This window comes from Apostichopus japonicus, chromosome 16, assembly GCF_037975245.1.
Source record: "Apostichopus japonicus isolate 1M-3 chromosome 16, ASM3797524v1, whole genome shotgun sequence".
NCBI lineage: Eukaryota > Metazoa > Echinodermata > Holothuroidea > Aspidochirotida > Stichopodidae > Apostichopus > Apostichopus japonicus.
The window spans coordinates 35,440,119-35,512,207 of record NC_092576.1 but is presented as its reverse complement, the minus strand read 5'-3'; the positions used below and the strand labels follow the sequence as shown (position 1 = coordinate 35,512,207).

General features: G+C 36.1%; 3 protein-coding genes across 4 annotated transcripts in view; all 3 read right to left on the bottom strand.

The window, feature by feature from the left end:
* Positions 1-20,957: 20,957 nt before the first annotated feature.
* Positions 20,958-27,325, bottom strand: LOC139982953 (beta-lactamase domain-containing protein 2-like). The gene is made up of 7 exons (XM_071996173.1): positions 27,068-27,325; positions 25,997-26,160; positions 25,203-25,339; positions 24,847-25,072; positions 23,579-23,775; positions 22,282-22,539; positions 20,958-21,668 (listed from the first exon to the last, which is right to left on the bottom strand). Exons 1-7 carry the CDS (start codon positions 27,214-27,216, stop codon positions 21,486-21,488), a joined length of 1,314 nt encoding a protein of 437 aa, XP_071852274.1. The 5' UTR covers positions 27,217-27,325; the 3' UTR covers positions 20,958-21,485.
* A 2,349-nt stretch (positions 27,326-29,674) lies between these two features.
* LOC139982952 (uncharacterized) lies at positions 29,675-48,767 on the bottom strand. The gene is made up of 19 exons (XM_071996172.1): positions 47,748-48,767; positions 45,602-45,674; positions 44,860-44,995; positions 44,316-44,387; positions 42,168-42,239; positions 41,677-41,748; positions 40,406-40,477; positions 40,138-40,209; positions 39,747-39,818; positions 39,457-39,528; positions 38,765-38,917; positions 38,244-38,312; positions 37,844-37,918; positions 37,051-37,119; positions 36,485-36,541; positions 35,696-35,895; positions 32,813-34,401; positions 32,335-32,461; positions 29,675-31,802 (listed from the first exon to the last, which is right to left on the bottom strand). The coding sequence occupies exons 1-19, from the start codon at positions 47,763-47,765 to the stop codon at positions 31,735-31,737; spliced, it is 3,138 nt and encodes a 1,045-aa protein (XP_071852273.1). The 5' UTR covers positions 47,766-48,767; the 3' UTR covers positions 29,675-31,734.
* Positions 48,768-50,913: 2,146 nt separating this feature from the next.
* Positions 50,914-72,089, bottom strand: part of LOC139982588 (uncharacterized) — a 56,751-nt gene continuing 35,575 nt past the window's right edge. For both annotated transcript variants that reach the window (XM_071995505.1, XM_071995504.1), the window contains 8 exons: positions 61,833-61,901; positions 61,099-61,170; positions 60,022-60,093; positions 59,281-59,337; positions 57,529-57,707; positions 54,287-55,887; positions 53,516-53,642; positions 50,914-51,675 (listed from right to left, as the gene is read on the bottom strand). In XM_071995505.1, coding sequence (XP_071851606.1) covers positions 51,602-51,675; positions 53,516-53,642; positions 54,287-55,887; positions 57,529-57,707; positions 59,281-59,337; positions 60,022-60,093; positions 61,099-61,170; positions 61,833-61,901 — 2,251 coding nt within the window. In that variant the 3' untranslated portion in view covers positions 50,914-51,601. The remainder of the gene's footprint in view (positions 51,676-53,515; positions 53,643-54,286; positions 55,888-57,528; positions 57,708-59,280; positions 59,338-60,021; positions 60,094-61,098; positions 61,171-61,832; positions 61,902-72,089) is intronic.

Genomic DNA, 72,089 nt, shown 5'->3' with positions numbered 1-72,089 from the left:
CGCTCATCAGCTCGTACAGTGCGCCAAGCCATCGCGCCACTGTATGGACTGAGATATTAGGCCGATCAACTAATACTTACAGCTCCCCATGTGGACACCCGCTTTAAGAGATCGGTAAAAGACGTCATCACCGGGGTTCGAACCAGCGATGCAAAAGAGAGTCTCGCTCATCAGCTCGTACAGTGCGCCAAGCCATCGCGCCACTGTATGGACTGAGATATTAAGCCGATGAACTAATACTTACAGCTCCCCATGCAGGCACCCGCTGTAAAAGATCGGCAAAAGACGTCATCACCGGGGTTCGAACCAGCGATGCAAAAGAGAGTCTCGCTCATCAGCTCGGACAGTGCGCCAAGCCATCGCGCCACTGTATGGACTGAGATAATAGGCCGATCAACTAATACTTACAGCTCCCCATGTTGACACCCGCTGTAAAAGATCGGCAAAAGACGTCATTACCGGGGTTCGAACCAGCGATGCAAAAGAGAGTCTCGCTCATCAGCTCGTACAGTGCGCCAAGTCATCGCGCCACTGTATGGACTGAGATAATAGGCCGATTAACTAATACTTACAGCTCCCCGTGTAGGCACCCGCTGTAAAAGATCGGCAAAAGACGTCATCACCGGGGTTCGAACCAGCGATGCAAAAGAGAGTCTCGCTCATCAGCTCGTACAGTGCGCCAAGCCATCGCGCCACTGTATGGACTGAGATATTAGGCCGATTAACTAATACTTACAGCTCCCCATGTAGGCACCCGCTGTAAAAGATCGGCAAAAGACGTCATCACCGGGGTTCGAACCAGCGATGCAAAAGAGAGTCTCAATCATCAGCTCGGACAGTGCGTTAAGCCATCGCGCCACTGTATGGACTGAGATATTAGGCCGATTAACTAATACTTACAGCTCCCCATGTGGACACCCGCTGTAAGAGATCGGCAAAAGACGTCATCACCGGGGTTCGAACCAGCGATGCAAAAGAGAGTCTCGCTCATCAGCTCGTACAGTGCGCCAAGCCATCGCGCCACTGTATGGACTGAGATAATAGGCCGATTAACTAATACTTACAGCTCCCCATGTAGGCACCCCCTATAAAAGATCGGCAAAAGACGTCATCACCGGGGTTCGAACCAGCGATGCAAAAGAGAGTCTCGCTCATCAGCTCGTACAGTGCGCCAAGCCATCGCGCCACTGTATGGACTGAGATAATAGGCCGATTAACTAATACTTACAGCTCCCCATGTAGGCACCCCCTATAAAAGATCGGCAAAAGACGTCATCACCGGGGTTCGAACCAGCGATGCAAAAGAGAGTCTCGCTCATCAGCTCGTACAGTGCGCCAAGCCATCGCGCCACTGTATGGACTGAGATATTAGGCCGATCAACTAATACTTACAGCTCTCCATGTAGGCACCCGCTGTAAAAGATCGGCAAAAGACGTCATCACCGGGGTTCGAAACAGCGATGCAAAAGAGAGTCTCGCTCATCAGCTCGTACAGTGCGCCAAGCCATCGCGCCACTGTATGGACTGAGATATTAGGCCGATTAACTAATACTTACAGCTCCCCATGTAGGCACCCGCTGTAAAAGATCGGCAAAAGACGTCATCACCGGGGTTTGAACCAGCGATGCAAAAGAGAGTCTCGCTCATCAGCTCGTACAGTGCGCCAAGCCATCGCGCTACTGTATGGACTATATTTATTTTATTTTATTTTATTTATTTGTTTTTCTACAGAAGTACAAAGCGGAGGCCGATTAACTAATACTCACAGCTCCCCATGTAGGCACCCGCTGTAAAAGATTAGTTCCTCTTTCGTAGACCGTGTCGGTAATACCTGATAAAAATAATCTGCATAATTCAAAAGTTTTACGTTTTATTTTGACAAGTTTCAAGTTGCCTCTTGGTTCCGCTTTGCTCCTTCTACCAACAGGCGTAAGTACGTTCTCTCCTGTAAGTGGATCCCTGTATACATTTGTCACCAGTCACCAACCTAATGCACCATCTATACTAATACATCCGAACGATATCAGACAGACAGATCAGTCACGCCAGCAATTTGTAACAATCAGTGAGTATCGCCCAAACCAAACTTGTAGCTTGCATCACTGTATATCTTTGAGTTGGTTATCAAATTTTTGCCTTGGACACGTTAACGTACTTTTGTTAAAATTTTGTTTAATGATTTGAATATAGACCTATTTCAACGTTTGTAGAGCCTGAATATTCTAAGATCATGATGTGTTTGTTAGGGCAATTGAAGAAGTTAAACATTTGACTGCATAGTAGTGACCAATAAAGGACACTAGAGGGATATGCTGCAAATTAAATGTTGCTTCTCTCGGATCTATAATATAACAAGAAATGCGGTTACGAAAGTCCATAACCACTCTGCCCATAAGTCTTGGTCTATAGATCCCGGTAATTGCTTAGTAGTAGCCATTTTCTTCCATTCTTCCATCGTTTAAACTATTTAACCGGATTGTCGACATATTGAAATAATTATTAACATGTATACACAAATGACACAAACAAATGAATTCAGAGGACACTTTGTTAACATGTTGATTTCTTTCTTGAAGTTCGTTAAATCATTTGGAAGTATTTTTTATTAAGATTTTGGAAAGCTTAATACAGAGGTTGAAACTGAGAAGAAGTGGATAAAATGTGCATAATCATAACTATGACAAGAGCACCAATGGTGCTGTAGTTGATAATATAAAAGTATCATTGAACAGTACATGTCTTTTTCACATAACAAATATACACTATCAATGAATGACGCTATTATGTTGCAACTTTTAGGAAACTTATTACCACGCAAATTCAATGAATAAGTACAGCCTTTTTTTAACACAATCTACAAAATGCGAAATAGAAAGTTCTTGAACTTAATGTGAGATAACAAACATGTGTGACACATCCACGTTTTCTGGCTTAACAGTAAAGCAGGTCTTGTGACGGACCTCAAATGCTCTTTGATTTTAGTTTAGTTTTCTTACATTCAAATAGAGGAGTGGCAAACCCAGTGTCAGACTTATTTGTTAATGAAGCTGAATATGAAGCAAGTGCAACACACACAATAAGAGAAAATACTTTGTCATGAACTTTGTTGAAGACTGCTAGAATATATATAAGATAAAATAAAATATGAGGGAGGTAGTGGAAGTAACATACTTGTTCCTAACATGTGTGCCACTGTAAAGTGTGTTGGTGCTTGGAACTTCAATCTTAATTTTTTTTTTTTTTAGCACGTTGACATTTATATAAAAGAACATTTCATACCACAGAAAATTGTAACGGTTGAGGAAAATTGCCTAAGAGCCCAACTACTCTACAGGTCTCTTTCTGATAAGTTGGAGGTTGTCATGGAAGACATGTGAGTTGCTATTGCATATATTATTCCTCTAGTTGGTAGTATTTAACATGAGCAAATACGTATAGCTTAATATATAATGTAACGAGCTAGTAGTTTTAGTTTTTATTGTTACTGCTCAACAGGTAGAGACAGAAACTTGGTTCGAAGTTAGCAGTGTTAAGAGCAAAGATAGAGTTGTACTGCAAATGGTAGCAAGACTGCACACTAGAACTGTACTAAGCTAATATATATATGTTCTATTTGATAGCAAGAGGTGTACATGTAAAAGTAAGACAGATTGCTAGTTCTACAGTCCAATACAAAGGTACTATAGCTGACTGATGTTTAGAGGTCTAGTGATCAATGTGGTAGTTGTATTAGAACTGTATAATGATTATTATTGTTATTGATAGCAATAGGTGAAGAAAGATCTTAAAATAGAAGTGCGGTTAGTATTGTACACATAAGTTGGTATATTGATGGGCAGAAGTTTAGCTGTAAGGCGAGAATGGTGTTAGTACTGTAAAACGTTAGTAGCTTGTTACTGAGAAGCAAGAATGGTGTTAGTACTGTACAAAGTTATTAGTTTGTTATTGATGGCAAGAAGTGTAGATGTAAAGTTGGAATGGTGTCTGTAATGTAAAAAGTTACCAAAAGTGAGACGTTAAGGTAAGAATGGTGTTAAGACTGTACACGGTGGCCATAATTGTGTAGCAATAAAGGCAGGAATGGTGTGATGGCGAAAAAAAATGTGTAGATAGTAGTATGCTAGTACTGTGCAGAAGCCTACTTTAAAAAAAAGTGGGGGAAGTTGCTGATCTCAAAAGAGGAGATCATATTGTGTGGCAAAACGAATGGGAACACCACGCAATCGTATCACAAGTTCATGATTCATCATTTGACGTTATTAATTTCGCTTGGAACAATTCTTTTGAGAGGATTGTAATTGAAAAAGCTCCTTACAAGAACATACAAAACATAGAAGTGGTGGATTTTCGATCATGTGACAAATATGATCCACTTGTCACCCTCACTCGTGCACTTTATATTTGCAAACGCGAGGCAAAATTGAGAGATGCTTTAGATAGGTTTGGCGACTGTGAATCTATAGCAACTTTTTGCTGTACTGGGGTCTCTATATCTTTTCACGTGGGAAAGATCAAATTAACTGTATGCGATATAAGAGCACATGTAAGTGCATTGGAAGATAGATTGGAAAGGTCTTTGTTCGATAGTTACTGCGCAGTCCTTTGAAATCATGAAAACATAAGGCTTGAAAATATATTTTAAATATTCTATTTGTTTCAAGCTTGGCTTGACATCAACTACAAGAGATTACAAATTAGGAGTAATTGCGCTACGTTTACTGTGTAAGATGTACAGAACGGTTGAACTAAATACAAAGTATCCTGAATTAACCTATTCAATAAACGATCTTTGTAGACTTTACTGTTTTCAAACATCATTTGAGATCGATCAAGATCAAAATTCAAAAGGCTTTTAAGTACAACAACAAAGTATGACACCTTTTTGGAAGTCTATGTTATGTATCATGACTATTTGCTTTAATGAATCATATTCATTTGAATCATCTGTAATCAAGTTTTATTTGTGGTCAATTCAGGCCAAAGTCAAAATACATTATCGCCAACACGATAAATTTAAAATCCATACTTGGATGCATTTCAAACGGTAATTGTATTAATCCGCATTATCAAGGGCAGTGAATCGATTGTTAAGATAATACAGGAGAGAATGTGAGTTAACGTGTTTGAACGTAAACATCTTGAAACATTGTAACATACGCTAACATTCGAACGCATGTAAGCCTGAAAAACGATTACCATCCCTCTATTGCTGCAATTTAGTGAGTAAAACAACTAAGCTGCGTTATTAATTAATTTGTATATTTAGGTCAACTTAGATATTACAATGGATGGATACCATGGCAATTTATGGAATTTGAAAGAGCCCCAATCAATGGTCATTCAACTGTACGTGACAATATACACCTCGAGAAACACCAATAGGGGTCTTGTACTAAATGTCATGGATCCACACAACAAGTACGAGACGTGTCAACAATTCCCATCATTATAAATCGTGTAAAAGGGTTTCCAGAGTTACCAGAGTTTGACCTCTGGTGACCTCAAATGAGCTTTGACCTCACAAGCAGCACGAATTGCATACTCAATATGACAAATCCATACACCATGTACGAAAACTATCCAATATTTCTATCATGATAAATCATGTTATAAAGGCTTTTTTCGGCAAATATTTACAAAGCACTTGCTATTTAACGACCGTGACCAATCACTCGCCACAAGGTCAAAATAATTTTCAGACATTTAATGCAATAACTCCCAGTGCAAAAATGTGAAACCGTTGATATTTTGGGACAAAGTGTAAATGGTGAAGAGGAATATTTTCAAACTGAACGATTATGTGATCCGAGGTCAGCAAGGGTCAATTAATGTTAAATAAAGAGTATTTATGTGATAACTTGAAAACGAATTGTCTGTTAGTGTTGGCACTTGCTTCAATGTAATCCAATTGTCGACCCGCATCTGGGTGACCCTTGACCTCAATTTGACCTTCTGTGACCTTTAAGTGTTTTGGGGATTTTACAGTTTCGATGCTATTTTCAGATGTCAAAGGTACCTTCCGATCATAAATGTCAATAGATTAGGCCCGTGTGACATTCGTGTGCCAAGTTATATGAGGTCAAAGTTTTCGGTCGGAGCTAGGATGGCTGTACAGACTTTTCGTATTGATTTTTGGAATCAGGAGATCAAACTACATCTGAAACCAATGTCAAAAGATCAAAGGTCACATTAGAAAAAATGTGCTTATTTTGGGAGAAAACGGGCGAAAAAGAAAATGTTTGGTTTTGATGCTAGATTTGGATATCAAATGTACCTTCCGATCAAAACTGTTCATGGGTTGACACCTGGGTGAGTTTTGTGTTTGAAGTTAAACGAGATCAAAGTTAAATTTCAGACATTAAGTGCAATAACTCCCAGTGTCAAGGTGTAATACGGTTCATATTCTGGGACAAGTTGCAAATGGTATAGAGGAATATTTCCAAACTAAATGGTCATGTGATCTGAGGTCACCAAAGGTCAATTAATGTAAAACAAAACTAATATTTTGGGAGGAGAAAATGGGCGAAGAAAACATTGTTTTCATTTTTATAGTTTTGATGCTATATTCACGTCTCACCAATTAAAAATGTCAATAGTCTCACGTTGTCTGTGAAGTTATATGAGGTCAAGTTAATTTTCAGACATTTAGTGCAATTACTCCCAGTGCCAAGGTGTGACACGATTGATATTTTGGGACAAGTTGCAAATGGTATACGGGAATATTTTCAAACTTATCGATTGTGTGATCCGAGGTCACCAAAGGTCAATTAATGTTAAAAATTAGTATTTTGGGAGAAAATGGGCACAAAAAAATGTTTGCATTTTTACAGTTATGATGCTCTATTTAGGTCTCACTGATCAAAAATGTCAATGGGTTGACTCCCAGGGGACCTTTGTGCGTAAAGTTATACAAGTTCAAAGTTAATTTTAGACATTTAAAGCAATTAACTCCCAGTGCCAAAGACTGACACGATTGATAACTTGGGACAAGCTGTGAACGGGGTTGTGGAACATTTTCAAACTTAACGGTCATGTGATCTAAGGTAAATAACGTATCATATCTGTTGACCCGCTTGTAGGTGACCTTATATTTCCTACATTTTCAACACCATATTTAGATCTCAAACGTGCCTTCCAATTAAAAATTCGATCACAATTTGTGATCACAAAAGTGTTTGCTATAGTGTTGGTTACGTTATGGTTACATGTGGGACCACAATTACTTGGACTATTTGAGCCCAATCTAACTATGATAATATTATGTGTATTGTCATATACACGTAATCAAGGAACCGCAGTGCCCTTGGGCTCTTGTTTTTTGACGTTTTCATTTGAATCATTTTCTTTTATATAAATTGTTTATAGCAAAGAGGTAGACTTTTGCCATAAGCAGCGTTCGCTAGTTGTGCGCTCTACTAAATTTGAAGATCTGTGTATACACATGAGTGGTTTGGAATAGTCATCAAATCCCTATAGTTTCGATTCTTAACATTAGTGTTATTGCTCTATACGCTGCTTTGCTAAAGGGATATATTTCTTGATTGGTGGGGTATAAAAAGAACATCCCGCATTATGTAAATTCTTTGTTTTTCAAATGCTAGTCAACTCAGGCAATAGCTTGGTTGAACTTTGGAACATTAGCGTAACATTTCCACATTTGTGTATTTTCTGATATTTATGTATGATAATATATTGTAATAAACAGTTAATGTCAACCCCACCATAAACGTAGCTATAACTATTCTTATTAAGCAATTGCAAATAACACCTTCGTAAAAAACATAAAAACCATGTTATTTTGTTTAGATATGAATTATACTCATTGTCGTTGGGGTTAGAACGATAAGACGGTAGTCTCAGAGATAGCTGTACGCACGTTAGTTTACACGAAAAAACATGAATAATCCATTGCGCTACATATCAATGTGAGTAACGATACTCTGGAATAATGAGTTTATCTACTCAAAAGCATATTACAATTAGTTTTATAGATGATTTTTCCTTTTAAACCGCTGTGGTACTCGCTAAAAATGCTCAGGAAAGAACACATACAAGTCATACATGAGTTTTCTATTTATATTTACTAACAGAGGAACAAGACGAGTATCTCGAAGAACAATAATGGGTTAAGAGATCATTAGATGATGGTAACTACAAATACAAGATGTAAAATATCAGTCCTAACTAAATTCTATATGATTTCAGTTTCCGTGACCAGATTTTAAAGACCGACCTATCTCATCTTCTAAACCTTGTGCAAGCTTAGAAAGTGAGACCGACCATGTTAATTTTAAAACTTTTATGCCTTTTTTTTACCAAATTTCATGGACATATAATTTAACTATATTGGAAGGGGATGGATGACATACTTCAGGTAAGTTAAGCCTAAGGAAGTAGATACACACTTTATAGCTTCTCTAAAGCTCTGTAAACTGACATCCCAGAATTGCCACAATACTGCTAAAAATGGCCTGCTAAGTTGTTGCTATATATATATATGAGATCCACCAATCTCAATGCCAGTGACATGTGTATGAAATGTTTTACAGAACGACAGGAAGTTCTCTTTAAGAGAGCTTTCTTTGCAAGAGAACATAAATACATAGGCTATACTGCACTTGAAATCTGTTATCGCCAAAGTTGAAGTTATTTGCAAATAATAATGATGCAGAACTCAATCAGTTGCATTTGTTACCTCACACAAATTACCTAAGACACCCGACCGGCAAAGATGATTCAATAGATTGAAGTAAACAAGAAACATGAACGTATGGAAAAATGAATTGCTTAACACTTCATTTACCTAAGTTATTAAGCAAATCAATTTAAAATAATAATAAATTCACTCTCTTCACAAATAAATGTATCAGTAATATCAGAATGCAAATGTGCACAGTGGCTCTGCTGCTATACCAAACATTTAAAGAATATTTACTGGTTGATACAGTGTTGTGGTTGAGAATATCATGGTCAGTCACAAAATCTAAGGTTGTGAGAAACTAGTGTTTTACAGACTCCTCGTGTTAGCTACTAGATTGCTCACAAATCCTGTAGGTCTCGCTGAAGCCATATTTAGAAAAAAAAATTCTAAGGAGAATATAAAGAATTTTGATAGAGCTATTTTGTTACATAGCAACCCAAGTGTATACTGTATAATACCTACTTCAAAGAGCATGCAAAACAATCTCAACTGTTGAATTTGATTAAATTTTCCAAAGAAAAAATAAAGGAAATAAATTATGTATAGAGACCAGAATACCGTGTTTTTTTAATTTGTGTTCCTATCGTATTTAAGGCGTTACTATTTGATATGAACAGGAAAGTAAAGAGGGTTTATTTACCCAATAAGCATGATGAATATCAATCATTCAGTTATCATGTACATTGGAAACTATAGCTGATATAATAATTTTAATCCCTTTCCTTCACTGAAACACAAAATGTAAATTTACCACACATGAACATATACTCGTCACCAACATATATAACAATATATTAGTTTGAAACCAAATCGACTTCCAGTTACAAAGTTATTGCAATTTCGTGTTTTGACTTTTGACAATAGGGTTCATTCACTCACTTTGGCTATCTACCCACCGAGTATGACAATGATCCATCGTTATCTTGTTCAGTTAGTGTGCATATGATACAAACTATCGTTAATGATATCATGCTAAGCCTTACCCTTCATTAATTTGCATATCAAATTTTAACACGTTCCAAAATGTACCTACTACAAACCAGCAACCAATTATAACGTTTGAAACAAGTGCAACTTTCAGTTGCAAATGTACTACCATATAACAGCGTTTACTTTTAACCCTATAACCTTATTAATATTCATGAGATGAGCACCATGGGCATTACAAGCAAGACCACAATTTCCTTATCGAGTTGCAGTTTATACAAAAGACATTGTCACAAAGGTCCACACGCACACCCCTAACGCCACACAGCGTAACCATAAATCGTTTGTTAAAATGAATATCGTCAATCGAATAATTAATACAGTTCATATCGAGTTCAGTTGATTGTATAGTTATTAGTCTTTTTGGCAGACAATCTCCTACAGCTGCTCATTGTATGCAATTGTTTCCATTGTTAGTGTTTACTTCGATCAAACGCATCAATGCACAGTTGAAACGCTAGACTTGTGGATAAACATGCATTACTTAGGCTAATATTCTCCAACGTAGCAACATTGCGTAAAAAAGTAAGATGCACCCTCTGATTGGTAATTCAAAATAACCCTACAAAAAACGATCTTCTGGAGAATCACCGACTTCATCACTCTTATCAACCTAATGCAACCTCAAAATATATTTCCAACTCCTCATCAACTGTGGTTAAAATCAATATCCAGTTCTACTTGGAGTGGCAGACTAAATTTTGTATCTATTCCAAATAGACATATGGTATTTATCCAACTTGCCACTAACAAAATTACAAGATTCAGTTTTGGATTTCTGTTAACCTACCATAATCATTGGGCAATGCCACAATCACTACGGTATATCTACTCATTTTGAAAAGAAGGACATAAAATACACAGTGTCAGTGTATCCCTGCATTAAAATTATTTAATATTTGAACAATGTTGGCCTTTCACCTTCCCTATAGTTAATATCACTTTTGAGAATGATTGGTTACGAGATTATACTGTGTGTCTTTGTTGGCCTTTAACTGTGAAATAACAAGTCCTTGGAAATATCATATAATTATTTTACGACCAACTCACACACGTCATCTCAAGCAACAACATAGAAGAACTCATGTACTGTTCACCATAATGTTCACCTGTTATGCTTTAAAAGTGAGTGGATATTACCAGAAATTATACCTTATTTGTCTAACAGTAATTTAAAAATAGGTGTAATCTTTCCAAGGTATGTAATGATTACAAACGACCAGTAAATGAAGCAATAGGGCAAGCCCTGACTTGGTTCCTCAACTGCTAATTCCTGAAATATGTCAAGGTTTAAATTATTTATAAAGACTCTACGCTATTTACCCTCTGTAAACTCCTTGACTCTTTTAACTACCGCAGAAAAGTTGTCATGAAGTGATGAATTGTCCTTTCTTGATACTCTCTTAAACTATATCTGTAAGTGAGCTTAAATAGGACAATAAAATTGGCTCATGGTATCACAATAGAGAAAGGTGGCGCTCACAAACACCAAATACTACTCAGCAAACAAAGCTCAACGGGCACTATTGTACCTTGCTATGTGAAATTTTAAAGTGTTGCAATTGATGTGGAAATAACATTTGTGCCCACTCACCCAAAATGTGCCCAACAAAGGTTGGTGTCTAATGGGCCTAAAATAATTAGACGCGCATGTACCAGTTACTATTCAACAGCTACATTCCAAATTTAGATATAATCCGATTTAGAGTTATTGCAATTTTAAAATGTTAGCCCCTCCCCTAAAAATTGGGCTATATAAAATTTTGCGTCTGATTGGTCCCAAAAATATGTGGCCCAAACAAACTGTGTCAAAATATATTTGACCCCTAAAAATTGGAGCCAACAGGATGAGGGCTACAATGGTCGCCAATATCAAGGTTTCCAACATTTCGGGCCAAAAGAATGTGTCCCAAAATGTCTTAGCCTTTACATAGAAAGACGTGACAGAGAAACATATCATCAGCTTCCTAGAATGCCTCTGATGTTGGCTTTGAATACCCCAACTTTTACAATGCAACATTTCATATGTTTTGACCTGAACTGACTTTTGATTTATTTTTAAACCAAGAGTGTTTGTTCTCAAACCAAGAATGTTTTCCATTCAATGTAGAACAGTGCCAAATATGATGCTCATACCAGTTATGATAACGTTGTCAGTGTTTAACAACTCATGAACTGAAATGATTATGGCTTCTGCTTTAATCAGCAGACATGGTCATTGTCATCGTCATTATCTTAAAGAATTGCATAATTGCTTTAAAGAAGAGTCGGTGATCCCGACTCTACGTAATAAGTCGTAATACTATTCCTTTTTAATTTTATTCTTCTTTATTCCTATAAGTGCATATACAAAAAATATATATTACACTTAGAGAGTGTTACCATTAAAAATGGCTACAAATGATCACACTATAATTCGATACCATTTATTTATACATCCACTATATATCAAACGAAAATAACGTCAAACTGCAAATATATGAAAATACAAAAACACTTGGTAATTTTGAATATGTCGACTGTTACTTCATTATTTGAATAAACATTGGCTACTTAAGTACTTCCAAATTTGTTCAGAGTAGTATTTTTGCATTGATCTTCGCAAAAAGTTGCCATATTTGACTATTTCCTCCTGGCCTTTAATATCATTAACCTCTAGCTTGATTTGGTAAACTTTGTGCTAAAAACAACATTGTCCCCATAGTTCACAAATATACCATTCAGCCTTTGAGCCACACAACGAACCTTTGTAGCTACAGTGTTGAATTGCAGCATCGACATTTTTTCGAGATACCTTACTTTGCTTCAATGGTAATGCTGGATTGCCTGGGCAACTGCATGACCTTTCAAACCGTATTCAACGTACACAGAGTTCATTTTCCAGTGGTGTTGTTTTGTTTGCCAACTTCAATGGGTGATCCTGATGATTCACGAAATTTCCACTTTCTTGTACAAACATTTATTCACACAGAGTGTATTAGATCACGAGGAATTTGAGTTTGCTGGGATTTTTGTTTTTGTTGGTAAAAACAAATATACCGACGATTTTCAGATATATTATTCATCAGAGGAGAATTATCAGCTCTTATCATTATACGTCATATGTACTGATAATACAGACAACATTCATGGACACTACTTTACTACCTCAAATAAAGCTTCATCCATGCTATACCTTTAAGCTTACATGGTAATGTATAATCAAAGAGCATCAGAAATATTGTGGCAAAGCTTTCTTGAAATAAAAGTATTAGTCAAAAATGACGTCACACGGCAGCATCGGACAAGCGTTCTTACAAACTCTAAACGCCACCTCACCCCTTACCTCCTCAATGCATTTCCCTCGTCCAATCTCAGTTTCGAACCCTGGCTAATTAAGAGTATGTATTATCATGGCATCATATTATGTTCCTGCTTGCGGGAAGATCACATATACATACATACATACATACATACATACATACATACATACATACATACATACATACATACATACATACATACATACATACATACATACATACATACATACATACATACATACATACATACATACATACATACATACATACATACATACATACATACATACATACATACATACATACATACATACATACATACATACATACACACACACATACATACATACATACATACATACATACATACATACATACATACACCCATACATACATACATACATACATACATACATACATACATACATACATACATACATACATACATACATACATACATACATACATACATACATACATACATACATACATACATACATACATACATACATACATACATACATACATACATACATACATACATACACGCATACACGCATACATACATACATACATACATACATACATACATACATACATACATACATACATACATACATACATACATACATACATACATACATACATACATACATACATACATACATACATACATACATACATACACACACACACACACACACACATACATACATACATACATACATACATACATACATACATACATACATACATACATACATACATACATACATACATACATACATACATACATACATACATACATACATACATACATACATACATACATACATACATACACACATATAATACATGCATACACACATCATCAAAATACATCGGAAGATCTATCAAACTTATTTAAGCAAAGAATTCTTGAAAATAACACTTAATCTTAACTGACGTCATACGACAGCCCCGGAGAAGCGTTTGTAACTGTAACAAAATCCCCTCCCCCACCCTCCCCACCCCAACCCCTAATACTTTCCTGCTTTGCGCTTGCCCAAATAATCCAAATATCTGCAGTAAATCAAAGCATACAATGTGAATTACTACCTCAGGCTGAAACTAACTGCAGTAATGGAAATGTTAATTGCCTTGTTGTCTGAGAGTATTACTCTTTCGTCTGTAATACTCTGCGCATGTTTCAAACTACGGAGATTACGTCATAATGATCACGCCAATTTCATATTCTTTGTGCTAACATAATATTTACACAGACTGTTTAAGATCATAAGACCTGATAGACGTTTGCCTTTTTTGGGGGGGAAAGCAAACATACCGACGATTTTTAGAGATATTTTTCATCAAAGGGGAATTATCAGTTCGTAACACTATAAAGCAGTTATACTAAGTGCTCACATATACTTCAAGGTAAGTATTTTTAAACCTCGTGTGTATTATAGGCTATGATTTAACGTTACTCGTTTCTATATCCTTGTACAAGAGTACGTATCTTGCTCTCTGTGCTGGTATTTACAGATCCGCGTTTAAACCGATCATTTTAATCCTAACCTTTTCTGCAACACTGCCGTTTATCACCTTATTCTTAATTTATTTCACATGTACACATATAGGGTAAGCCATACGAAATACGGTTATCTTTTGAGGGAAGGAAGGGGGGGGGGGTTATACATTGTACTTTCTATGTTACCAATAGACCATACCAGCAGTGGCGTCGCCAAGGGGGGCAGGGGGGCACATGCCCCCTGGAAAGCCTAGTCCCCCCCGAGTGCCCCCCATCTGAGATTTGGGTTGGTAAAATAATATATATATATATTGTTATATTCAACTCCCATCATCTGAGTTGGTTTTTATAAGGACAAAGAAGCACGGTTATTCGTATTTTCTTCAAATGAGCTGCGAAAAAATGAAAAAGTTTATCCTTGATCGTAACTTGCGCCATCACAACAGGTGTCGATATTTACATTGAATGTGTCAGTGATCACGCCATACCAGCGGATATACACGTCCGCTTCACGATCTACATGACTGTGAGAAGGGAGGGTACTGCAATATGTTGCATTGGTCTGATGTTTACAGGTTAGGAGCTGACGAAATGTGAGAATGTGAGGGTCCGCATGCACCATACTTGCCTATATTTGTGGACCCATATATTAACCCTGTTGTGTAAGGGGTGCAGAGGTCATTTGAGGTCAGATGCTTGTAGGAACAAATGGCGAATGTTCACACCTGCATACTGAGCCATACTCGATATGTGATCAAACTTTGGATTGCATGGTGAGATCCCTGATAGGAGCCAATAACGATGCTGGAACCTGTTACATCTTGATAGATAATGGGCGCAAACGAGAAGGACAAGAAAGGAGTCGGGGGTCATGCACACATTAATTCAACAAATGAAGGTTCTATTGATATAGGGCTAGGTATAATATCGACAGCATGTGGTTCATATCCTCTGCAAAATTCTGCGCCTTGTTAAAATCATTACCTCAAAAATAGCAATTTCTGGAGATATCTTCAGATCGAATTTAGCATCAAATGTGGCAGCATTTTGCATATAGCCCATCCTCCGTATGCGAAAATTTTCCAAAGGGGAGGGGGGCAGTGGCGGCGGAACGGGGGCGGGGCTGGGGGGGCTCAGCCCCCCAATGAAAAAGTTGAAGGGGAACTGCATGATAAGCCCCCCCCCCCAATATTTACCAAGGCTCCGAAATGTGCATCTGCCCATTTTTCAATGCATACTTGTCGATCTGTCCGATGCACACGTATACTATATAGGTGTAATCATTTAAGTAAATGCTGGGGGGACCCTCGGCCCGTCCCCTGGCTGTAGACCACATTGTCACCCCAACCGCGTCTTCACGCCCCGTAAAAAGTGGAAGCAGCGAGTGTGAGCACCGGTAAGCGCAACACAACTTCGTCTTAGGCCAATGACTTGCTTCATTTCAGCCAGTTCCCCAACATCCCCTTACTACACTCAAAAACGTCTTTGCGAGTACACTACGAGTAATAGCTTAAAACACCATCGAATATACAAATTACAATGTTTTTACAGACTTTTACGTACAATCTGAGAAATTGCAGGCTTGAGACCCATATTTTAGGGCTAGGTATTCGGAGCATAAAACACTCGGGAAGTGCCGTTTCCGGCCATCTGGGGGTTTGAAAGACCCAAAATTTTCTTGTTCGCTCCGCGCCAACCGATTGTGGGCGCTCCGCTTAGATAACCTCTACACATTAGTCCCCCCAATAATTTTCCGTTCCGCCGCGCCTGGAAGGGGCACCGCCTCCCCTTAGACCCCTCCCCCAGGACGGCAATCCGTATCAACCTAAGTGCCCCCATCAAATGCTGGTGCCCCCTGTGCCCCCCCCCCCAGACTGAAAAGTCTGGTGACGCCACTGCATACCAGAAAAGTAACTACTTATTTCTGGTTCCTCTACTTCCATCTCACATGTAATATTTCAATACTCTATGTTGACTTTTTACTGAAGTTCATACAATCTTTATTTATCATATCATGATTAAAATGTAAAAAATGGAATGTAGCAAATAAATTGAACTTAAATTTGACTTAGATCGACGAACATTCTGAGGAAATGCAATATTTGAGGTGTCATGCGTCATACTGATGTATGTTATCTAAATCATTAACTTCAACATAGCTACGCATTAGTCCACTGAGTAACAGTTTTTACGAAAAAAAAAACATATCTTAACCGCTTTACAAGCTCAATACTTTTCCTACCCCTACAACATGCATACGTATGCTCATATGTTGTTTACTCACAGTAAAATACAGCTTGCATGCAGCGATTTCGACTTCAGCTACGTGCATGTTTAGTATGTAACTTACAACAGCGTCGTACATACAGCACAGATTACAAATCATAAGCACACAACAGCGTATGTCTTGCTGTTCGTCCTACAAATAGAAAGGATGCGGCACCTGGAATTTTCCGGCCTTATTATAGCGTTGAGATGGCGCTATTGAGTTTGAGGGGATTGAAGGAAGGACGAAAATCCCTCCAAGTAGTGTTTGTGCATACACACACTGTACGATACAGTTCCGTTGCTACTATTTGCAATAGCATAAGGATGTGATATGGAAAAATAAAATAAAAACATGAACACCGGGATACGCTTGCGCTGTAATGAGATAAGTCTCAGATTGTTACTAGGGTTACAATGATGTTGGCTGAAGGCATTTGTGACCGAATAGTAAATAAACTGAGCATCAACGACTTTATCTAAAGATCTAGGGGTTGCAGAGCCGAGCCCAGTCACGAATGCCTCTGCGTTTTTTAGTTAACACTATACATATTACTGAAACGTTATTACCTTACTGTTAAATGTTTTTGAAAGACTGAAGTCCAGACATAGATTTTTTTTTAATTCGATGATGATCGTTACCTATGCATTGATGTTGGTGTTTGGGTGCGTACCTTTGTGTGCGACGCCTTCTTTGTAAACTCGATATCTCCAGAAGGTATCATATTGATTTAAGAAGCTTGCTGCTTTCTGAAGAGATAAAAGGTCATCTTGGAGGTCAAAAGCCATTTGATGTCAAAATTCTAAAACCTTGTAATATGATATCTTAAGGAAGAGGTCTCGGGCAGATAGCATACTTTGTATGTAGATGTGGATGTGGATGTTGATATGGATGTGGATGTGGATGTGGATGTGTAATGATGAGAAGAAAGAGACCTTCGTGAAGGTTAAATCTATTTTGAGGTCACCAGGCGTCATGTTGTAAAAAAAAAAACATGAACACACAATCTCCAAAGATTACCAGTATGCGGCATGTAGTTACTTGGTACACTCCACATTCCCTTCTGTTCACTAAAGATAAAATGTTCTCGGTAAACGCAAAAAAACGTTTCTCAGACATAATATTTTAAAGCCAGATGTCCTTGAATGTAACTTCATACAGCGTACCGGTTATGGTTCTCATGGCTACCACTGACCTCTTTAATTGCTGTCAAAGCAACTCTGTGTAGTAATTTTTAAACAACAACTGGAATACGTAACGATGATAATATTATTTGGCTTATGATTATTTGATATTATTCTTCGCACTTGCAGGGATCGATATGCTGTCGTTGGAACTGCAATCAAGAGGTACTCCTCGCATTCAGTAATGCATTTATAGCATTGACCTACTTCTGCGTCAGCCTTGGAAATGAACGATAATGGCAGTGCTTTACTGTGTAACTTAGTTGGTCAAAATATTATAGAAGTTGAGTATATCGATCGATATCCACTGCAAATGAGGAAAACACCGGTGGGGTAGACTTTCTAATATGGCTTTATGTGCAGTATGCTGTGAGGAAATTAAAATCCCAAAAATATTGAACTGCGGACACAGCTTTTGTCTCGAACCTTGCTTGAAGGAATTAATGAAAATGGAAACTTTCGTCTGTCCAATCTGTAAAAGAGAAATCCCCCTGCCAACCTCTGGCCTTGCAGAAGACTTTCCGACTAACTTCGGTTTACAATCTTTCGTACAGTGTGGTGCTGTCCCGAAGCGATCTTTACAAATTCCGCCTTTGTCAAATGAGAAAAGAACAGGGGAAAAAGATTCGAGAAGATGCTCCATGCACGACAACATCGTAACACATTTTTGTGACACCTGTTTTGAAGAGCTCTGTCATGGTTGTGTGGAAAGTTCCCATGATGGCAGCCACGATATTGTTCAACATTCTGACGCATTGCAGAGAGGTATCAATGACTTGCAACCCATTTTATAAGAGGTCAATAAGTTAGGAGCCCAGCTTGAAGACGTGTCTAAGGCTGCCCAAGAGGCAAAGGGACGATACGAAGCCGAAGCTAATCAAATTAAGAAAACGATCGGTGAAACCAAAGCAATGGTTCATGATCTCGTAGAGAAGAAATGGAAAGATCTATGTAATAAAGTTGATGTTGGAAAATTGGTTACACTCGAGAAAGTGAAGGAAACAGAATTAAAAAACACAGATCTGTCATTGTTTAGTGATTAAGTTAAAGGTATAAGCGAATCATTAATGGCAGATTTTACAAAGGAAGATTTTAAGGAGAAAGGGAGTGATAAGTGGATCGGTTGCCAAAAAAGAGAAACTAAGACATGACATTAAAACACTTCAAAATGAAACTTTCCGTGACAAAGTTGGTGTTTCCTTCATTTCAAGAAAGCCTTCTGAGATCGATTTTGGGAATGTAAAGCAGACGAAAAAGGTGTTGCTGCTAAACAAGTAAGCAAAATAAATGCTATCAAACTGGAAGAATTTACTGATCCTAAATGGGACTCCGCTGGTTATGTAGGACATGTATGGATATCTTTGGATATGTGTATTGTTATGAAAAGGGCGTGCGCCGACGACAATAAGTTAACGTTTGAAGTTCTCCATAACACAAAAAGGGGGTTTCTACCCAGCGTTTCAACTAACACAATTTTCAGACTGATGTCACCTGTCCTCGGTTCTGATGGCAGAAGCGTTTTGATAAATGACTCAAAGACAGTTTACAAAATAACATTTGATATAGAGCATAGCAAGACAAGTGTCCAGAAAAAAAATCCTACAGAACAGATTGTTGCATAAAATCCAAGCAATATCTTTGGATGAAAACAGAACCGGATGTTATATATTTCTTCATGACGGAATAACAATTAAAAGATTTGACTTCTCTAAAGCAACACATTCGGAAGAAAAGTGGGAAGTTAAGCTTAGAGATGCCATTAAATACAGTGGACCAATGTGTTTCCACGTTAGTGAGTCCGGAAGTATTGCAATTATTGATGGAAACAGTGTGAAATACTTTCAGACAATTCAGTCACGCGTTAAGAAAATCATCACTAGACCAAACACGAACATAGAGTTGAAACCATTTCTTGTCACTTCGCGAAAGCTTTTTCGGGACTGGTTTGTTGGATGGGAGACCATTCTTTACAATGATTATCGTTATATAACAATTTACCAGTATTCGAAAGATTTTGAGCTCAAAAACTTAGTGTTAACATACAATCATACACGTGACACTATCGACACTTTATCTTTCGTAGATGAACACCACGTGGCCTTAGACATGAAATTGTACGGACAGAATAAATACAAGCTGATAATATATTACCTCCAACAAGTGTAATCTCCTGACGTGTTGATGCTTTGGGCAAAAGCGCCAACAGGGCCAAGCAAATGGTTTCGTATATGAAATCTTATAACATACGACAATAAGTATTAACATAATATAATGATTATAAGATGATTAGGCATGAACAATTTTGAAAATGTTCTAGTTTAAACAAGTTTAAACCATCGCAACACTTTGTATCGAAGCTCCCTCAAATTATATCCGTACAGTCTGTAATACCAAATCCACCTAGACCCTTAACAAGAAACACCCATCGCCACCCTCCTTACACAGCTTGCATTGCACTGTGAATTAAAATATGTGTGTATCACAGGAGATGTAAATTTGTATAATTTAATAAAAAAAAACTATTCAACAATCATAAGAAACCGTTTGTAGCTCAATGCAATTTACACTTATCTAGCGTCATACTTTCATTGTGTTACATTTTATACTTTTCATTCGACTGCCAAGTATTGCTGACGAAGGTCCCATTATTCCAATATATTTTCTAAAACTTTACTCCTTATATTTCAATTATGAGTCATATCTTATTTCTCTGGTTTAATAATGATAATAATAATAATAATAATGATCTATGTATATATATATATATATATATATATATATATATATATATATATATATATATATATATATATATATATATATATATATATATATATAATAATAATAATGATATATATATATATATATATATATATCTATATATATATAATGATATATGTATATATATATATATATATATATTTATATATATATATATATATATATATATATATATATATATATATATATATATATATATATATATATATATATATATATATATATATATTTATATACATTTAGTAGTTTGATCTATTTCCTGTTTAATTTTGAGACACCCATACTACTCAGTTATTTCACACACAATAATACAACTAAAAAATTTTAAGAAAAAAAAATGTTACTTTAGCCAGGAATATTTCATCCTCAAGAAATGAGCAAGTGAAGTGTATGAAACGAAACACTAAAAAACATCTAACCCTAAAACTGAAATAATTTGGAAACTTATGTTTCATGACTCAAATAGTAGAGGTTGATATTGGGGTACATGTTTGGTGGATGTCGATCTTGGCGTTGATGCTATATCAAGTTTCGAAGTATGAGTTCTTGTTTAACGATTAATAATCTTTCAAATTTAATATAATCGTTCTCCATAAAAAAAAGATGAAAGTCAATCAGGATGGAGTGTTTAAGTGATGATGTTGGTCATGCAAACATGTGACCAGCAGCTGTGTAGTGAAGAATTAGATCAGGAGAAGAAAACAATCACTTCGTTAATTTGTATACTGCTTTGTACGTTCTGTAAAATTGGTCATCACCGTTTTTGCTTCTCTATAGCTCTGAGAACACTCTCTTGTAAATATATTATCCTCGGATCATGAAACTGCATTCCCATTGGTGACATATATCGACTGATGAACCCGTATCCGAGTTTATTGTTAGGATCTGCATAACCGACCTGGCCACCAGCTCCAGGTGATCCGAAGAGATTGTCCTTCTGGTGAAAAAAAATATATTTATACAAAGAAATTTTATTAAATATGCATGGAAATTCTAACGTAATATATAAATTAAGAGAAAGTCAAGAAAATCAAGAACAGTAAATAACTCCCAGCCTTCACAGGTATTCGAAACCGGGCCTCCCGGCTTATATTCGGACACCATCATCAATTAGGATATTGACACTAATTAAATGTCCAAAAGTTCGTATGTACATATTCATATGCCTTTCGATAATCATACATTTGGTAGTTTCATACTTAACTAATAAAACTCAAACTATGCCTCAACTAATTATAATCTACATATATACGTTCTGTCTACCGGAGCACTCTGCGCCAAGATAGACGCCAATCTACCCATTTATAACATATGCAGTTTGTATTTGCTGTGGATATAAATGAAAAGATATCGGGATATGTACCTTTCATGCCAAAAAATAACAGTCAGCCCTACTTGCTACGCGAAAAGCAAAAAAGAAACACGAACATATATCGGACTGATGGTTACATCAAACCCTTACAGTAGTAAATATTCACCGGTCAAATAATACATTAGAAACATGCTTTAATAGAACCTTAAAAACATTTTTGAAATATTCTGAATCTCACATGATTAGGTTGCGGAATAACATCCATACCGTACTTCCATCTTATCATTAAATCTGTTATCACGATATCAGGCGTAGGGCCTCTTCTATCATTGGCATATTCGTCAATTAGTCCTTGAGAGAGAAGTGTTTTATTGTCTACTTTGCCACCGTTAGCTAAGATTCCAAACAGTTTGGCGATACCGCTGGCTGTAGCGATACCGGCAGCTGAAGACAACTCGAAATTTTGAAGAACGTCTGGATCCATTAATCTTTCGAACTGTAAATGAAGTTAATTGAAAGTAAAGATGGTGGAGAATCTGAAAATTAATGATAATAAAATGCAAAAGAATGCGACTGTTGCCAGGAATTTGATAAGCAAATTCGATGGTGCGCTTTGAACTGCTAAAACTGTTTCAACTCACTCGTCTTTAATTAAATACAAGGTTTAAAAATTCGTTATATTTCACAATTTTTTTGATATGAGCAAGATCTCAACTTAACGTCATCAAAAATCAACCACTGCTGCGTTTATGCACGTAAACAAAAAATGCAAAGATGAACGGAAAGCATAGACTCTTGGTAACAGTTTTTTAGGTAAGCATACTTCCTGGGACATTGACTGGTACGATTAAGCCACACAAGTTGTTATTGATTGCTCACCCTGTGATTTACAAGCCGTGTCCTTCCTTGCAACATCATCCCTGCACTTCTTACAAACATCATATTTGGTACTTTGAAATCATTATTTATACTGATAAATTAATTATATTATTATAAAGTAGTTAAACGTATAACATAATTATATATTAAGGATTAAACACCAGTAACACTTTTTCTTCCCACATATCTCCACTGGCAAACTTTACATTAATCAATTGACGAAAGACATAATGCATTAATTTAAGCTGTTTATTTTAACATTGATTACGTAATTAAAAAGTAAAAATTACCGGTAATAAGTATCTACATAAATGTACAAAGACGGCGAAGAGTTAGATGTGGACAATAATAAGGATACACAAAATTAACAAATGTATATGAATTCCAGTTAATATATCCCACTCCCTCCCCCATCCTCTCCCCTTCTCCGCCTAAAACTATAATTTTAGAAAAACAGTTTAATACACTACCATGGTGTTGATACTTAATAATGAAACCTTATTAATAATAAAATATACTTTCGTGTTCAAACTATTATGTTAACCTTTTCTCATCTGCTAATTACCAAGCGAATATTTGATTGTGTTTAAGGCATTAATTATGTTTTGCTTTAAAGTGAATGGTTGGAAGATGCTCTTCCTTTGTTTGTACCGTACCTCACATACTTCACCGCAGTTTGTCAAGGTATCGGTCAGTAATTTTAATGACCCTGTGATTGGTGCCAGGATACTCTTTCTCGCAAAGTCACTCTGACGCAGTGCATATAAGGTCATCGAGGGTGAGGCAGATACTAGCACCAACCGTCCAACACGGTGGAATTGTTCCAACGGAACACCGATATATGCTTCAATACCTAAAACAGAACCAATATAAAAAAATAATTAGCTTATGTCTTGAAAATTAAAGCGAATATTTTCAGAATGTTTGAATAACTTTAGTTTGTGCAAAATTGACTAGTTTATATCCCTTTTTCTTGAAAATGTTGGTTCTTAAAAGTCAAATTATACGTTCTTCACAATATAACCTCATTTCAAAATATGTCAATATATGCGACATCCTGTCACAAAGCCAAAAAAACTTTCTTTGCAACCATTTCAATTACTGTGTATTTCATGGGTAAAAATTGGAAAAAGATGTTACACGTTTTAGTATGCTTTTTTTATCATCTTCGTTCTGAATTTTTTTTGGGGGCAGGGTAAGTTATATTAAACTATTGCCGAAGTAAAAAAAATAATTCACTGCTGGAGTGTTAGAAGTGATTGTGTATTACTTCGCAAGAATACAGGATTGCTTTATGGCTATTTTATGTGCATATCCTTGCAAATACACTTTTATTCAAATATAAGAAGCTTCCTGTTGGTCTTTTTGTTAACCAAACTTAATATCAAAACGCCAGAAATTATCTAGTTCACTTCTCATTCAAACACACAACTAAAACAATTACGAAATGACGTGCAGAAAGGAAAGTTTCAAATAATAGAGATTTGATCTCTAATGACTTTTACTTTTAATCGGGTTAACGTTTTAACAATGACGGATTTAAGTGTCTTAAGTAGGATAATGTTGTCAGTTAACGACTGTATATGTACCATTTTTAACTAATAGAGGAGAGTTAAGAAATGAATGAATTTTACAAAGTAAGGTTATGTGTCAATTTTCTTCAATTCAAAAATTCGAAATTAAAAATAAATAAAAGATACACTCTCATCAATAACAACAGTGATATCTACTAACATATATCTTTATGGGACTTCATTTTTCAAAACAATTTTAACAAACATATTGGTCTAAGACGGTTATAGCTGTTCCATAGAGTTAAGGTGTTTTAAAATGTAAAAACAAGGTTGAGATATGCATAATATCAGAAAAATAAACAGCAGGTAATATTGTTAGACTTCAATATATCTGGGAAAGCTCGTCTTACCGAACGGTTTGCTGACTTCTTCGTGGAAGAATTTACCAATACTTCTCTTCTTAGGGTCTGCTCGTCTGACCAGTGCGTCAACATAAGGACCGATAGAAAGTGTATGGTACCCATGAGCAGTGCCTGGTTCCCAAGCTGGTTCAGTTTCTGCAAGAACCTTGTCCATGGCTGATTTGTTATTCATAAGATCAAAGGTCATCGGTTCATTTAGTACTGCGAGTCCAGCCTGAGAAGTAAAATTTACAATTTCTATCAGAGATCCAACGAGTTTCATTACTCGTAAGACAACATAAACGAGACGAGCATTTCTACTATCGTTTTTCATAGTATTTAATAAAGAATTCTAAGTATTGTACCTCGTGTTCCATAAGTTGTTCCACTGTTATCTTGTCTTTGCCTTTCTGCGCAAACTCGGGCCAGTAATTAGCGACTGGTTTCTTGAAATCTAAATGTCCTCTATCAACTAACATAGCAACACATAACGCACCTAGACCTAGTAAAAAGTAGGAAAGAAAATGGAAGTTGTTAAGCAGTAATACAGAAGGAGGTAATTCGTTATTATAACAGTATGGATCACTTATTTTTATTTTGAAAGTCGATTTTAGCGTCTTGATTCAGATCATGGTTAGGACCTTGGGAAAAGCTACGATTCTAACTAAATGATAACTAGGAATGAAGGGAAATAAATGATATCGATCTCTCCGTTTCTCTCCTCGCGTCAATATCTGGACAAGATTAGGCGAGCAAGATCCTATGTATCTTTAGTTATAAATAATTGAAGGATTTTTGGTGTCTTTTAGTTCGAAATGTTTTGCAGCTAGTCACTGATGTCCCTGAAGGCCAGTCGGCATGTAAGTCGCTCTCTCCCTTCCCTCCCCACACCACTTTGAAAAATGACAAACTTGTACGCCATACGTGGTAAAACTTTAACGGTTTTATTTTTACACAACCACTGTGGACTAGTCCTTTGTACTTGATATGATTGATTTCTTAGGTATGAGAAAAATATTTCAAATTATTTGGAATAACATGAAAAGTAAATACACTATGTCAACTCATTACCCGAAAAGCAATCTTGCTGTTTATAAGCCGGAACACACTAACACATTTCCTGACACATTTTGTTTTTCAAGAATTCCATTTCACATACCTTTTGTTGTAGAGAATATGATCGACATAGTGTCCTCACTCCACAGTCGTTTGGCTTCCTGATCGGCGTATCCAGCCCACAGGTCAACAACTTTTCTTCCTTCTTGATAAACGGAAAACGCAGAACCAGCTTCAGGGTTATCCCAGCCGTTTTCATAGTTTTGTCTGACGTGTTAGAGGCGAAAAGAACTTTTTTTTTTTAATACGTGTTAACCGATTCACACAGAGATTACAGTGACTACTTATAGCCTTACAATATTGTACCACAGTCAAAACTGGATCGTGGTGGTAAATGTGATAAATAGGTAGCATGTGATTTTAGGATTACAGTAAGAACTGAGGATATTTTTATTCGTAACAAAATATTCAAACTGGATTTTTTTTTTTGGGGGGGGGAGGAATTACACATATCCTCATAAAAAAAACTTAAAAGATTTACAGTATTTATTGTGTTCTCTTGTGTAGTCAATTGACGTGTTCAACATCAATTTAAATACAAACACTTCTTACCTCAACTCAAAAATGCATGATATAAGCAACTATTTGGAAGTACTATACTACGGGACATTATGACTGTTGATTTCTGGTGAGAATTATCAGAATAAGTAAAAAGGTAAGTAGAGCGACTATAATCGATTCTTTAACGTGAATTTGGCATTTGTCGGAAATTTAATTTTGGATATCGTATAAGCAGTGTTAGCGGTTGAGTAGTAAAGTAGTTTTAGGGAATACCATCGTAGCCTTTTTCGATTAAATGGGGTGTACTTCGCTGTGTTACGTTGGACGGTTTTCGCCTCGGCACGCAATGTAGTTTGATACGTCGAATTAACTTGGTTTCTTATTTGTCAGTTACGAAGGATAACCCCACTCGGACGCCACTTGGACCCGGCGAAAGCAGCCTACACAGACTACATCTATCTGAAGGTCACTTCCTACAAACGCATATCCGACATAAACCGCATGAATGTCAATGGGTCGGGAACAACTGTAATTGGTCATAATGATTGTATGACTTGATAGCAACGTACTGATTGTAAAACAACACACAAGTCAAGCTAAGAGTAGAAATTACCTGAATACTTCCCTCACTTCTTCAAATCCTGGAGCTACTGTACCCAGTATCTCTGGAACTGGGTATGATGGTTTGAAGAAGGCTGGTACAATAAACCCAACGACAACTGCCGTAACGGCGATTAGTAAAGCCTGGCGTAATACCGACATGGCTAAATGATTTTTGAATCGCTCTCAAGTTGTTTTAATATTGTCCGAACTAATTGTAGTACTGGTAACAGCACGGTTTTGCGCATACAGTGTAGCTGCGGTACCTTTAACAATGCATTATAATAGTTGACACGGAGTAATGTGAACTTTGGTCTTTTGCCTTATCTCTCTTATTTGCGTAATTATAATCCTTTACCCGAAGAAAACGTGTTTGGTCCATCGGTTAAGACGTAACCCGCGAAACTTAAACCCATCATAATGATACAGAAACATCAATTCAACTGGATATCTTTCCTTGTTGTTACGTATATTATCAAATTATGCCATTAAAAAAATAACGATTCAAAATGTTTACTATCGTTTGGTTAACAGTTTAACTACCTTTGCCTAGTACAACATTAAATTATGCAGATGTTAATAATGTGCATGTGTGTGTAATTAATTGTAGGTCATTCAATAGAAAGTTGGTGAAAGGAAAGTGAGTAGGCATACATAGAGCATAAGATGAAGGAGGAGATATTACTCACAATAATCACAATAAATCAATTCGTGATAATTTTGCAGGGGTTCCCGTTTCCGAACATTTTTAACTTCATAAACATTCTCTCAATAACCTAACATGCATGTTAACTGCTTCTAAATTCCAATCTGTAACAAAACGTTAAACGAAAAGATATCGATTGGATCTTCAAGTTCGAGTCATCACATCACCGACCTCAACAAAGACTTTGGACCCCTGAACAACTACAATTCCCACAACCATGTAATCCGTTCTTTCTATTATTTGCTCCTTAATCCGCTTCCAGTATAGTCATGGTTTATGTTGGTACTAGTTCTATTGCGGCCACTCACACTTATCTCCCGTAATAAGTTCTATATGTTACAGTTCTGTTACATTCCAAATAATCTCCAAACTATAATACTTGCCAATTTCGTTCATATCTCATTTTTTCTGCTTTTGTCTAATAATATTTTCTTTTGTAATACATGCAAATATACTTTTATTAAATATTTAAATTGAAAGCATCAAACAACAAGAAGATTAAGAATGGAACAAACTGCTTTGAGTCTGTCATACTCTCCACTATTATCGCTATATACATTGCATTTTCTTTATTTTGCTACATGGAGATGAATCAATCCATTTATTCAAAAAAAAAAAATCTCACAATTTTCATGAATCAAATAGGTTCACGGTTCAAAATTTAACACTGAAAGTTGTCATTCTAGATCCAAACGTTCAAATAATGTTCTCACTACATTGCTTTATTGCAAAACTACCGATGCTCATATTATATGTATTTTAAGAGGTGCAATAGGCTTTACTTTTATTAATCACAAAAAATCGATACGGGACAATTTCCTGGGATACCCAATGGCTGAGCATTTCAATCTCCCCAACCATTCTGTCAAAGATCTGAAACTAATTTTAATTGCTAAGATTTAAAATATATTGCACAACAGAGAGCAAAAAGAAAAAAAAAGAATTTTCCGGACCAATTTACACCTTAAATGTCTTAACATAGACACTGGTACAGTTGCTTAGCCGTACCATGTTTTTAATCAAGCTTCAAGTAAATTGTGTATTGTTTCCTTTTAATAGAATAATGTAGCATTTTACAATATTAGAGGCTACAAATTCTGCGGATGTCCTGGTAGGTTCTTAACAAACATCATGGAAGCTCCTTTCTGTCTCGGGGGTTTTAGTTATTATAGTGATACGAAATGATCACAAAATATGGTATGCCAAAACCTATTTACAGCGAATATTTAGGCCAACGGAAATTACAATGACTGTTATTATTATATATCTAACACAAAAGCAACAAAAACAACAAACAATTGATCATTTTCTTCACTATCACCAAACACAGTGCTCATTCTCCATTAGAAGTGCAGTTTAACCCGCAGTTTATCATATGTTGTGCGAATAAATACAACACTAAAGCAGAACACGGCACTACTATTTTGCCTTGATAGGCGATTTTGGTTATTTACTTTCTGCTCGGTTACATAGACCGATATTAATAGTGACGTGTTTTTTTCGTATTTTTTGTTTTGTTTAAAGACCAAATATGGAGGCAATTTTTGTTGTTGAGATTTTCCATTAATTTAGGAGTTTACATACCCATAATCAACATGTGTAAAAAATAATCTTCGCAAACCTACTATAACCCATCAAAAACGACCACGAAAATGGACATTTTGGGTAGTCACGTGACATGAACCTCTGGAATGTCTGAAAACAGAGATTGACCCAAAGGAGCCTCTGGTCACCGTGTGACGTCAAAGTTTGTATACCGCGAAAATCAAACGCTGATATAGGCACTGTTTGTACACAGATAGCGAACAATTGTACTGTTTTTGACTTCCAATTTCGAGCGTTTGAAAAGCTGTTAGCTTAAAACAAGAACACATGAAGGTTAACAACAAGTTTTAAGACAATTATAAGCAGAAATTTTAGTTAAATTGCTTATTTTATTAGCAAAATTTCCACTCAAATGGAGGCATCTTTTACATAGCGTAGCGTCAATAGGTCCGTACGGTACAATATACTTACATAGTACTTACTCGTTTTAATATCCAAAAGTATACAAACACAGAAAAAGTATCCTGTCAATAAACAAATTTAGCAGTGAATATCCTAATCCACGTTTCTTGTTCAATCCTGGGCGAAAAACTACCGTGAGTCTGTGTAATTCCATAGAGTTAGGTCTAGTTGAAACAGGCCTTGACCAGTACTAACATCCCACAATCACAAGACAGTCACTAACGAAATAAAACGTCCGATCGCTACATACGACCGTTTTTATTCAACTCCTTGGACCATGCAGATGTCGGAATAAACAGAACGGACAATATTACACATATCACGAACTCACGATACTGGAATACAACAAATGAAATAGATAAATCCTAACATGGCTATTTACACATGCTGTGAGCCAACGCCGGCGAGAGTTGTAATTAACTACCGTACATGTACTAACAATGCTATACCCTTGGCACGGTATATATATACGGTCATCTCTTACAGTAAATATATTACTGTCAATTGCGTGATATAATGTTACATGTAAGGACGTCCAGGGACGACCATGGTCCGACACAGCTATCGACAGTATATAATTTTCACAGAATGAGACATTTGCAGCATACACAGAAGCAGGGTTATGCATGTGGACATGGGCATGAGATACTCCGGGTGCTGAAAAATCTTTCCACGTGGATCTCAAAAAATTGATCCAAAGTCTGCGGCGTTTTACGTCGGTTCTTTTACTCGGAAATCTAAAAAAGCTGATGCTTTTGTTGGATGAGGTATAACTGCAACCTCCAACAACACAGAATTGTGACATTTTGGGGAAAAAGGAGTAATATCGTTGATGTTTTTGGCAGCTCAAGTATACGACTTTACACACTAAAAGTATAGTTGTGAGTGAGGTATACAAACGTTGACGTCACATGGTCACCTGATGTCTTAGGAATGTTTCAGGAATGTCTGAAATAGAAGCTGATTTTTCGTCCCATTTTTCACTTATTTAACGTCCGAAATTGGTAAAGTTGATTACAGCAATGTAATTGGAGTCAGTTAAGGATTACATACATGAAAAATGGTGGGATTTTATGTTCATCGAAAAGTCTCCATAGTTGGTCTTTAAGTATGCACCAAGAAACGTTAAGGATATCAAACATACGAGAGGAAGTACATTTATCTAAGACTATATAATTACATTTAACATATGTAATATTATAATATATAATTCTAGAATAACGTTATATTCTTTGAAACATGTTAGGTAGATTGCATACTTAAAATTAAAATATTTCTGGCAACAGTATCAAGTCTTTAGACTCTGTACTCCAGTACCGAATTGTTCTTCATAACATAAGTATTTGAATTATTTGAACAAAAATAGTTAACCATGGTGAAGAGATCCTTTGGAAAGGAAAGTTGGTAGTACATTTTAAAAAGGTTGGCCTAGCTATACAGGTACGATTAATATATTTTTTTTCCTACCAGAAAGGAAGTAAGGTCAAAAGTTGACCTTGTTTTCTTGTATGCTGCTATAAATATTACTTCCTATAGACGTATTAATAACCATGATTGATGTTTTAAACCATCAGTTTTTAAATATTTTAGTATTTTCTTTACTTGTATGCACACTTTGCATTTCTCCACGGCCTTAGCATAAAAGGAAACTGCTGATCCATTCCTTTTCGACAAAGATTTCATTTGTTTCTAGTTAATATAACATGAAAGAAACTCCCGAACCAATCAGAATGTATGAATATACCCCTGGCTGTTTTTTAAAAAAAAACAGACACGTGCTCCCTTTCAGAGTGCCTTTTGGTAACGCAAAACACCAATTTCTAAATTTGTTATAAGTTATACTCTAATCGTAGTCTATTCGGGCTGGCTCTGCATTCGCTGAATTGAAAATATCCATAATTTTTAAAAATATTAAAACGATGGTTAGGGTCTCCGATTCCTGTCAAACGTTTCCCAGCATTGAGAATCTATTGTTTCATCTTCCTTTGCTCCACTTTCTTGTTAAGGGTACGAGCTAAAACCAGTAGAAGTTCACCTGAAATGATGTAAAACTAGTTATATAGCTAAATAGTGATACATTCAGAGACAACATTTAGAGTTATTTTAATGTACAATTTCCACATAATAAACTAAAATGGTTTCACATATTATAATATCATTTTTGATGAAGACAAAACAAGAAACGATGTTATGGAAAATAATTTAGATGTTATTATGAAATATGCAAACACAAAAAAAACAAAATTGAAAATCCGACATTTAGAAACTGGAAATATAAAAGTGATTAATATTATCTAGTGACGTCATCAATACAGGTCTCTCTAGACTAGTTAGTTATCTATGATTTTTTTCACGCTAAACGTTTTACAAGTGAGATGAAGTAAGCTGAGGGCGCAGTTTCTGATTATAAACAATAATTGATTTACTCTAAAGATAAGCTACTTTTCTTTTCGGATGAAATGTAATGTTTCAGCACAAAGTTTTACAGCTTTAAATATACATTAAAAATGACATGAACAATGTCGGAACCCTGTGAAAAAAAAAATGGAAAAGTATATAAAGCTAACCAAATATTGCGAGTGCTACACCAATATCAAGCACAAAAATTGTTGTCGATATGTATGTCTTGTATTCTTTGGGAATAGAGACAGCTGCAACCATGACATTGATGAATATTGCGGTCAACGAAAACATCTGTTGAAATCAAGTAAACAAACAAATAAGAGGGTTTCGGTTTCGTTTGCAAGCACTCTATATAGTTATAGTATTGATCCGTTAAGATATTATGATTAAGTCACTTAATATTTGATAATATTTTTTAAGCGTCACTTCGCAGAATTTTTATTTTAGTATGACTTATCAATATACATGGCAAAATTTATATATTTATAACGGAAAGCGCCATATCTAAAATGTTGACTTACTAAATAATGATATGCTAGATGTGTCGTAATTGTATTTGTTTGCTTTATGTGTTTTAGCTCATTACCGTTATGGCTAATTAAATTATTAATTGTAAAGTAACATTGATTTGACATAGTTTACCTGAAGACGTTGCTCAAAATGACTTTTCATCGGTGCATATTTTACATGAAGTGTTAAGAAGAGAACGGAAGTGCCGATCGTAAAAAGTTTGGTCAAGGCGTCTTCCCAACCGAGCAATGTTATTAACATCGTTTGTATAACCTTTCTTGCTAGCTCGACAATCTCCCAGTACCAAAAGTTCCCTTTGTAGTTTTCACAAAGAAAGTTCAACCACATGGGAACTTTACAGGGCTCTGTTTGGCTAATGAGAGGAATGTTGTCGTCACTTAGACCCTCGTGCATCGCACTGTGTACCCGTATGTCGTTTCGACCATCCATTCTTGCGTTTTTACAGTATCTGCGTAAAAGAAGATACAAAACCAGAGGGAATAACAATACGTATAATGCAGTTGCAATATACGCTTCTGTTTGGAAAGTTTTAATATAATCACATCGTATATCGTAGTCTGCGCGTAGCAAAGAAATAGTGTCATTCCTCTCTTGATGTACAACGAAATCATCACAAGCACCAGGATAGATCTCAAATATGGCGTCACAGGTCGGTTGAAAGGTTACAAAAAGAATTAATATAAATGACCATGCCAGTTTTGACTTCGTGTTTCCCAACTTCTTGAGGAGGTCATCGTCTCTGCATCTTCTCCAGTAGAGGAAATATACTTTACACCCTAAGTATATCAAGACTAGCAATAAGGTCAATGCTACCGGAAAGAACATGGCTATCTCAAATCGAAGAATTGGGTCAAGTAGCAAGCTTTTGTTAATACACTGAGGACGGACAAGGATACGTAACAAGTTGAATGTTACAATCTGCAAGACGTATCCTATATATCGTAATGGCCCATCCAAGTTTATAATGTTTATACTTTCGTAAAGTTCTCCAACAATTTGATAGAAACCAAGGAAAATTTTCATACGCGATGCGATATGATCGATAAATAATCTATCGACGTTCCGTTTGGTTGCCTTGCTTTTCTTCCACATCATAATAACAGCGAAGAAAACGCACAGGGATGTCAATACTACCAACTCGGAGACACTCCACCATACTTTGGGACATGGTAGGCAATATTTCATAACGTTATAAAAATCATCTTTACACTTAGTACATAACCATCCTCTGTGACCTTTGGCGCACGTGCCCTGGATGTTTAATGGCTCAGAGCTGTTGCTGTTTTCACATAGCTCTAGTTTCGGACACTTGAAAACCATTGGAATGGCCAAGGAATAGTTACGAGATGACATTTCGTAACTATTGTTCATTGTCAACAGATTTGCAACAAACTTGGAGTAGCTCTGTAAGTCTGAAGCAGGAAAAGACCAGTTCCAATAGTAACCACGACGCAAATATTGATAATCGCGAGTGCAGTTTAGTCCTTCGTTTGAGCAATGTGAACAATTCGAAAAACGGTTTGTGCGGGCAAATCCATCTCTGCAGAAACATGCTCTGAATCTTGCACTCCTATGGCGATCTGTCCCTTCTGGACATGGTTTGCACATTGTACTTGATAAAGCAATTCCATCTTCTACAAACGTGCCGTTAGTGCACTCCTTACATAGCCTGCCGCCAATCTCGTCCTGGTAAAATCCTCCTTAAATAAAGAAAAACATGATTATTCCATGGCGTTAAACACATGAAGTGATCTTAGCAGTTCATACAGAACAGACATAAACACAAACAATTCAGAATTTCGTAATGGCAAAGGACAAGTGATCTGATCAATTTCCAAGTGTAAGACCATCAACGTTTCTTCTGTTTCCGTCAGAAAACGCATTTTTTAGTATTAATAGCATGCCTTATCAGTACTAGATTGTCAAAGTAAGAGGGCCTGGCGAGGCTGAATGATGCGTTACAGTAACAGAAGGAACAAATACACACAACAGTACAGGCGAATTTATGAGCAGGGTGAACACAAAAGAGAAAAATGTAGGAAGATTAGTAGACAACGATGGAGAGAATAAAAGAAACCAATATGGGGGAAGAGGAGAGACAGGGACAAAGAGAGGATTAAGGAAAGAGGGTAGGGAGTAAACCAGAGAAGGACAAAAACAGAAAAGTGTGGAGAAAAAGTGGAAGAGAGCTACGAGAAGTGGGGTGACAGAGGAAACACAGAGGGGTGACAGAGATAGTAGGGGAGTGAAGGAGTTATGGGGAGGAGGAGAAGAAAGATTAGCCATGTGCTTCCTGAATGTTGAGCCTAAGAGGTTGAAAGGTGCGAAGGCGTTGCATCCACATTCTCTCTCTGCTGATTCGTACTATACTTAGCTAGATCTGCCTCATATTCAGTGTAATGTTAGTTAGAATGGAACATAAGTGTTCATCCAAACACATTAAAGTAATTTAGAATAAAATAGGAATGGATTGCATAGTAGAAATATTTTGAAATTCTTACGCATGCTCCATGTTAAATTATTTCATTTTTTCTACTTCTGATACAACATACATACAAAAATATCGATTAATTTGCCTGAGTTCTTGTGTGTTTTCTTGATTAGTTTTACTTTACTTTTCTAACTTTAGTTGTTGAAAGCATCACGATAACTAGGTATCCTCTGGATAATATTACTTAATACATTTAAATGTCGGTCATAACACCAATATTGCAAGCGGCGGATGTGTAGACATTGTATAATATATTGCGATGTCTTCAACAGTAGAAGTTACAGTGACACGACCGTATAGCGATTGTGCAGCCAACAGTATTAACTGCATGTCGACTTCAATCATCAGTAGCACAACATATCTGTATATATTCTGATTAATGCGATATCACGACGCTTCGTCATACATCGTTTTGAAGATTCCATCAATTTGATTAAGCAATGTTTTTTCAGGCGCCTAAATATTTCTTTAATCAACTACATAATTTGAAAAGTCAGTGTTACCACGTGGACAGGATCGACATTCATCCGATTTGTTTGAATAATTTCCTGGAGAACATGGTCTACAAATGTCTTTGCTACCATCATCTTCTCTAATGCATTCGAATCCTTCCTTTTGTAATATCGCTGACAAAAGGTATTCGTCCTGTTCACTGGGATCTGTTATATCCACTTCAGGAACAAATCTGTCGTGCACACATTTCCTTATAAATCAGTGAAGAAACAACGAACATGAACAATTCTTATTATTTCATCGTATAAACATTCCTTGATAATCTCATTTGATAATTGTGAAATATTGCATATATATATATATATATATATATATAATTAAATATCATATAATATATAAATATATATAAACTTGGTACAAACATAGATGAAACTGAATTGAATAGTTTCACATGTTTTATTTTTCCATCATTATAAAGATAAACAAAACGAGATTACTCAACCCGGGTTCTGTCAAGATATTTGTCTGTAACTGTTGTAGTCTAATTAGAGAAATGTCTCTTAACCTTTGCAATAATTCCCAATAGTTACATTATCACTCCATATTTATATCATAAACAGTTTCATATGTTTATTCGCACATATTGCCAACCATTTCCATGTATGTTTTGAATAACCCTTTATTACTATTATTTTAGGATAGTGGAATGAGTTAGCTTTAAGCTATTTCATTGAGCATGTAGACCTTGGCTTTTGGCTTTATTTAGTCACTCACTTGACCAAACATATGTCAAACCAGTGTGGAACTTTAGAGAAGAACTTTCTTCAATAGCCGCTTACCCTGTCAACCCATTTCCAAATATTGGAATCTCGCTTAAAAGATGGCAAGTTAGGTACCTGAAAAAAAAACAGAGAGGAAAATATGTTAAGAAATTGCTTATGTATTGCACTAGGCCAGCGTACAGGTGAATGTTTGCAGCTGATCACCTTTGTATGTGAATGGGAGAAAAGAGACCAGGAAAAGATAAGTGAAACATTCAAATGATTTGCGGTGTTATTTCTCAAAAAAAAAAAAAAAAAAAAACTGCTGTCAGCAGTTACTTTCTCTAGCTTTCCTCACATTATGACACGTGTTCACTAATTTAATTTAATTTTATTATTTCATTTTCAAATTGACATGGAAATGGATCCGTATGAAAAAAAAAGAAATGAAAATGCAGAGATATATTACTCCTCTTACACCTTGTAAAGTGGAATGAAATTAACTTAGCAAATGGTATGAGTAATGTTGATAACAGTTGAAGGCATTGTGCAGGTTGGCTATACCATAGAGTACGTAATAATTATAAAAGGATCTAGTTAAAATTTCATATAAATCAAAGCCAACTGTCCAATGGCCTACTTACATGGTTGCATTTCCAAGGCCATCTAGGGCATTCTGAGAAATATTAGCGATATCGTTTTTATAGAGGTGGCTGGCGATATAAATGGGAAGCGAAAAGTTAACATTAACCGTGATAGATATAATTTAAAGAGGCAAATCCAAAATTAAGTCAGGTGTCATTTATGCTTGATCAATCACAGAAATCCGAAATCTGCTCAATGTCGACCCAAAAGATGGCTATCAAGGACGGATGCAACGACTGTATGCAAGTCATGAAAGTTATATTTCTGTCACTGCGAAGTGAGTAAATTATTGACCCGAAGTTACAACTTACAAGTCCTAAACATGAATATGTACGTAATCATTGGATGCTACAAATATTTCAATAGCTTAACCGTTCTAATTTATTCATTTAAATCACGTCGGTTCAGGTTTACTGGTTGATGTCAAAAGTGTGTCGCACCCAATTATGTTATTTTAACATCATAGACACAGTTTGGCACTAATTGATTACCTCCCAAAAAATTCATCTCTCAGGAATGTTCATTGTAACAGAGCATGTTATGGGTCGCCTTAAAAATACTGTGCTTTCATAATAACATTCCCGTGAGAACTGTCCTTATAGATTTGAGTTATTATGAAGTATGATCCCTCTTACATGGTTGATCTTCAAACTGTCTTTATTTAAAATTACAATTTTCAAACTATTATAGTTTTTTTTAAGTAAGTTAAAGAATTAGTTTTACTGTTGCATGACTAAAGTATGGGTATTACTTAAAGGATAAATGTTAATACAAACAGAATAATGATCTTACATCATAATGCCATGTGAACGGTTTTCTCCAAAAGATTTATTTGTCAGTCTCGTTAAGTTATTTTCGAACAAGTATCTGCAGAATGGGAATGAAAGGAAGGCTGATAAATGTGATTTTTGTGAAATCTCAAGTTTTGACATTTGTGAATGATGTTATCATTGATTGATGAACTCATTTTCTATGAATTTCCTTGCAGTTTACACCAGATTACGCATGCGTTTATGATATTAGTTGGTTTAGAAGAAAGTCTATCATCAAACAAACACATGTTTATGTGTAAAAAGTCCTCTATCAAACCTCCAAATATGAACAATGGTCAATAAAATACTTTTTAATTATTTCAAACCTATTCAGTTATTCATTGAACGTATTCGTTTAATAATTCAGAAGCAGTACTCACATAACTTGAATAGATTCTGCTATGAATGTATTTTCACCAATGGAAAGTATTTTGTTGTTATTAAGAAATCTGTTGAATATACAACCAACAAATGCAATGATAATTGAATATAGAGCGGAGCCCAGTTTTGATTAGAAATAATTTAAAATAATTAAATAAAGACTGTTACATCTTGTAAATTGTAATAAAAATAAAGCAATGACTAACTGGGCAATTAAAAAAAAAAGATGTAGACAGAGTTAGAATGACACCAGTCTCTGGAAAAGGAACAAACTATTTAGTCTCTTAACAAACTTGAGAGTAGCAATTATGGTCACATATTGGGCTCATTTGGCGACAGAAATCGTGTAATTTATGAAGTTTCCTTTTTATTGGTTACATGTAACAAATTTAATCGGGATTTTACGGGATATTAAACATCTTTAATTTATTGTTTTTATCATCTTCGTCTGATTTTTTTCTTGGACATTACTCTTAAGAGAGTTTAAAAGATTGGCCATGTTCAAAGCGTTACTACGTACATCTGTTGCAACATTTCCAAGCCTTCAAATGATTTGCTGTTTACTTTAGTGATGTTGTTCCGTTGCATTTGTAAGTATTTTATCGTGTGGTTTCTCCCTGAAGCTGTGAATAGCCCGTCTGGAATCTCGGTGATTGAGTTACTTGAAAGATCTCTGATGAAACATTAATTATTTATCATTGACATAACATAATTAAAACTTATGTAAGGAGAAATTTATAGGGATAACATGTATGCCAAATGAAGCCCAACCGTTGAAACATATATTGTCAAACAATGGTCAACTTTTTGTTGTCGTCGAAGTAAGCTTGAAATTACATTAACAACTTACCAAAATGAACGGTGTTCAATGTATACTAAGATCAAACATGACATATCTTCAAATTTGAAAACCGTATATAATTCTTTCACCACATTTTGAATGTACAAATAAATATTTAAATACATATAAAGATAAATATATTAACTTACTAATAACACATAACGTCCCTTTCGAACTATAAATTAGTTTCTTTTCCCCTCGATATTTAAACACATATAAACAATATAAACAGCACATTTGAAGAGTATCATCCTATTTCGGAATGGCATAATCATGTACACAGTCATCCTTCTAATAAAAATCATAAAAATAAGTTACATATTAGTTACAGATTAGATGAAAATACACGATATACAATAATTGATACTTACAAATAAAAGGAGAGATCAACCTCGCTAAAGAGGTCATTTGGTAGACTTTGTATTTTGTTTTCGTCGAACGATCTGAAACAAATGAAGTTTCATACTACATTCACAAGAGAAAAAATGTTTACTCTTCCTTTAAGATACATAACTAATAATTAACTCGGTAGGTGTAGCATACACACAATACGTATAGCACTTGTAGCTAGTAGTATTTCAAGACACATACAAATCGAGGGTGTGCTATTTATGAAACGTTATATTGATTCAATGATCTGATAAGTAAATAAGTGACGTACAGATATTTCAGTTCCTTGATTCCATGAAATAGATGCCCATTCAAGTTTTGAATCTTGTTGTACAAAACAGTCCTGAAATAATATCAAAGAAAACAAAGCAATATGATGATTGTAGTAATGGTTGTATCTTTTAAGGGGAATACAAATCCACAGTGTCTGACTGTCAAGTACTAATAGTATCGCATTTGATATAGTTGCTTCTAAGAATTAACTTAATATATAAATCTTTATTTTTCAATTTTTCCGAACGTGTGTTCTTGTTGGTCAGATTATCTCATTCCCATTCTTAGTTTTGACATGGAAAATTGCGAACAACAAATATCATAATTGAACAACTTATATTTAACATCTCGAAGCAGACATTACGACCTCATGGACTTAATATACTTACAAAAAATCCAAGTTAGAATTATTTTGAAAAAATCCTTTCGATAGTGATGTGAGATCATTTCTGTCTAAATATCTGTAAGGTAGAAGTACATTACATAAGTTAAATATACTGTAACTTTTTTTCTTATTAAATGCCACCAAGAGATAAATAGTCATTAAAAGGTCCGTATGCCCACAGTTAATTTGTTAAGAAATAAAATGAATTTAATTAGAATAGATTGTAATGAAAATGGCATGAAATGAATTTGTATGGTCACACGGATACTCACAAGGTTTTCAATTTTCTGCAATTGATCAGTAAATTCCTAGGCAAGGTTTTTAATTGATTAGAGCCAAGGTCTCTAAAAGAAAAAAAAAGAACAAAATAAACCTGTCACATGTGCTAGGTTTCAGTCCGCATCCTGTTTCCTTTTTAATATATACACACACACACACACACACACACACATATATATATATATATATATATATGTATATATATATATATATTTATATATTTACATAGATGTATATATATATATATATATAGATAGATAGATAGATAGATAGATAGATAGATAGATAGATAGATAGATAGATAGATAGATAGATAGATAGATAGATAGATAGATAGATAGATAGATAGATAGATAGATAGATAGATAGATAGATAGATAGATAGATAGATAGATAGATAGATAGATAGATAGATAGATAGATAGATAGATAGATAGATAGATAGATAGATAGATAGATAGATAGATAGATAGATAGATAGATAGATAGATAGATAGATAGATAGATAGATAGATAGATAGATAGATAGATAGATAGATAGATAGATAGATAGATAGATAGATAGATAGATAGATAGATAGATAGATAGATAGATAGATAGATAGATAGATAGATAGATAGATAGATAGATAGATAGATAGATAGATAGATAGATAGATAGATAGATAGATAGATAGATAGATAGATAGATAGATAGATAGATAGATAGATAGATAGATAGATAGATAGATAGATAGATAGATAGATAGATAGATAGATAGATAGATAGATAGATAGATAGATAGATAGATAGATAGATAGATAGATAGATAGATAGATAGATAGATAGATAGATAGATAGATAGATAGATAGATAGATAGATAGATAGATAGATAGATAGATAGATAGATAGATAGATAGATAGATAGATAGATAGATAGATAGATAGATAGATAGATAGATAGATAGATAGATAGATAGATAGATAGATAGATAGATAGATAGATAGATAGATAGATAGATAGATAGATAGATAGATAGATAGATAGATAGATAGATAGATAGATAGATAGATAGATAGATTTATATAGACCTGAGATCCTATTTCTTATTTGGTTAGGCTTTGGTTTTGGTTATGGGTGAGATTTGTTACAAACCATATTTGTAGTTCCATTCGAATACAATTGTCGCCTGAGACAAATCATTAAATTTAAACGTCCCTATCACATGGTTGATATGGTATGTAGAACAGGATGTAAAGAGAGATTTACATATCATACTCACAAAGTCTCTAACGCACTTCCATTAATCAGTAAGTTTTCGTGTATCTCCTCTAGTACATTGTATGACAAATTTCTGTAAGAAGCAACATATATACCAAATCATTATTACACAAAGTTATACGCTCTTTAGTTACAATTATTTATTATTTCCTTTTTAATTCAATTACTTAAGTTTTCATTGAATATGTCAACATACAATTATGTTAATTTTCTTATCAAAGTAGGCGACAAGGGAAGACAAAACGAAGAGTAATGATAACTGAATGAGTGTGTTTATTAACGCATTTTCAAAGGGGATAAATTGGAGTACTAAAGATACGTTCAATACATTATGGTAAGACGTTGAACACCAACAACCAACTGACAATGACCCAGTTTCTTTTTTATTTCTCTGTTTTGTTTCTCTTCTTTTTCTTCTTTGGCTAATTAATTAAAATTCAACAGTCAGCATAAGAAATGTTTTGAGACATTTTAACAAAATCTTTAACGAACAGTGTTTCCAGATTTGATGTCTTCCAAAATAATTCTTCTGGAAGATGACCCAGTTTATTCTCTGCCAGGTTACTGAAAGATATAAAAGATATAAAATAAACAAGCCGAAATAAATATGATGCACATTTAACAAAACAAAACAAAAATCATTTCTAAATAAAATGAAACTGTTATCAAACTGCTTATCCACTAGAGAGCCTGTGTAATAGAATGTGTAAAATTAAGTTAGCCTGACATTTCGATCCTAGCAGGATCTTCTTCATAGGCTAAATGACAAGAAACAGTTACAGGGGGAATAAAACACGCACAGAATACAGACAGGTTAATGAGCACGGTGAACTCAATGAGATACATGTAAGGGGATTAGTAGACAAAGGATGGAGAGAAGAAAGCAGAAAGCAACATGTGAAGAAGAGAGGTAGGAGATAAACAGTGGAGGGACAAAGACAGGATTAAAGGAACGGGTAGGGAATCAACTGGAGAAGGACAAAGACAGAAAGGTGTGGAGAAAAAAAAAGTTGGAAGAGAGCTGTAAGAAGAGGAGTGAGGGGGGAGTAACAAGGGGAGAAGGAGGGGGGACAAACGAAAAGTTAGTCATGTCCTTCCTGAATGTTGAGACCATGAGATTGAATGGTGCGAAGGCGTTGCATCCACAGCCTCTCTCTGCTGTTTCGTACTAGGTCAGGGCGGGTACCTAAGGATCCAATCCCTTGTAGGGAAATGTCGTTAAATGTACGGTTGGAACGTTAAAATGTTCTCCAACTGGGGTCTCAGTCTTCATGGTTTTTACTGTGGATCTGTGACCATAGACTGTGGATATATGGTCCAGTCACAATAGTGTATCAACTTGTAGTTTGACTGCCACTGGTATCTTTTCTAAAAATTACAGTGCTGTCTGTACCAACGTTGATGACTCGTATTGGTTTATCGTAATGATTCGAAATTGTTACTTGTAACTAACTTAAAACTAACTAAAATGTATGTTTTTCTTTTCCAATAATATCGTCGCAAATTGAATTATGCTGTTTACAGAATAAATTGATTTCAGTGACGACAAAATTTATTTCTCGTCCATGTTTGCTAAAAAAGGATTGTTAAAGGGCGAGTTAAAGCATATAAACCAAAACGAAATCGTGTTCGTGTTGTACATACAGTCATACAAAGTCGCGCAAATAACAATTACTTTTTATGTTTAAAGGGATATTACTAAAGGAATGGAAGTTATGTTTGCTAGGCTAATTTCAATGGCACGGCATAGAACAATACATGGTACTTATGTACAATGGTACTGTATGGAAAAATACATGGTACTTATGTACAATGGTACGGTATAGAACAATACATGGTACTTATGTTCAACGATACTGTATGGAACAATACATGGTATTATGTACAATTGTGCGCCATGAAACAATACATGGTACTTATGTACAATGGTAAAGGGATAGAACAATACATGGTACTTATGTCTTTATGTGATATAAATGTAGTTTTGAATACTGGCATGTTGATACACGTTCAGAAAGTCTGTTAACAGGTTGGAATGTCTGACGTTAAGATTTTATTTGTTTAGTTGTTCAGCCATACAAAGCTTACACTGGCCGGAGTCGTGTCTGTTAGTGTCAAAATGCTTATTTTGAGAGTGTTGTGTTACTTACGTAGTTTGCATGTCTGAATAGACTTGTGATTATTGTACCTTCTTTTAATGCCCCCTGCCCTGATAAACTTATGTGCGCCATAATTGATGTGTTTATGGTGACTTTGGCAAGCAGTTGCCACTGAGTGGGCATTCCACGCGGTTTTAGTAATTACATGTGCGTTTGACCACCAGACAGGCAAACAGGACACACATAAGAAACGTAATGAGGCAGAAACATATTCTTATGGTAAAGTCCAATACAATAGAAATGTACGCCCTAATTTCGGACGCAAATGCATAGGCGTACGCCCTAATTTCGGACGCAAATGCATAGGCATAATATTCAAGCACTTCCTATCGGGTCACATTTATCGCCAGCTATCCAATAATTTACATTTTGACAAGTCAAAAGTACTTATTGCCTTCATATTGTACTTTGATAGAAAATTGACAGCTGTATGAAGTTAAAGGTAAGAAGAGTATTGAAATTTTAAAAATAATAAACTCACATATGTTTTAAATTTACTTCCTGGACAAGGGCACCCCCAGGAATACGAGAAAGACTGTTTCTTGAAATATCACTGTAAAGGAAAGTGAAAAATTTATCATCATGCTTTCAAGAAAAAACTGCTTTTCGTTGTCGAGAAATCCCTGTAAAGAAAGGTGGAAATGTCTGATCATGTTTTAGTGCCACCATAAACCATTGTGTGGAAGCATTGCTATATTAAAAAGAGGTTTCTAGATTAAAAATAAAGTAGATATTGACCATCACTAGAACAATTCAACAATTAGACATATTGCATTAGATGGATAAATACTTATTGTTATATTAGATGAGTTGCATACGTCATGCCACCATTAACTTAAGCTTGATTAATACATTTTGCTTCTGAGATAGAAACACGCAAACAAACATATACATGGAAAAAATAGTTGACAAGGCAGGTTAACTTTGGAGACTGTAATTATGCTGTTTTGTCTCAAATGCTCTATCTGTTCTACCAACTTTATAACTAGATTTCTGCAAAATAAGGGAGTTCAAATCATACTTACATATTGGTGATGTTTGGAGGTAACTCAGTAGGAAACACACTGAGGCTTCGGTTACTACAATCCATTTCATAATCATTTTCCGTATCATTACATACACAATTTGCGATTCCTCCGCATTCCGTCTTAAGAGATATCACTAAAAGAAGATACTTTGAAAAATTAACTTTCATTACATTAAAGGCATTAATTGGAAATTAGAATTTGTGAATCATTGAAGACAACATATAGTATTGAACTTCAACTACAAATAATAAAAACATAATATTAACGTCATACAGCCCACACACATTACATGCGCATTGTTTTGTAAAAATTATCATATCAACATATTACTTAATAATTGATATTGGTTACAATTTAGCCGACTTGCTGTATTGTTTGTCTGGCTCTTTTTGATTGAATACTTATCTCATATTATTTAATCGTAGGCATTGCTTCATCATGATTATGCTTTTAACGTGATTCCTTTCTTTGATTGATTGATTGACTGACAGACTGGATGAAATAACATAAATAACGCGTAAACAAGTCATATCAGCGTTTCATTGTCCTTTGATGTTAGTGCATGTCATGACACCTAACTTCATCTTTAAACTACAAAAATAATAAGACCACCAGCCGCAGCAATATAAAATCGCAATTTAGAAAAGATAGTAACCTTTTAGTTGGCAAGTTCAGAAGGGGTCAATCTTAGTCTAACACGTTATAAGTTAAACACGGTTATAAACTGATAATATTTTACCTCCATCAGAATTCCGTAGAATGTAGAAAGTGAAAATCAAAACCAATAGAGTTATCCTCTTTGTTGCGGAAATCTGAAAAGGAAAGTCATTAGCAGTAGTATATAGATAAATTCACATTCAAAATTTTGCTACAACAAAAATAATACTCACAAAGAAGAAAACTTTGTTCACCGAAAATGAAATCGTGTATTTATAAATGACTGAAATGAGTGGGTGACAAGACCTCATAGTTTCCTCGTTTACGCCATTATCCAATATCTTATGACTTTTTACCAGAGGTGTCGCATATAACTCAAATTTGATCGTTAACAGGTTTTAATGTTTAAATTTAAATAAATGTCCGGCAAATGTCAACCACAAGAACGTAGTTAGGTGCTCTAAACGCAAGTTACCATTAGCCCTGTTATAACGTGTCAACCAAAAGCCTATGTCCTTTTCAGCTACCAAACTGTCATGTAAATATTTCATTATTGCTATTTTAAATGTGAAATGTTACAAAACACTCTTATCCCACCCCAACCTATTTTGAAAATAAAGATTACATATATGACATGCTCTTTTAACAATGCCTCATGTAAATAAAGATTAACACCACCGCAGGTGCACCCAGTGTAGATCAGGACATGACTTGGAAAAGTGGCAGTTGTTTAAGGCGAAGGATTAGACTTTGCGTTACTCATATATCATAGACCGTATTAACATAGCTTAGCATATTTATAACATACATAGCTTTTGATCTAACATTAGGCCAAGCCTACTATGTTAAATCCTGCACTAAATGAATAGTTTCTTTTTGATTAGGTTGATCACGAAATGAAAGTAATGAGGTATAGCCACAGGTGGTGACCTCGTTAAGAGCGTAATTTCATGAGCAATGTATTCTGTCTGTGAAGCATGATCTTAACTACCCTTCACGTACATGGAACGTCCCCATATGTATGACCTTGTCTGTTGTGGATTAGCATACTAACATGTATCATAGTGATATTATTCACAGTGATGCAATAATTGAAACTATTGTTTAACCCGACAGCAATTGTATTTGTTACATTTGCTTACTACGTTTGTATTAAATGTGCACATTTTGGCATTGTATTGCAGTACGATAATTTGTCGGTAACGGATTACTGTCCCCATTGGTCAGCATAACCATGAACACTGTAATACTTGGATAACATTAGATTTTTGCAACAAATATTATGTGAGTCCGATAAAACTTCTGATTCATTCATAAGAAGTTAAATATTGTCCTCTGACTGCATGTTCAATAAAATACAAAACGTATACTACCGGTACCTTGTCTGAATGTGTAAAAATACAACACATGACGTACACAACAGGTACATTCTCTGTGACAGCGTGTACCATATAATACATAACTTACGCTACCGGTATATTGTCCTCTGACTGTTTGTAAAGTTAACAACAGTATGTAATCTAAAACCATTAGCACCAAAGCAATCACATTAGTTTTGACCACGGCATTGCTTGCTCGCATTGCTTGGCGTTACTATACATAGTGTTCAAACTTACAGAATGACAACATTTCCATACGCTACCATTCGTTGCTTGATGGCATAAATGCTGAATATTCTAATTTCTAAATGATGTTTCTAAAATCTTTTTGTGCATTTTATTTCTTGCAACAAATGACTTTCCTTTTCACCACAGCCTGCAGTACTTCCACTTAAGACGAATCTAGTTACAAAATACTATTACCGAGACATGTGGATTAAGAAACAAAGCTTCCAAGAGAAGACTATTGTTTATAAGTAGTTGTAACAGCTTAATTCAAAATATGATCATTCTAAAGCAGTGACAATTTTTACTACTTTATTAATAAAAGACTTTTTAGTCTAATTTCAAGTCATGTAATTACATAATTTCTTTGTGTGTTACTTATTGATCACCAAAGATATATTGCTAACTGGTAAATCATTGTGCATCATTACACTATAGATTAGTCCTAACAACAACATGGGCCCCTACACAGGCAAATGCAGTAGAGTACAGGCAGGACTGCAATAAGGCGTTGCATTACGAAGTGATCATTACTATGTTTACATTGTTGAATGAAGTTATGCCTGACCATTGCGATTAAACCTTTTTACTTTACAATACAATCTTAATACAAAAAGTACTTACGTTACAAGACGACTCCATCTCGAAATACAGAATCACCAGAGACTACTATACAGTTGCTTCGCTATTATTGATAGGTACACTCAATGTGTCATCATATTTAATACAACTTCAACAAGAAAGCCAAAAGGAAAAGCAGCTTTGCTCATTATAACTAACTATCGTAAAGTGAAAGCTCTTCACCTTATACGTCAGTCTAGAGTTTATGACATCAGTTATTGTTACTCATTTTAAATTTATAAGTATCTTGCATTCATTTTACTGTTTCGATATTGATATTTTAACGCTCATGCAGCGTTTAGTTTGCCATAATGTAAACAATAAGATTAAGTCATATCAGTTTATAGAGTATGAATCTAAAATAGAAACTATTTGGTCTAGGTGTTACTGGTTAATCATAAGTAAATCTCTGCAAAACAGACTGCATGCATAGAATAATGATGATTGATGGGTTTTGTCTTCATTACTTTAGATAGAATGAATTTGAAGCATCATTTGTTCATGATTAATAGATGATTAACTATATTCATTAGTAGTAGGGAGGGCCCCAGATCGCATCCGTGCAATCCCATTTTTTTTTATGTACCTAGATTCCCATATTAGATGTAGCCACTATGATTGCACCCTCGAATCCCAACTTGTGGTATACTCCCAATAAGATGTAGCCACTATGATCCCACATAGTACTATCCCATTTTGTTATCAACTGAGATTCCCGTTAACCTAAGATGCACCCTCCAAAGATCTCACCCGTGGAATCCTACTTTGTAACGGACCAAAATTCCCAATAACAGAGATGTAGCCACCAAAGAGTCGTAGGTCATTCCTGATCATAATTGGATTAATGATTATATATATTTATATATGTATATATGTATTTATTGCCCACCAGTACGGTAACTATATGAGATCTCAGTATAGTACCCTAAGCAGGCTTATTTGAAATCATATTCTTGAAAGTTTTCAGCAATGAAACAGGGAACAAACTCGTAATTCGAGGGATAAATAAGTATAGACCCACAGTTTTGGTATATTAAGAGAATATCATATTTGGATATCCGAATCGCTTAAGACTTGTTCAATATGCTATACAATAGCTACTGATATATATATATATATATATATATATATATATATATATATATATATATATATATATACATATATATATATTGTATTATAAAAAAATATATATATTGTAAAAAAATTCTTCTGTGAGTAGCACCGGCCAGCCGATTCAGGGTTCTTGGCCTAAGATGTAATAATGTAATTGGCCAGAGAATGAAGATGAACACAAAATAAACCCAGAGAGGTGATGGTATATTTACCGGGGATATATTGAAAAGAAAACTTCTTACAGTAAGGTTAAGTGTTTGTACTGGATGTTTTGTACAAACTTGAGGCTACGTGGCCATGAAGCCTACCATCAAGAATGCTTCCAACAGCAACCAGAATATACTGTCATGTCCCTCTCAGGTAATGCATTTTATATAAATCCCTTAACATAACGTGAAAATACCACATGTATACAAATGATGAACTTTACCCTACAACTTAGCTTAAGAGAAAATACACAAATACTACAGTGCATTCGTACCATCCCCAAACAAGTGTACTCCTTTACAGAGATGAATGTGATCACATGAGTATCCCTAGAAAATATTAAATGTATTACAACAAAAAACGACGAGCATGCTTCCCACTTTGTAACGTACCCATACAACATAGATGTAGCTACCAAAGATCTGGTACAAAAACTGCAAATGGGAATGTTACATGTATCCAGAAGATATAATACATTGAAACCAAGGTCATGTAAGATAGAAAAGATTGATCGAATTCAAGAGTCTTTCTAGGGCCACCAATATTACAGAAAGAGCAGGCACGCTTTTCTGCGGTAAACATTCAATCTGTGTCTTTGTGTCTATTATTTATTGATTTTTTTTTTACCCATGTTCGTAACGAGCACATTCACTAAGGATGATATCTGTCTCTACTTTGACGGTCTGTTTTTATTCTTGGTAAGTAGGCTCGTATACTTTGAAGGAGAATAATAAACTTGCATGCGTTGACATTTTTGTCTTTGGCTATTATTTATTGATTTATTTTGGCCCCATTTTAAGAACGCGCATAGTCGTTAAGTCCTCACTCGATTAGATAGGAGCTTCATTTCGTCATGACGGACTGGTAATGGCATTAGGAGGCTGAAGTGCATTGTTTGGAGCACACCTTTAACTGTGTGAAACCGAGCACAACATGAGTGACTCAAATAGCAAAAGAGCACACCGTGAGCAAAGGGAGTAGTTTAGATAAGCAACTGAGCACGTACTCATATTAGAATAAGCAACACAACAAAACAAAAAGGCATAATTTGGTTCATATGATGAGTACGCGAGCACAAAATTGGTGACTCAAAGAGCAAAAGAGAACACCGTGAGCAAAAGAGAGTCGTTTAGATGAGCAATTGAGCACAAACACACAAAATAAAAGCAAACCATTAAAGCAGTGTTATGTTGTTTTTTTTTTCCAACTACATTTAAATAGTTCTTCCACAGCAATTTTGCATAACTCATATGCTTTAATACTCCTTGCGGGTACAAGCTCGGGGTTTGCGTTCTATTGATTAAATGATGTGATATTGTTAGTACAATAAGTACAAAACAAGTTTACGAAGTAACATAGTATATATGTACAAATCTGTAGTACTGTTTACAACATTAATATGAAAACATGAACGTTTTGTTAAAATTGAGGTTGGCGATGTGACTATGATGAGGGGCGGAACGAGGTTGATCTGGGCCCCAGTAATCACTTCTGTACACAACATATCGTACACGGGAATATTGAAACAACACATACTCGCACACGGATGAATTTGCGAACTTGATAAATAAAAAAATAAATAAAGAAAGTGGGCTCCATTTTAGCACTGGGCCCTCGGGCTCTGCCAGGTTGCCTTCAGGTTTATTTGACCACTGACATCGGAACCTTTAGATTCAGCACGGTTCGGTCAAACTCAAGAGGGACTGTACATGAAGTTTTCAACATTTGAGATATGAAAGAAGCTCGAAATAAAGAATTTGCACTATCAGACTAAAGATTTGTTGTCCTTTTTTGGGCTAGGTCCGCACGTATTGTGTGTGTGTTTGTGTGTGTGTTTGGGGGGGGGGGGGGTAGGGAGGGGAGATGCCTGTAATAATTATTTTCTTTTAAGTTGATTTTAACCAGATTTGAATATTATAGTGACCAAACGTGGATCGTAAATGACAAGCTAGCCATTTTGTCACTCGTGTATCCTCTACGTGTATCTTCTTTCGCTTTCTCTCAACCTCTGTCTCTCCCATTGTTTCTTCTTCGTGGACTGTGATCTCGTGTGTAGAATGACGAAAATCTTACCTTGTTTGGTACACTCCACTAGCCTCATTACAGGTAGTTGGTTTGTAGTTCAGCCATCCCCATCCCATTTATGCACCCCACCCCGTATACTAAATATGTCAGTTAATATTTATCCAACCCTACATACTAAGCAACCGGACGTTTCGCTGATGATGTTCAGTAAATGCCTAGGATGAGCTTAAGACACATTCGAAGTCAATATAGTTCTATGGAACCGGAAACAGATTCACGACTCATTTGCAACTGAGTAAGGCAGCCGATCGTAATTCTGCTCATTTACCCTAATTTTCGTTTTTAAATTTCATTAATTAATTGGGTCTTGAAATGGGCACTATTTTATACAATTAAAATACATCGTTGGCCAAAAAAGTAATACAATATTTACAAAGATATAAGATCTACATTATGTGCCATTCTTATCTGCTGTATAACAAAAATGAATGAGTTTTCGAATATCGAAGCTAGTCTAGCTCCATATGTCTTCTCCTCTGACATTTTCCTTTGACGTAACGGTACAAGGGACGCATAGCTTCTCCTAAATAAAACAAAAGAGAGGCGTGGAAGAGAAATAAGAATAAATTTGACGATATTATCTTTACGGTGGCTTAATAGGGACATAGGAAAGAATAAGGAAATGAGATAAAAAGTCACAATTTTGCTTTTTAAGTTGACATTTTGAGATAAAACGTCATAATTTTGATATAAAAAGTCAACATTTTGAGATGAAAAGTCAACATTTTCAGATAAAAAGTCAAACTTGTGAGATCAAAAGTCAAAATTTTGAGATTTGGGAACACGAATTTTTCCCTATGTCCCTAGTATGCCACCATAAATCTTAAATCGTTTAGGAAAAAGTAATATTGATATTGAAAACGGTAATAATATCTCGAGTTTACTTGGCCCAGATTGGAAATATATATAACAGGGAGGGGTGATATTGGGGATGGGGATGTGGTGGAGGGTGGGGGCGGGTAAGATCGTTCAAGGTGAGGGCGGTGGTTTTGGATAGGCCGATTTGCGGTTGTTGAAACTGTACTGATATCTATGCTCATTTAATAGCTTTGTTATGAACACTATATTCGTTTAAAAATATGCAATAGTGAAAGACACTCTTCAGTCACTGCTAACGGAGCCCAAAAATGGGCACTAGCAGATCAATTGTTTGTCTCAGCTTACTTGCTAAAAATCCGTTCATTTATCAAAGTTATTTCTGTTTCAGTTTTCAAATATATCAATAAGTGTGAAACTTGATGGTATAGCAGCTATGTCACTTATACGTTATAATTGCAAATGTTACATCTTCGCTTCCTGGTAATCTTATATAAATACAGTCATAATTTTCATTCCTTGCTAACATAATTGATATCTGTAACTCTCAGTACTACGGCTATAACGTACGTCTCACTACAAAAGCTTTGGAACTCTTGTTTCGATCCCTATCATCCACGTGATCGAAAACATTGATAGCTTCAAAGATCATCAAAAGCTGCACAAGTTATTTTCTAATAAGGTTGAATTTATTATTAAAGTTCATATGGCAAGCTCTTTTTTGTATGTTTACTTTATTTCCCACTTGCCCACCTGTAGTGCATGTCTATGTCATCTCGGCATAGATAGAAGGTGGGATATATAAACCCTTATTCTCGCTCTATCTCGTTTAAGTAAAGAGTCTTGTCAAGGCCTCCTATGATATGCTTGAACAGTGAAATTTTCGCGTGCATATTTCAAACCGAACCGTCGGTTTCCGTGCCCTAGAATAGGCTACGTTTAGGTGTTTCCTTCATGAGGGACCTTGCATATGGGTGCAACCATAACCCGGCTGGCTCAACTATCACGTTCACGTTTAACAGGCACACACTCGGTAATTGCCATGAAGGGTCTACCTAAGTGCACAAATACGTCTAACAGGTGTACACTCGGTAATTGCCATGAATTAAGTATCCTACTTAAGGGCACAACTATACGTTTAACAGGTATACACTCCGTAATGGTCATTAAGTGTCCTACCTAAGGGCACAACTACGTAGGACAAGCATACACTCGGTAAATGCCATGAAGTGTCCTACCTAAGGGAACAACTACGAATCACAGGTACCCAATCGGTAATGACTGGAGTGTCCTACCTCAGCGCAAACCTACGTCAAACAGTTATACACTCGGTTACTGCCATGAAGTGCCATGCCTAAGGGCACAACTACGTCTAACAGGTATACACTCGGTAATGGCTATGAAGTATCCTACCTAATGGCACAACTCGAACTTGAATCTCCTTTGTACAACTTCCCTAGATTACCCTTTGACCCTGCACTAAATCATGTACATCGCTGTATTATATCTATCGAGCAGACCTACCGTTGTATACGTATATGACCTACCTGAAACTATTACCATGATGCCAGCATCAAGGGTCATAATACCAATCGATATAATGTTTCCGTAGCTATTGGACATGGGGACAGCAGCGACTAGAACGTTAATGAAAATAACGGCCAGTGAGAAAAGCTGAAACGATACGAGGAAGATATATAGTATTAATTATTTTGTAGGAAATTAAGTTGGTTCTATATCAGCTCATTCATGTATCATACGATATGAACGTCATTAACATGGGCTTGTAATGACATGTGTTTAAGTGAATTTCAACCTCTCGCTTCATTCTCTGTGGACCCATTCTCCTCCGTCGATGATATTATCTCTACACAACTACAGGGGTAGTATGTATGTATGTGGGGTGGGGGTATTATTTGGTCCTTGATCCATATGTTGTTACACAGAAGACGGTTGTCAGTAACAGTATAGCCTACACGGTGTTATTTCTTTTGTCCCTATGCCAAGGGTAATAGTGCAATGTTATCAGATTTTCCATAAAAAATACAAAAGAAAACAAAAGACATGTTGCCCTAATTTCGCTTATAATTTGGAATAATTCATTTTACAAGTTAGAAAAAATATATATCTAAAGTTTGGGGGTCCAGACAGTGTGTGTGTGTGTTTGTAGGTTGTGGGCGCATGGAGAGGCTTTATGGGGACCTAATATGTTAATAAAAGTCCCTGTTACATCTTAATTTGTGAACCGACCTGTTTCCCCAATGACACAATGGATATAATCGAACAGTGACGATGTATGTACCAATTAAAACACTCACCTGTAACCGCTGCTCGAAAGGACACTTCATAGGTGAAAATTTCACATGCAAGGTTAGAAACAAAACAGCGGTTCCGATGGCTGTTAACTTGGTAAGTGGATCGTCCCACCCTAGTAATGTTATTAACATCGTCTGCGCTACCTTTCTAGCCAGCTCCAATATCTCCCAGAACCAATATTGAGGTCTAAAATTCTCACAGAGGAAGTTCAGCCAGATCGGTACGTTACGATTTTCGTTATCTTCAGTTCTATTTTCCAACAGATTAGTAGTCTCGTTCACTGAACAATCTTCTCTATTCGGTGGAATCGTACCTCGTTGGTAGGTGTGTGCTTCGACAAGTTCCGATCTGTTGTATTTCCGTAGGATTATTAGGAGGAATAGCGGGAATGACAGGACATATGTGACCGTGGCAACGAAAGCAGCCACCTGGTAGTAGAACAGATCACTGCATAGAAGGTCGTAGTCGGCGCGAAGCAAGGTGATCGACAAATTGCTTTCCTTGTACAGTTCGAATGTATCGCAAGCACCAGGGTACAAGCTAAAGATGATGTCACAAGTCGGTGGATACGTCACAAACAAAAGTAGAAAGACGTAGGTGCATAATGTAGACTTGACTTGCTCAAGGCGATTTTTCAGGTCATTCGTATTGTAACGCTTCCTGTATTTGAAATACAGTCTGCAAATAAAGTGGCCGACAATCGCTACTAAAATGACGACAACGGGAAACGAAAGAGCGATTTTTAACTCCATCTTCGGATCAAAAGATAACTTTTCATGTAAACAGTTCGGTTTCAGAATTAATCTCAAAATGTTAAATTTCAGTATGGAGATGAATTCTCCTACGTATTGCAAAACTCCAGCCCAGCTGACACCGTGAAATGCTTCGAAAAGTTCACCAACAACCTGATAAAACCCCAGAAGAATTTTGACTCTAGATGACACGATATCGGCAACAGTCCTGTCCGCACTCCTCTGCTTCTTGTTCTTAAAAATGACGAACAACATGAAGAGGATAAGGACACACAGAACTGCGACGAACTCGAGAATGACCATTAACTGATATGGACAGGGGAGACAAAACCCTAGCACTGAGTAAAACCCTTTATCGCATTTACTACAGGTCCACCCTGTGTAACCCTCCGTGCAGGAACCAGCTATTCCATCGAAATCATGGCTGTTGTTATTGACACAACTTTCAGGCCTCGAGCAAGCAAATGCCCTCGGTATCAGTTGCGTGTATGAAAGAGTAGAATGATCATACTGCGAATTTTTGGTCTGAAGATTGAAAACAAACTGGGAGTATTTCAGTAGACTTGCGTTCGGAAATGTCCAGTTCCAGTAGAAACCAGGTAAGAGAGCCTTATAGTCTTGAGAACAGTCAAGACCCTCATCCAAACAGACTGAACATTTCTCGAATCGATGTAGTCGGGTGTAATTCGCTTTACAAGGACAGGCTCGGTATCCGGCGAACTTACTCTGGTCGGTTCCTTCCGGACACACTTTACATTGCAGGACTGATGAGCCGTGGCCGTATCTGACGAAGCTTCCGTTGTAACAGTGGTTGCACGACATACTGCCTAAATCGTCTTGATAGAAACCACCTGCATAACATGGTTATAAAAAAAAATGAAGAACTAAAATATGAAGGAGGAAAGAAAAGACCCAGTATGACATCATTTTGCTGCCTTGTACGTTAACAACGTCCATCATAATCATATAGTTACTTTAGGACGCTGCATCATCGATAAAGATATTGCGATCATATGAAATGTATAAAATATTAATATTTATTGCATGTAGGTTAGTTTCTCTATATGGTGGGCATTTTCTTGCAGTTTTGCAGAATGCCCAATATATTAGGGAATCCTACAAATCGACGAACTCATTTGCTATCAGTATTATCTTTCCGAATACTAGTTCGGCATGTGTAACTTAGACAGCGGCATCCCTCCGGCAACCTCTGGGATGCAGATCCAACCAGTGAAACTGTTTTTCCTCCCTATAAACTCTCAGCCGAACATTTTTCACCCATAGCATATGCAGCTTAGTCATTAAGACCTCATGGCATGAATACCTAAGTACAGTGTGAATGTCGTTGTGCCTGGCTTTCCTTCATCTAATCTTCCTCTCTCCCTTTATACCTCTCTCTTTTTTTCCTAGGATATCAACCCGCCAGCTTTTAAACAGCTGGTGTCCAAATAGGCCTACTCGAGCCATTTTGATGCTTCAAAATGGACATATCATTTCGGTTGAGCACCTCAGTAAAGACAACATTTAATTTATATATCTGTTGTCTGTCAGTCGTTGTCTTTTAAAAGAAGCGTATTACTTGTAATTACATTTTAGAAATAGCTTGTGTAAACGTAAGAGGGCCCTCCTGATAGGATCAAACCGTCAGGCCCTCTTATTTTTACATACTCTCTTACACAGGCTCTTTAGTGGATAAGCAGTTTACTAACAGTTTGTTTCATTTAGAAATAGTTTGGTGGTTGCTGGACAAGATTATAGGAGGCAGAGTATTAATTGTATGAAAATACCCACAAAAGGGAATTCCTTGACACCAAAAGGGCGATGTGAAAGTGTAGGCCAAGCTATAGTTAGACTTCCAGTGGGCCTGTTTAAGAGTGAGAAATTGGACCGTTCCCCCATTTACTTCATGTATACAGCACATGACACAAACTTGGGCATAAATGTGAAGAACCATAAAGTTCTTTCTCACGATCTTGCCTGATTGGTAGTTGTAAACCGTTGGCACAAACTTTCAGACGCACCTCTGGGCGTCTTCCAAACCCACACCCACCTCCAAACCCCACTCCAAACATCGGGACCTTGGTTCATTGAACCGCCTATTTGTGTACACATCTGATTACATATGCCATGTGTAACCACGACGCTCATACCAGTACTAGATTTATCCATTAAACAAATGAAGCAAGTACCTAGAGGTCATGTAACCCACAAGGTTAAAACATGTGTGTGTGTGTATCGTCGAATCATAAAACTGACTGAGGGCGCCCTTCATCAAAGCTGCTTTCCAGGGGATTGAGCCTTAAACGAACTGGTTTTTTACAGATGTTCGAAAGAGCTAGTGAGGGCGCACTCATATTAATTGTAACAGGCAAAGTAACAACATAATACCAGGGTATTGAACAAAACTAGTATCAAGACGGTGTTAACCTGTCACTGAAAACGCTATTTCAATTTCTTTTTAAAGAATTATGTTGGTTTCATATTCCACTCACCCGCAGGACATGGACTGCACTGACCGCTCTCGTTGCCATAGGTACCGGGTGCGCATGGACGACACACAACTTCTGAATTTAATGTGCAACCAAAACCTTGCTGCCTAAGAACTACATAAAATATACTTCTGAGTTTCCTAAAATGAAGTACCGGCACGTAGCTGCTTGTGACGCATTCACTTGAGAATTGTGTTTGAAAAGAAAGAAAGAAAATCAGAAACTCAGATTAAACAAAAACAGGTAAAAGATGAAAGGCGCAACCACCCATTTTGGCAGAATTTGATTATATATATATATATATATATATATATATATATATATATATATATATATATATATATATATATATATATACCACCTCCTAACACACACCATTCCTCACCCAAACACACCGTACAATATTACATAAATTGAATTGTAAAGATATAGGATATATATATATATATATATATATATATATATATATATATATATTTATATATATATATATATATATATATATACATATATATATATATATATATATATATATATATATATATATATATATATCCTATATCTTTACAATTCAATTTATGTAATATTGTACGGTGTGTTTGGGTGAGGAATGGTGTGTGTTAGGAGGTGGTATTGGGGGCGGGGGAGGGGTGGGTCGCTTCTGGTCACTTCGCCAAACAACCATTTCGCCCAACTGCCATTTCGCCAAACTAGCATGGTCAGTTCGCCCAACAAGCATGGTCATTTCGCCCAACCAGCCTGGTCATTTCCCCTATTTTATTCTAGGCACGGGTGCACCACTGGAAGGTATACGGTACTGATTCAAAAATATGCTAGTATGGAATACAATAATTCTCTTTAAGGTCTGCTGAATAAACCCCAACTATAGCACGCTATCATGGAACAAGTTTTTTTAGAGATTACGTTTTCGATCTGCCATGGTCGTAAAATGACCTCTTTTTACTAATTAGTAAGCAAAATCTGCCACATATTTGTTGTTCTTGTATGAGGTATTTGTGTGAACGCTGTATGATTATTTACACTGTAGAAATGGATGAATGCCCACACAGTGTTTACCCAAAAAACGTTAAGGTGTTATTAAGCTATGCAGGCTAATCTCAGAGCCTGAGGTGGATTTACGACCGTGTCAGGTCAATTACGTAATCCCAAAACTGTTCTTGCTATAGCGTGTTCGAATTGGAACCAATAAAGCAGTTCTTTAAGTTGTTCTTAAATACTATTTATAATTTACTCGATTATACATTGTTATCATTGCCATAATTTCGTTATCAAGCTTGCGTATAGCCGTGTACTTATTACATGTAAGTCATTTCCAGATATGCAGTATTCTCTCTGTACATCTGCCTCTGTTTAAGTAAATAGTCTTTCTTCTCTTTGTTCGTGTTTTTTTGTTCTTCTAATGAGAGAGTTTAAATTCGTTCAGCCATAAAGCTCCAAAGAACAGTTTCTTGCACAACGTACTACTGCTAATGATTAAAAACATATGTTTATATGTAATCTTTTTTTAAAAGAAACACAAAACTGAAATGTAACAAATGAAATTATAGTAATTTTAACGGAATAATGACGATTCGTTACAGGGATTGATGCAAATACGGACGTGCAGCAGAAGTCTCCTCGACCATAGAGACTAAATAATATCAACGATAGAGAGTCTATATCGTAAATGATCGCATTGATCACAGTGTAACAATAAATTATGAAAAATACTTCCAAAGAAGCTAAGATAGTTACCTCTCTATACTTCTGTTTGCCCACGGTAAATGCTTAAGTTTGTCACAGCTTAGTAGACTATTTCGAAAGATATTGAGATGAAAACAGCGTAACTAATTATAAGGTTTGGTAAACTGCATAATATCTGTAAGATTTCATTCAGGATCATGTGATTATTGATAATGAATACAAATGTGGTCATTCATTGAATTAAATTAAGTTAGTAAAACAATGTTCTTGTTATGGTATATTATATCTATTTAAATGTATGTATGTATATATATATATATATATATATATATATATATATATATATATATATATATATATATATATATATATATATATATATATTAACTTTATCGGTCTAGATGTTTATTAAAGCCAAACTTGCTGCATTCATATACACATGTTGAACGTTATAGGTTGACATTATGGTATGAAAAATAAATCTTTGACCTAGCGAGTCGCCAAGTCAACTGGTCAATTTTCGTAATTTGTTTGAGTTAGTCTAGTAACATGCTTTCACGCTCGGTTGGCAACAAACATAAACAAACACAAAAACAAACATTACCTTATCATGTATTACCTTATCATGTATTAGCTTCATCATGTATTGGCTTCTCCTGATTAACAGTGAATTTATATCATCATTAATTATAACAGCTATAACCTTTGCCTATTGTTTCCGTACGATATTAATTGCAAGAATGACAACGCAGAGAAAAAAAAAATATATATATATATAAAGCTGGCACTTACATTTTCGCATTATACGGCATTTTCTCCAATGATCTCTCTGATATGTACTCAACGTCATTCTTGTAAATGTGCCTTGGACCGGGTTGTGTACAAGTAATAAGGAAGAGGTTACAAGAAGAAAGAAGGAAACATAGTTAGCTTCTTCAACTGTCCAATTGTGTGCCAACTGTTCACGAAAGCACACACGGTAGAGTGTTAATGTACGATTGGGAGTACTATAGTACCCTAGGGAGTATTTTAGTAATATAGTACTTCAGTACTAAAGTACTTCAGTACTATAGTACTCAGTTCTATAGTACTCAGTACTATATTACTTCAGTAAAGTACTATAACAAAGCCGAAGGTAGAAAACAAACTGTCTGGAAAATGGAGTACATGTATGTTTTGTTTCCTAATCATGTTGTCCCGTTGATTTTTAGGTATAAAATGTTATAGTTTATTCACTTTATTTAGATACGTGTAATCCATAATAACCTGTGATGTCATGCATGGACTATGCCACAAATTACTTTTGTTTGTGGTTAAATATTGAAATAGTTTTATAACCTTCGAAAATAATTGAATTATTATTACACGACGTTCTTGTGTGTTGGTAAGGTGTATTTGCAATTATTGGCTTTACCACAAGTTAATATATTTGCAGTGATATATAATTTTTCATATGATCATATGATAATAATAACATAATATTACACATACAAGTGTCTTGATTATATCAGTGGATTAAAGCGAAACAGAGAAGTACGCTAACTCCATGTGTGATATCTCAATCAATGATTGCGGATTGTACTTGTACTAAAATGATAATTTTCATAGTTTTAGTTTACTGTATTGCACATCCCAGCAAAAATGATCAAATGAATTGTAAAGATAAATATTGGACCGACTTATAACTTACTTTCTGCTCTGTTCCATGGCACATAAATAAGACATTTTAGACAATTCTTCGTTACCCAGGGAGTATTAAACAGAGCAATGCTATACAATATGGTGACAGTTTGTTGGAGAAGTATAACAAATGTGCGTTGATCTCGAAACATAACAAAGAAGAAAATGGGATGTGGTTTTATTACTCACAAATATAACATTCTGTCGCTTTTCTGAAATGAAGTGTTCTTGAGCTCAGTTAGCTTGTTGCTAAATAGGTAACTATTGAATATAAAGAAAAGCAGAAAAAAACGAAAATGTTGTAAATTATTGCCTGATCGCACACTGATTTTTTGATTAATTTCTTATCAATATCTGTAGATGGTACATTAACAAAACTCACTACTCATGAGAACGATAAAGGTATAAAAATGTCAAATATAGTTATGCTGTTACAGACTGACAAATCATCGTTTATTCCCCATAAGTATTCATATTTCTAATGTGAGCATGCAAGGGCTGTTTTGGGATTAAATGAAGTTGAAGTTAATAACCAAATCGTTCTACATTTGATTGGAGAGACCATGTCATTTCAAATGTTGATGGAAAATATGAAAATTTTTCGAAGCCTCACCGATATCATTACAAAGACTTGTAGTTTTTTTGTTGCTAGGGGGCGACCTTACCAAGGCCTGTGTCAACTAGATGGTCACTTTGGTGATATTCATAACATATGAATTTAATATAAATGTAAGCATGCTCTAACTTGAACGATAAAGACAATAAGGTACTAAGGTTGTTTTAAATGCCGTGATTACATTTTTGAACAAACGTGTATGTTCTCCATTTCTCTGTTACCTGATAAAAAATACTTTTTAAAATTTCAAAGTCCTATTTTCTTTTCTTCATTGGAATACTTATAATTACTGATGTTACATACTTACATGTTCTCAATAGGCATGTTTGCAAAAGCGTCGTCATCTAATTCATTTATTTCGTTGTTACTCAGAAATCTGAAAGAAACGAAAGGCACATTTATAGCAGATGTTGCTTTTTTTTTTTTTTTTTTTTTTAAACCCGAGCTGAAATAACTTGTCTGAACATTGTTGGTGCATATTAGAGAGATACTTGAATCCATGATTGAATCTCATTGATTTAAAATGGAAAACATAATTGTAGAATGATAAACCATGTATTGAGGGATTAGCTGTCACTGGCTGACACCTTGCATTTCCACTCATCAAATTCGGCCTTCTATGTTGGAAGCTGTTTACTGAAGTCTTAAAGTAATATGAGAACAATTCAGCAGCAGCAAGCCCCCCACGGCCATCCCACCCCAACAAAATTTAAAAAAAAGTTTAATTATATATATATATATATATATATATATATATATATATATATATATATATATATATATATATATATATATATATATATATATATATATATATATATATATAGCACTGGATTGGTATTTACGTTTACTTCTCCAAGTTGGTGCTTAGGTTTACCTGAGGTGAAATGATTGGATCAACTGACATTTTACATCAGTATACCTGATGGTACTAGGACTGCATATCAGTCGTTATAAGTTGCTACCTACTTTTTGGGTCATTTGGCAAGGAAAAATCCAATTGGTCAAACCCTTACGGTAAACCTAAGTCTTGCTCTCAAAGTATATCCCCCAGTTGGTATATAAGTTGACCTGACGTACAGGCATCCGTAGTTTTCTTGACAGCGGCAGTAGCCTGTATTCAGTGTATACGCTCTACACTGTGTACACTGTATACGCCACGGTTATCGTTAAAGCATACCCGTAGGCTGCATTGCATGCAACCCAATAACAGTTTCGGCTAATATAAGATGATGTGTAGTATCTGTTTCCTCTCGATACAAGGGGACTGGGCTTGAGATCGGGTCAGTCGTTCGCCGGGTAGTTTGGTTTTCGTGCCCAGGTTCTTTCCTTGTTGACTTTTTCTTTAAAAAAGTACCGTTAAAACGAAAACGTCTCACAAACAACTTCAGGTAAGGTCCATGAGATTAGTCAATAAAGTTTGGTGATATTAATAACGTTGATATTATAACGTTGTTGCATACAGCTTCACGTTATTTGTTCATACCCATATTTCAATACTATAGTCTAGACTAGCTTCTAGCCTAAAACTTGTAAGGCCTAGCCTACGTTCGGCTGTAGCCTAGGGCCATAGTCCAAGTCCTAACACTACCTTAGCATTAGGTCAAGGGTAAACTGGTCTGTAGTTTGAGCTACAAATTAATACCAACTGCCAGAGAAATTAGATTTCAAGTAGGTCAGCTTAACTTCTTAGCCTACTGTGCTTGTATGTATCATATATGGCCTTAGATTTTGCTGGACAATTATGTTACTGTACATTGCCCTAATCATGACCAGATACTGTAGCATGGTGGGCTTATAATTGGCGCACTTAAGGATTTGATCAATGATATCTATCAAGGAAAAATCCAAATTACTCAACTGTATGTGTTTTTCATACGTGTAGTTCCTCAGAAATGTTCTAATCTCAAAATATTTAAGGTTCTGTGCTTATGCACCGTACAATTGAGCAGAATTTGACCACAAAATGTCTGCCGTGTCAAGTTCTTACATACCCCTAAATTGACACATTCGTCGATAAGCTAACTGTAGTGTAGGCCTTAGTATACATCCATTGACTTTAGATGCTGTTTGCTATGCTCTGAGCCTCTAAGCTCTGACAGGTCATGTCCCAGAGAGTAGTGTTCTCATATTGAGGTAATGTTGGGTATTTTAAGGGTGTAAGATTTCCAAATGGCCAAAAAATATGCAAAACTGGGGGGAGGGTGTTAAAAGCTTAAAAAATACCACAATTTGGTCAGCAAATACCTCAAATGGATTCAAACTCATGAAATATGTAATTCTGTTTGGCTGCAAAAAAAGTTTAGGTGGCCTGCTGTATCGTTGCTAGTAATAATTTAAGGTGCGTCAATTACGGGGGTGCGTCAATTATGAAGCCTTTAATATACTGTACAGTAGCTATGCCTAGATTATTATAGACTGAAGTCACCATGCAAATGTAACTTACAAGTAGCCTGTATTGAATAAAAGATGCTATAATTGCTAGAACTTTTCAAAAAGTTCTTGGAAGTCTTTACTCTCCAAAATATTCTCAGACATTCTAAACACCACTGTACTGTAAGATGTCTGAATATCCCAGTGAGGGTATCAATAAAAACAGTTAAAGGATATAATACTAGAAAATCCAGCATCAAATTTGAGCCAATGCAGAATACCTTTAATCTAAGTCTCTCAAGTGATGCATTGTGTTTCAAGTGTCTTATTTATAACTAGCCAAAATCTGTACAAAATAACAATGCCATGCATCCAAAAGGTTATTGAGTCAGTACATTTCCATAATGTAACTATTACACAAGCTGAGTGCACCTAATTAAAAGTTAACATCCTCCAAAAATCTATATAACACAAAAATTTGATAAAGCTTTCTATCCCCTCCCTTGCATATACTGTAAGTCATTTTGTTAAGTCTATTTAGATCCATAAGTAATACCAAGTTGACTAAATGTGCAATATTCAGTGTTAAAGATCTGAGCTCTGTATTGGCCCAAAATAAATTGGAGAGAAGTGTACAATAAAAATTGAAATAATGCACATCTACACTCTGACCATTTGATATTTATTTGATTGGCACTGTTAATGTTTTCTCAGACAAATTTGATGATCAACATTCTCAATCTCAAGATGAATGACAACAGCCCACTATCCAAGGGAATAACACTGTACGATGTAGCTGCCATGCAGTGAAAAAGTCAATGTTGGAACGGCAGCAATCATAGCTAGAGCACAGATGCCGTCTGGGACAGACTGATGTGGTGACCTACTGCATCATTGACAGCAAAATGGAAGATATTTCCCCTGAATTAACCAAAAAGTAAGTTAATATTCTGTAGGTTTGACATCGCATAAACTTGATACCATAGGACTCTATTATCTCAAATACGAGTAACATCTGAGGTAATTTATTCCAAAGTTATGGAATGAAGAAAGAAAAAAATCAGAAGGGATGAAAACTTTTGTATGATCTGGTTAATGTGGTGGTATCTTTTCCTCTATCTCCATAGTATTTAACTACACTAGAGCTATATCCACTCACTGGTTTTTAATCTTAAAGGTCAATGCAAGACAACACTAAATTGTCAGGCTAGGTCCACATAAAATGTACATGCATATTTAAATTTTGAAATCTTTACAATTGGTAAAGCTTGAATGACTTGCAACTTTTAAAAGCACTTGCTATGGTAGGGAGCTGTTTCAGCTCCAATTGAATGCATGGCTGCATAAATAAAATGTGTAATGTTGTATACAAGGGAAGATGAATCAAGAATTAATGGGCCCAAAATGGGATGGATAAACGAATTGAAATTTACAGTGAAAATAGTATATATGAAAGGTTGTGAGATGATTAAAATATTGGCTGAATTACAGGAGATTTAGTTTTGAAAGCAGTTCATTGTTTTCTTCATTTGTAGAGTGTGAGGTCATGTGAGGTATATTCGGTAATCGCAAAACATTCCAAGCTATATTGCGCGTGCTATAATTGGGACCAAATCAGCATATCTTTAAGATAAAGCTTTTCCTTTTGTACCAACAGATGGATAGATCTACAGGCTAATACAGCAAAGGATATGCTCTAATTAGAAATGCCAGGCAAGATTATCACACAGTTTACAGTGGGGTGAATACAATCATCAACCAAGCTTTTCATCATGCTGTACATAGTGGTATACAGTGGCTCCTTGTTGGGCTTATCAATTAAAAGCTTGCATAGAAGCCGATGCCAAGCAAAGCAAAAGTATGTCCTGTAAATCGCGAAGTAGATTCACACATCTCATGTATATCCTCTGGGACACAGCACATCTTTCAATGGAGTTAGGAAGTTGCTGGGAATAGTTGTTGGATTGGCACAGTAATGTAGTAGCAGTTACAGAAAACTAACTAGTTCCAGGATATGTTACACTGTTACACCATATAAAAGATAGAGGAAATTAATATTATAAGCTTCAAGCAGACATAACCAAGAGAATGCAGACCAGTCTTCATGGGAAGTCTTCTACATATTTAACTGTATAAATGGACTCATTCTTTTGCAATGTACTTCTTGAAATATTTTAGTTTGGTGACATTGTGGCACTACATGTTTTTGTAAGTATTAGGGAACATTTGCAGCTGCTTGTCAAGAACATGGAACTTGTTATACAACTGAAGTGGTCCTGATGCTTAAGTGTTGAGGTTACTGGATATTTTGCTGCCTTACCTTGCTTTAACTGTTCTTAAATGCATTTCTCATGTTTTAAGATGTTTTAATTTTGTATTTCAAGCAAGATCAGCAAGCCATAGTACAGTAATTTTCAACAACCACCACACAGATACTTGTGCAGGACTAAGGGTATTTGTTAAGCAGATTACTATTATAAAAATCTTTCAAACTTTTATCCCTCAAAATCTCCAGGGGTACACTGCATTGTTTCTGAACCACAGTTTCACAATTCTACAAGTGGGGTTCAGGGGTTATGCTATGGGAAAAGTTTACAATGTTAGGCCTGACTTAATTACTGAAAGCTTGTGGTCTTTTATTACACCAAGAACCAGTTTATTCTTTAAACAAAATTTAATTATTTCCCCTCAAAATTGAGGGAAGTGAATACAGCAAAGGCACATGCAACTAGCACCAATGTCATGGAAACCTAGTGCAGCCCAATGAAACATACTGTAAAACCACAACATTTGTAACTATAGGTAGAACATTGTGCAATCCAGGGGTATTGTGTGTAATTTTGTCCCTCCAAGCATGGAAACTCCATGATATTGTGGTAATTTGCATTGGTTACGGTATTGGATACATGTGCCTATACTGGTAAGTCTAGATAAATACTTGAGGTATAAGTTAGTTCCCAAAATGTTTCTCATGTATGAGAGAGGTCAGTAAATTGAGGTCATGTAATAGTGCAAGTATCCTGGTTTATGTGAAATAAATCTTGTGGAAAATATAAACTGGGATTGAAAATACAATCAACTGCTTGAATATGATTGTACAATTTTTATTGTGTCTCGTCTTTTAATATCATGCTAATCTCCACTACTGTATGTGTTTGGTAATAAGCCAGATTTCTGGGTAGAAGTTTAAAAAAGCAAATCGTCAACAATATTTGATGAATTTTAAGCAATCACATTCACTGCCTCTATCTCTGTTTATGTTTTGAGTCAGCAACACAGTAAACTGTTCAGAAGTGTACAGAAAGGGACACTTTCTGTTGTATTCCTGATCAATTGAAAATTGCTTGTTGTTTGACTGTTTGTAGCAGTGTTCCTCTGAGAGTGAAAAAAAATAAACATACAGCGAACAGTTGCAACTGCGCATGCATTTATACATTACTTAAATTATGTTCTGATGAAATTCATGTAATATTCACTGTCGATTTTAATTCAAAACTGCCAGTATACCATTAGTTCCCGAGCCATAATTGTTTTGCTTTAAAATCTGGCTTTGAGCGTATAGTATTTTGTCAAAAACATAAAAGTGGAGGGGCTGCTTATCATCATTCCCTGAACAGGCTTACCCAATTTGTTAACTATAATGGTAACATATCAAAATGTCTGGGGACTTGCCACAGTGCTGACAATTTTCAAATATTTCCATGGTTCCACAAGGGATGTTAGAGATAGACAAACAACATTTGAGCTTTCTTTAATGCTTGTTTCGTGCCGACATTAATACTGTTTTTGGTCCAATACTAATACCTAAATAGGGTGACAGGACAAAATCCCCCAGACAAAGTCCCCCTAGGACAAAATCCACCCAAGCCAAAATCTCCCCAAGCATAAAAAATCCCATCAATTCTTTACAAAAAATGCGTCATCCCGGTCCCCGGTATCGTCATCCAGTACCGTCATCCGGTACCCTCACCAGTATTTCCATTGGTACTCTCAGTGGTTCCCGGACCAGTACTCCGACCATACCCCGACCGGTACCTTAATAGTGAGCCTGACAGTTACCCCCACCGGTACTCCTCCCTGACCAGTACCCTGGACTGTACCCCGGCCGGTACCTCGACCGGTATCCCAACTGGTATCCTGAAAGGCACCCTGACACATACTCTGACACGTACCCTTACTAGTACTGGTACAATAAACAGTAATTTGACCAGTACCTTGACCGGTCCCTTAAATGTCACACCATGGAGCTATATCCCATGGCCACACTAACAGGTAGCCTTGCAATTACCCTCAATGAACTCCGGACCAGTCCCCTGACCAGTATCCGGACTGGTATCCTGACCAGTACCTTAACCAGTACACTGAGTGGAACCCTGACTGGTAGAGTGACCAGTATGATGACCGGTACCCTGACCAGTCACATGACCAGTACCTTGACCGGTACCCTCACAGGTACCCTAACAGGAGCCCTCACAGTTACACTCGCCAGTACCCTCACTAGTACCCTGACCAGTCCCCTGACCAATCCCCTGAACGGTACCCTAACCAGTGCAATGTCCCATGCCTCGACTGTCACACCTGGGCCATCGCTGGTTGTTGCAGGCATGCTTTGTATGGGTCAGTGGGATATTGTCTGGGGGGATTTTGTCCGTGGGATTTTGTCCTAGAACCCCTAAATATCACTCAAAACGGATAATGGTACCAGACGGTACCTGTACGTTGTCTGCTAGATTCATACGATGTCAAAAGGCTAGAACATGCACTATAATACTGTTATCAGTCGTCAGTAGGTATATACCACACTCATCTCATATCAGTATTTGTTTCTAATGTCATAACAGGCAGTGGCGGAGCGTCCATACAGTCAGGCGGGGGGGGGGGGGGCGGACTCAAATGGGAAGCTGGCGCCCTTTTCAGCTATTCAACACTTTTTACTTATTCGCGATTATTTACTTTTTTATTGCGCTCTTATCTACCTATTGACATTTGTCACATTTTGTTGGCGATGACACCTATACCTAAAGGGTAATTTCCGGCGATATAGGGAGTATCTTTACTCAGAATATTTCTGTACGCTCTGCGCCAACCTGTGGTGGCGCTCCGCTTAGATAAAGTCGAAAGCGCCCGTACAGACCTTTCTCGCCCCTCTGACCAATATCCCTAGCTCCGCCACTGGCTACCAATCTTCTTCCCCGTCAATCCGTCTGGTACCCCCCCCCCCCTTCCCCAACCGAACCTCGTATGTTAAAGGAATATCTAATGATTAGAGACACTTATTCTAATGTTAAATCAGCAAAGAGCAAGCAATAATGATTTTATCACTAAGATTTTTGTTTAATTTCTCAGTTACACCGTCATTTAACTTCCCACTCAATCTTACACTCCCTGATACTCTTCCATCCCAATGTAGGAAACTTCATCGTTACACGCAGCACGCAACGATCTTTGTTCTACTTAATTGATCCTTACTGAGTCTTTCAACTTAAAAGCATATTTTTTTCCAAATAGATTAGTGAAAGTTACACAGTTTAATAAATTAGAAGCATCTCCTTGTTAAAGAATTGTATTGTCGGCGTATAGTCTTCCGATAAGCGTAATCTAGGTTTGAAAGAAATCAATGGGAGCAGGCAGTAACGATATAAACTTAAATAAATATATATATATATATATATATATATATATATATATATATATATATATATATATATATATATAAATATATATATATATATATAAATATATATATTTTCAAATCTCTTATTGAACGAATTATCAGCCCCCTGGTTACATCGTCATTTATCATCCCTCCCCCATCCTGCCCTACCCTTCTTCACCTGACACACTCCGCTCTATAGGGTTAAAAGAAATCAGCGAGAGCAGGCAGTAATGACATTTATTTACATGAATGAATATTTTAAATCTCATTTAGGACAAATTATTAGGTCCCCCTGGTAACATCATTTACCCCCCCATTCTCCCCTTCCCTTCCTTACAATCACCGCTTCTCTTACACCTAATATATGAGATATCCTCGCAAAGCGTGATGAACTAGGTCCCTCATTTATCTAATGCGTGGAAGGAACTCGAAACTTTCTTCCTTATCCGCCTATTCCAAGCTTTCTCCAAGAAAAGAGTTACAGTACCTATTACCCAGATTTTTAAAAATAGCCTCCCTCCTCATAAAACGTGATGATCTATGTCTCTCATTAATCTAAAGCAGGGTTGTCCAACCTTTTGCAGAGGAGGGCCTCATGGAATGATTATGATGAAGGAGGGGGCCGCATGAACCCTACGCTCGATTTTTCGATTTTTTTTGCCTGAAGCCCAAGGCAACAAAATGTGAGCACTGCACGGCGGAGCACACTGATTTATTTTCCTTCCTGATAAAACAGATGAATAAAGTTCAGCCGCCCTCCCCCCCCCCCCCTCCGCTGAGAGTGTCACACGAACTGACCTGTATGCAGTTTTTTGGACTCAGATGGTTCGAAGATTGATTAAATAGCTTCAAATTGTTATCAATAAATCTGCTCACTAAAATTTCGCACCGCAGAGCACCTCTGGCGGGCCGGACACAACCCTCGGCGGGCCGGACTGTGGCCCGCGGGCCGTAGGTTGGACAACCCTGATCTAAAGCATGGATGAACTACCAACTTTAAGCATATTACAAAGTTTTTCCACAAAAGAGCTACGGAACCTACTACACACAAAGTATGTAAATGTCACTTAACGGCATCCGTAGGGACATCGTTTTTTGGTCCACTTTTGAGTTTTGATCATATCTTTAATCTGCTTTTCATACATATCTGTTATTGTGATTGTTATGATAACCACATCTAAGGACTTTTGAGTCGTATTATTGTATCCAGTGGAATTGTCTCGCTGAGATATAAAAGGATGAATTTTCCGTACGTTTTCACGGTAGGCCCCTCTGTTCAAGGTCAACGAACGACTATAACATTAGGTCCACTTAGTGCGGATATTGGTCTCCATTTGCCACTAATGCAGTAAACCCAACCGAGCAACGTGTCTACGGTGTCTCTTAAAAGACAATATTATTAACAAATTCGAAAAGAATTTTTAATCTCTTTGGTGTCATTTTAAAAGTATTTCTGATAACATTACGTACAGAATTCTTTTATATGAGAAAGGTACATATGAGAAACATGACAATGACCGTGATAAAACCAATTTCAAGATTAATAGCGATCAATTTGCTCAATTTGTTTCAAAAAATGATTGAAAAGTGATCTGAATTCCTCCTCATTCATTCTTTTTATTTGAGCATGTTGAACGCTTGTGATAACATGTCATTACGAATCATTGCAGACCCTCACCCAAACCGTTAAAAAAATACCCTCCCTCTCCCCCCCCCCCCCCTTCTCTTCCTACACTGAGCTCCCAACAGTGGCGGAGCGTCAATACAGTCAGGGGGCGGATGCCCCCCCCCCTCAACGGACTAATATGGACTGCTGGCGCCCTTTTCAGCTATTGATCACTTTTTTTACTTATTCGCGAGTATTGACTTTTTTATGGCGCTCTCATCTACCTATTGACATTTGTCACATTTTGTTGGCGATGACACCTATTTATTCTTCGTTTATCTGCAAATTAGCAAGGCCCGGAAAGGGTCAATTCCGGCCATATAGGGAGTATCTTTACTCAAAAGATTTCTGTACGCTCTGCGCCAACCTGTGGTGGCGCTCCGCTTAGATAAAGTCGAAAGCGCCAATGCAGACCATTCTCATCCCCTCTTACCAATACCCCTAGCTCCGCCACGATAACAGGAGTGACTTTCCATACGTTATTGGTAGGAAATTGCAGGAATTATTGGAATCCTCAATGAAAACCATACGTAGGTAGTCTTGTTTGCGTGGGGATTGAGTTGTGTAGGTGTTACACAAAAATGTAGATATGCTTTCTTTATTCTTGTGGAAAGCCGCTTTCCCTTTGATATCAGATAAACCTGTGGTACATGCAGTGACGTAGCCAGGATTGTTCCAGTGGAGGGGGTGGGCGCTTGGGGGGGGGGCTTGAACAATTCCTGGGAGGGCGTCTTGTTGCTACCTGAGTGGAGTGCCACCATATGGGTTGGCGCTCAGCATACGGGAAATTTTCAGCTATAAAGACCTCCTAGATCGTTGGAAACAACACTTCCCAGGCCTTGTAAGCTGCTCTAAAGTTTCACAGCATC

Bases quoted from the DNA above. Each gene is read 5' to 3' on its own strand.
- LOC139982952 (XM_071996172.1), bottom strand. The intron at 44,388-44,859 runs GTAAGTATGATT...TTTCCTTTACAG, and splicing joins CCTCCAAACATCACCAATAT to TGATATTTCAAGAAACAGTC. The intron at 34,402-35,695 runs GTAACACTGACT...TCTTTATTTAAG, and splicing joins ATGTCGATCCTGTCCACGTG to GAGGATTTTACCAGGACGAG.
- LOC139982953 (XM_071996173.1), bottom strand. From the start codon at position 27,216: ATGTCGGTATTACGCCAGGCTTTACTAATCGCCGTTACGGCAGTTGTC. The intron at 25,340-25,996 runs GTATGTGAAATG...ACTTTTTACTAG, and splicing joins CATATTCTCTACAACAAAAG to GTCTAGGTGCGTTATGTGTT. The intron at 22,540-23,578 runs GTACGGTACAAA...CTTCATTTACAG, and splicing joins ACTGCGGTGAAGTATGTGAG to TTCGAAAGATTAATGGATCC.